Source organism: Cyprinodon variegatus, unplaced genomic scaffold, assembly GCF_000732505.1.
Source record: "Cyprinodon variegatus isolate N-32 unplaced genomic scaffold, C_variegatus-1.0 Scaffold712, whole genome shotgun sequence".
Taxonomy (NCBI): Eukaryota; Metazoa; Chordata; class Actinopteri; order Cyprinodontiformes; family Cyprinodontidae; genus Cyprinodon; species Cyprinodon variegatus.
The window spans coordinates 109,299-170,802 of NW_015151165.1; the positions used below are offsets into that span (position 1 = coordinate 109,299).

The 61,504-nt window shown below is 37.3% G+C and overlaps 3 protein-coding genes across 3 annotated transcripts in view; 1 reads left to right on the plus strand and 2 right to left on the minus strand.

Moving 5' to 3' along the window:
* Positions 1-4,268: 4,268 nt before the first annotated feature.
* Positions 4,269-14,029, minus strand: LOC107097640 (von Willebrand factor A domain-containing protein 7-like). The gene is made up of 16 exons (XM_015394865.1): positions 13,919-14,029; positions 12,294-12,497; positions 11,930-12,202; positions 11,754-11,847; positions 11,484-11,618; positions 9,110-9,296; positions 8,851-9,026; positions 8,666-8,778; positions 8,454-8,570; positions 7,724-7,930; positions 7,517-7,649; positions 7,208-7,357; positions 6,795-6,887; positions 6,455-6,717; positions 6,071-6,364; positions 4,269-5,813 (listed from the first exon to the last, which is right to left on the minus strand). The coding sequence occupies exons 2-16, from the start codon at positions 12,474-12,476 to the stop codon at positions 5,424-5,426; spliced, it is 2,808 nt and encodes a 935-aa protein (XP_015250351.1). The 5' UTR covers positions 12,477-12,497; positions 13,919-14,029; the 3' UTR covers positions 4,269-5,423.
* A 16,051-nt stretch (positions 14,030-30,080) lies between these two features.
* On the plus strand, positions 30,081-34,592 carry LOC107097642 (abhydrolase domain-containing protein 15-like). The gene is made up of 3 exons (XM_015394868.1): positions 30,081-30,824; positions 33,176-33,405; positions 33,491-34,592. Exons 1-3 carry the CDS (start codon positions 30,081-30,083, stop codon positions 34,212-34,214), a joined length of 1,698 nt encoding a protein of 565 aa, XP_015250354.1. The 3' UTR covers positions 34,215-34,592.
* A 4,905-nt stretch (positions 34,593-39,497) lies between these two features.
* Positions 39,498-61,504, minus strand: part of LOC107097636 (serine/threonine-protein kinase TAO1-like) — a 24,405-nt gene continuing 2,398 nt past the window's right edge. The window contains exons 2-21 of the mRNA XM_015394860.1: positions 52,423-52,681; positions 52,011-52,082; positions 50,476-50,577; positions 50,357-50,402; positions 50,161-50,257; positions 49,954-50,067; positions 49,510-49,601; positions 48,019-48,112; positions 47,744-47,825; positions 46,622-46,789; positions 46,241-46,447; positions 42,239-42,373; positions 41,917-42,153; positions 41,697-41,825; positions 41,489-41,572; positions 41,235-41,354; positions 40,915-41,154; positions 40,615-40,827; positions 40,308-40,490; positions 39,498-40,004 (exon numbers count right to left, since the gene is read on the minus strand). Coding sequence (XP_015250346.1) covers positions 39,504-40,004; positions 40,308-40,490; positions 40,615-40,827; positions 40,915-41,154; positions 41,235-41,354; positions 41,489-41,572; positions 41,697-41,825; positions 41,917-42,153; positions 42,239-42,373; positions 46,241-46,447; positions 46,622-46,789; positions 47,744-47,825; positions 48,019-48,112; positions 49,510-49,601; positions 49,954-50,067; positions 50,161-50,257; positions 50,357-50,402; positions 50,476-50,577; positions 52,011-52,082; positions 52,423-52,554 — 3,048 coding nt within the window. The 5' untranslated portion in view covers positions 52,555-52,681 and the 3' untranslated portion in view covers positions 39,498-39,503. The remainder of the gene's footprint in view (positions 40,005-40,307; positions 40,491-40,614; positions 40,828-40,914; positions 41,155-41,234; positions 41,355-41,488; positions 41,573-41,696; positions 41,826-41,916; positions 42,154-42,238; positions 42,374-46,240; positions 46,448-46,621; positions 46,790-47,743; positions 47,826-48,018; positions 48,113-49,509; positions 49,602-49,953; positions 50,068-50,160; positions 50,258-50,356; positions 50,403-50,475; positions 50,578-52,010; positions 52,083-52,422; positions 52,682-61,504) is intronic.

Consider the following 61,504-nt stretch of genomic DNA (forward strand, 5'->3'; position numbering starts at 1 on the left):
TGAATAAAGCAGAGTCATACTCAGTTTTGCTCCCGCTCTATTTTTAAATACGCAGTAGAGGTATTTAAACGTAGTAGAGGACATGTACCTGTATATAAAAAACGTGCCCTATAGTCCGGTGCGCCTTATGTGTGTGTTAAATACAGAAATGGCACACATAACTGAGAGTGTGCCTTTCAGTACGGTGCGCCTTATGGTCGTGAAAATACGGTACTCCAGGTAAAATATCCAGCCTTTTTGAGATGGAAAAGACAAGGCCTTGTCAGGTTTAAATATTAAAGTATAAGGTAGGGGTTTTTGCAAGTTTCAATGATCTATGTGTAAAATGTATTCTTACCAATTCAGACTACTTTAGGTATTTACAGATTTGCCACTTTATATGTACCAACACACCAGACTTTCCAAATGAACCAGAGCCTACTGTTTTGGATTGTATGTTTGCACTCTCTCGTGATCTAAAGGGCCTCATTTCTAGAATTCACTCCATAATCACCTCACAAGGGGAGAATATTTATGTTAAGGTGAAAGTTAAGTGGGATAATGAAATGGGAGAGGTAATTCCAGATAGCATATGGGAAGAGACTATGCACAGGGTGAATGGGACTACATCCTGTGCCCGTTTAGCCTTAATCCTGTTTAAAATCTTACACAGGATGCATTATTCTAAAGCTAGACTGGCAACAATATTGGAGACCATGGATGAAAATTGTAATAGATGCCATAGTGCCCCTGAAACTTTAACACATATGTTTTCGTCATGCCCATCCTTTAACTCATTTTGGTTTGAGGTGTATAAAACAATACCTGGAATCATAGGAAAAGATTATCAGCCTAATATGTATACCTCAATTTTTGGAACAATACCACTTGATAGTATAGATATCTCTAGGTTCAAAGATATAATAGCCTTTTCAACTTTGATAGCTAGAAGACAAATTCTGTTACACTGGAAATCGTCCTGTCCACCAAAATTATCTGAATGGATGTCTGATCTAATGTTGTACCTTAAATTAGAAGAGATCAAATATACACTAAGAGGGTCCAGTGATTGGTTTTATGGTGTTTGGAATCCCTTAATAAAATATTTGAAAAGCTTAAGACATTTCCTGAGAATCCCTAAGAGTAATGCAGCAAAATCTGATTGCCAAGACCTACAGAAGTTAAGCACATATAATAAATAAGGCTTTTCTCATTCTTTTATGTATGGTAGGAATATGTGTGCATATAAGCATAGACATTGTTAATTTGTATTTCTGTGTTTATGCTACACCCTAGTGGTTGTATTGTGTATCTGTAGTGAAGACTACTATTTATTTTATTATTTGTTTTTGTTTTCCTTTGCTTTTTGGTCTAAGATGTATATGTTTATATAAATGACTCACAATTTTTTTTTATTACTTTTTGATTTTGTCGGTAGGTGCACAGTAGTTCTGAAGGGTGGGGAGAAGGGTGGGAGGGGGTGTAATTTGTAATGTTGAAGAAAAAAAAAAAAAAAAAAAAAAACGTATCTTGAGCCATGAATGTAACTGTTTGTATTGTGTTTAATGAAACGAGATCTCAAAATCCTGGACGAATTTGAAATCTTAATCTTAAACTCAGAATGTTTGCTCAAGAAGACACATATTCAATGGATCGTCTTTTATTAAGAACCAAAGACACAAATCCAAACTTTAAAAATTTTTGTTTTATATAATGACTCTCACATGTGTTCGTGAACAAGATATACAAGTGAGTGAGAAAACAGCCCAGAGGAAAACTATTTAAAGCCCTGTCACACCTTGGCGATATAGCCAGCCTATTCCTGACATCCCAGAATCTTCTAAAATAATGTCATACGATGAACTTTCATTGTAGTTTTTCAATTTTGGGCATATACATAGAGTATTCATAAAGAGTCAAGAAATTATGTCCAACAACAGGGTCAATGTATCTTTTAGCTTTTCATTTCAGAAACGGGAATTAAAAACAAAAGGCGATTCGATTTTTTGTTTTAAAATACAATAAAGGAAATTGAAATTCAAAGTGTTTCTCTTTGCATTGTCAAGATGAATTTCAATTTCCATTTCGGGAAACAAAAACCAAAAATGCTTTCTACTCCATGCCACTTATATACACTACTCAAAAACATTTAAAGGAACACTTTGTAATCAGAGTATAGCATCAAGTTAACTGAACTTCTTGGATATTGATTTGGTCAGGTAAGTAGCAGAGGGGGTTCTTTAATCAGTTTCAGCTACTTTGCTGTTAATGAAATTAACAACAGCTGCACTAGGGGGGCAACAACGAGACAACCATCAAAAGAGGAATGGTTTTACAGGTGGAGGCCACTGACATTTTTTCCCCTCCTCATCCTTTCTGACTCTTTTTCACCAGTTTTGCATTTGGCTAGGGTCACTGTCACTACTGTTAGCATGAGGCGCTACCTGGACCCCACAGAGGTTGCACAGGCAGTCCAACTCCTCCAAGATGGCACATCAATATGTGCCATTGGTTTGTTGAGTCTCCCAGCACAATATTAAGAGCATGGAGGAGATTCCAGGAGACAGGCAGTTACTCCACCAGAGCTGGACAGGGCAGTAGAAGGTCTACAACCCATCAGCAGGACCGGTATCTGCTCCTTTGTGCAAGGAGGAGCAGGAGGAGCACTGCCAGAGCCCTACAAAATGACCTCCAGTGGGCCACTGGTGTGAATCTCTCTGACAGAAACAGACTTAACGAGGGTGGTTTGAGGGCCCAACGTCCTCTAGTGGGCCCTGTGCTCACTGCCCGGCACCGTGGAGCTTGATTGGCATTTGCCATAGAACACCGGAATTGTTAAGTCGCAACTGGCAGCCCTGTGCTTTTAACAGATGAGAGCAGGTTCACCTTGAGCACACGTGACAGACATGAAAGGGTCTGGAGAAGCCATGGAGAATGTCATGCTGCCTGTAACATCATTCTACATGACCGGTTTGGTGGTGGGTCATTGATGGTCTGGTTAGGCATATACATGGAGGGATGCACAGACCTATACAGGCTAGACAACAGCAGCCTGACTGCCATTAGGTATCGGGCTGAAATCCTTGCACCTATTGTCAGACCCTATGCTGGTGCAGTGGGTCCTGGGTTCCTCCTGGTTCACGACAATGCCTGGCCTCATGTGGCGAGAGTATGCAGGCAGTTCCTGGAGGATGAAGGAATTAATACCATTGATTGACCCCCACGCTCTCCTGACCTAAATCCAATAGAATACCTCTGGGACAGTATGGTTCGATCCATCCAACACCGCCAGGTTGCACCTCAGACTGTCCAGGAGCTCAGTGATGCCCTGGTCCAGATCTGGGAGGAGGTAGCCCAGGACGCCATCCATCGTCTCATTAGGAGCATGCCCCGACGTTCTCAGGCATGCATACACGCACATGGGGGCCATACAATTTACTGAATACCATTTTGAGTTTCTGCAATGAAATTTCAGCAAAATGGACTAACGTGCTGCATAATTTTTTCACTGTAACTTTTAGGGGTGTCTTTGAATTCAGCCCTCTGTAGGTTGATCATTTTCATTTCCATCAAATGATGTGGCATCCTTTTGTTCCTAATACATCACCCACTCCATATCAGTATAAACAGCATGATTTTTCCCTCCATTGAAATCTGATATGTTTTCAAAGTGTTCCTTTAATTTTTTTGAGCAGTGTATGTAAAAATACCATGCTGACAAAAATCTATTCCACGTTTTAAACGCAACCATAGTGCTACCACACAAGGACATGCTAGGCTTATATCCAGTCCATCTTTTTGCACCTACAGTATTCACTGTGTTGACAACAGCGAACTGAAGGATCTGCAATAGATATTGGAAAAAGACCAGGATTTCTGAGAATGTATTATGAGGTATATTATTTGCATTTTATCTTATCTTATCTGGACTGAGATTATTCACTTAATAAATTAATGAAGAATTTAAACAATCTAGCACTTAAGTATTTACTGAATTTAATGAATGAAATATACAGCAGCTAGCTTAAATTATTATCAAGCGTAGGATCACATCAAATGGTTTTGTTCTCTACATCTTGTACTTGTTTGTTCTAGTTTACCCACCTGATTTAGTCCAAGTTTGAGTATCTGTTTTGCTCACAAGTTAAATAATAATTGCTCAGTCTAGCTGAAAAATCTTCCGTTGGGTTTTAGGACTAATTAGACCAACACAAATCTCTGAATAGTTAAAGCTTTCAGATATGCCTCACATACAGAACAATTGTATTTTATTTTTCAAAAGATCAGCCACCCAAGAAAAGACCAACCACATACAGAGAGGATGTGCAGAACAACTCAGTTATCCTGGATTCAGAGGGAAGCCAACAGGGAGGTTCTCATTTTATTATTAATTACATTATTCATTTATCTTTATTTTGGTTCACTGAATATATTTAAAAACTGAATTTTTATCACATATACCAAAATTAAACATCCACAGAAATGCTATCTTGTGTCATGGTTAGTTTTTATAGAGCCTCATAGAGGGTCTGAATTGTTTAGCTGTTTTGTTCATTTAAAAAAAAATCTAAGAGGATAAGAATTAAGCTTTTTAATCCGTTGCCTATTACCAAATATTCATTCACAGTATAGTTTGCATGTGATTCGATTGCACTGGTTCCTGCATTAGTGTCAGGAATCTTATTAATTCCCCATTGTTTAGTTTACTTGAACTGCATACAATAACTAATAAACACAGTTGTGAAATTCTTAGTTTACAGTATATTTAAGATGTAAGTATTTTAGTAGGACCCATACTTCTTTACTTCCATTATCCAAAAATCACTAGAATAAAGAAAACAATGTATATTGTGTGAAAAATGTGTAAAAATCCCACATTATGTCCCCTAACAAGGGTTGCCTGTTCAAATTCTTTCAAAATCTCACTCCAAGGTTTGGTGAAAAGTTGGCAGCCCTGCCACCAGATATTAATTTACCTCCACAGATGATTTTATATTTTTTTTATTTCATCAAGGTTTATAAAATATAATACAAAATCTGTGCAGGGTATGAATAGTTTGGGGCCAAACGGTATGTGATCAAGCTTAATCTGAATATTATAAATTTGCTTCTTTCTTCAGATTGATTTATCTACTCTCATTCAACTCTTTAAGACTCTAGCAAAAGATCAGCCTCGAACAGAAAAAATAACTGATGTTAAATTTTGCATTTGCATTTGTGGAGTCCCCTCTAGTGCCCCCTCAAGGTTAGATAGACCAAGCATAACTCTTGGGCTTCAGCACGGATCCCTTATTGCTTCAGGGACCAGTGTTTTACCTTTAACCCTTCATTACTGAGCAAAATATTTACATTACAGTCACATATAATTATATTACAAAAAGAATGCAAAATAATTCAAAGCTAAAAAATAATATTAAAAAACAAACTATTGCACCTCTCATACGTTATTCAGTATTAACTTCATTCAGTAAAAGGTATCCTAAAGCCACTATGCTGAGGCACAGAGAGAGGGACTGAGAGACACTAATGGACACAGAGTCTCGGGCGCTGAAGAGACACGAGCCAACGTTGCCCACTCGGTCTATAACCAACAGCTCCATTTCAGGCGCACAGCAGGATGCAGTGTAGGACACAAGTGTTATGTTCCCAGTTCCAGCTTCCAGGCTGGTGTTGTAGGTACCATTGCCCTGGATGAGGCTGACACGGTCAACGCCCGCCCCGTTATCTCCATCAGTCACCCGGACATCAAGCTTCCATGTTGATGTGCTGCAGTTTTCAGGGCAGTTGGACTGCAGGTTGAGCAGCTCACAATCTGGATGGGAAAAATCACCATTCTGTGGGGTAATTAGAGGTTGGTTGAGTGTTTTATAATTTAGGACAATTTTTACAAACAGGATTAACTAAGTCTGTACATGAAAAGTATAGATGGTTAATTGTTGTTTTGTTAATTCAATTCAATTCAATTTAAAAATATTTAGGCAAATTAATTTCATTATTTAAAATAAATCAATCTTTATTATCTTTTTTGGGAAAGCTTGTAACTGACATTTTAAGGTAAACTTTGACGTAAGTGAAAGTGTTGTATTCTTACCGGGTTTAATATAGAAAAGCGCAGCACGATGTAGTTGGAATCAGTTCCATCCGGAGTTTCTGCCTCGATGGTCAGGATGACATCAGAACCTGACGGGGTGTTTGTGGGAGCTGACAGGGTCACTGTGCCATTAGTGCTGTTCCCACCTTCCAAGAATAACATGCTTGGAGACGTTAAGTCAAAGCCTTTATTGTTGGAGGCTCGGATGGTTACGTTTCCATCTGATCCGGTCCATGATACAGTGAAGGGCACAGAGACCGGTGTCCCTGGTATCAAGGTGTTTTCTGAATCAGCCTGAATACAAAGAAAAGCAGAAAATTTAAAGTTAATTTTTTTATTACTTCTCACTTTCGGTCACTGTGTTCATAACAAACTTTTACTCACAGTAAGAGTCAGATTGGAAGCTCTGAAGTTAGTGGATGACTGTCTTTGAAAGTCATTTGAAGAACCCTGAACTCTTCCCTTTACCCGAACTGAAAACTCCACTTCTGGCATCACATCGAACTGGACTAAATAATCTCCGTTCCCCTGTGAAGCAACAGCTCCTGTAATCTCCTCCGATCCAGCTGATGATTCCACCAGAGCAACTTCATTCACAGTAGCAGAGTCACTTCCTGCTATAGACACCAGCAACCTGCCCGTGACACCTTTAGAAGAACAAAAAAGGTACATTAATGCTAATTTAGTGATGATTAAAACATTCAATACCTAGAGGTGGTTTTACCTGCTCTGGGACGTGTGTCTAGAGTATCAAATCCACCAAAAGGACCCACAGATGGCACAACGAAGTCAAACAAGACGTCAACAGAGCTCTGGCCTGCAAACACATAAAATTCTCAATATCAGTCATATTATTGGCCAACACCGTGGCCACCTCTACCAGGTTGTTCCTATATGGATCACCACTTATAGAAAGAGCAGTTTAACTTTAAAATAGGGAATTGCAGCTATAAAAATCTCAAATGAAAGGTTTAACTTATTTGATATTTCAAATAGTTTTATTCTGTATTTGGTTAGGGTTAAGGTAAGGGTCTGGGTTAAGCCATACAAATGAAGAAACATCACTATACCACATTCATGTGTACAGTTGATTTGCGCTTTCCTTTAAGAAATAGATACAATTTTTAAGTCTCTCACCAATAACTCTTAGGGTGTAGGGGTTAGTGGACACCATTTGTATTCTCCATTCTCCAACTTGCTTTTGTAACTGTGCCGTTATGAAGTTCCCCACAGTCTCCTGATTAGTGATGAGTGAGCCTGATGTGTCTGTGCTTTGCTGAGATGCACCTGGAAGTATGGACAACAATGGGCATACTTGAGTAAATATTGAAACATCGGTTGCTAAGATACTATTAATTGTGTAGCCTTTAAAAGAACTTTGCAGAGAAAGCAGAAGATCTGTTTTGTTTTTTTGACTCTGTAATTTTTTTTTAAAGGTAGTTTTACCTGTTGGGCTTGTGAGTGTGAAAGTGACGGACTTGCCGGTAATGTAAACTCTCAGGTTTGTAACAGTTTGATCAACTATAAAGGTAAAACTATCCGTCTGTCCTGGGCTCCTGGATGCCTGTAGCAGGGTCACCTGAGAGATCACAGTAGCAGCTTAGTCTAGAGACATATTTTACAAAGAACCATGTTGACTTGTGCAGACATTACCACAGAGGAGCTGGCAGACTGGGCAATGATTGCTGCTGCAACAGGAAGTTGAGCCTTCGTCACTTCAATGGCCTGACCTCCTGATGCATGAGCCAGGTCTCTGTACAGCTGAGCTTCAGGCTCATTGATCGCTCTTGTCTGTGATTGCTTGACGCTTCTCCTCTTGCGACGATTAGTCTCTACTGTGTCTGTAACCATAAAGTTGACCTGTAACAAGAAAACAAATATTTCAACCAAAGCAAAGATAATCAGCTTAATTAATCATTGCTAATGCCAATTACAATGCTTGTCATTGGTCGCTCAAAATTTCACCTCTCTCTCACAAACAATTTGTGTCAAAAATATGGTGAAATTTCACCTATCTCGCTTCACCATGTGCTCGAATAGGAGATTGTCTATTCAAATTGGCATAGGCGATTGTGATTTTAACTACTTTTTTCCTGATTGTCTGGACCATTCCTTTGTCTTCAAGATGCTCCTTGCTCTTTGCTCCAATCTAAAAACCTTTCAATATTTTTACAAAACACAAGTCCACTATTTGAGGAGCCTAAAATTAATTTACTTAGCTGTATCAAAGTGAAGAGGACGATTACAAGAAAAGATTAAATCAGTTTTTGTGTTTCATATGAAAAAATGGAAAAAAAAAACAAAACAAATGATGATCTCGAATCTTTACGATCTCTTTACAAGGCAATATAACAACATTCAATATTATTATGCAAACAGATACCACTGTCTGGGTCCGCTCAATAAGGGCGATCACTGTGTTCTTCAGTTGTTGATCTTTAGCTGGTGCATCCGTGAAGAGATAGATCTCGGAGCTGAACGGAGCAGAAGTTAATGCCAGCTGTAAGACAAAACATGCATAAAATAAAGATCATTTTAATTCAATCCATTTTTTTGTCAGCAGGGTTAAAAACATTTGAACACAGACAGCATTACCTGTAGCCCAGAGAGACTCATTTCCTCCTTATCTCCTCCACCAGTAGTTGTTAAACTATCAACAATATTTTTGAAAAGGTTTGCATCTGATGTTCGAATCAGGGGCCCAAATCCTTCACAAGCAAAACAAGAAATCAGAAATTGCATTTACAGTTTGAAAAGCTTGCTAAATTCTTCAGCCTTACCTGGATCGCTGAAAGGTACGAGGATGTAAAGTGATGGTTCATTCTCTGTTCCCTTATATCTTTCAATGATGCTGGAGGTGACGGTCTTCACCACTGCAATGTCATCACTCATGCTCTTCGAGGTGTCAGTGACAAAACAAAGAGCTCTGCTTGATCCCCTTGCGATTCCCACCATCCTGAGGTAAACAAATAGTTGGACAAAAATAAGACAAAAACCAACAACAATAATAAAACATTGGTCCATAATTAAACAACTTACTTTAGGAAAGATATTTCTCCTGCTGCCAGTCGAATGTCCTCCAGAAGCTCACTGGTTGCAGCAATCGCCACATTTGCCGCTTGTATGTGGAGATGTCCATGCTCAGAAGTGAGGGTATCTTTGTTTATCCCTCCCTTTGGCTCTTGTTTACTAGTCTGATCATGGAACCCTCCATGACTGCATTTCCCTTTGATGAAAAAGGGAGAACTGGTGAGTAATTTCTCACAGCTAGGTCCCCTTTTGAAAAATTATAATTAATATGCTTACCTAGATATTATTAAAGGGTGCCATATCTGAAATTTATATATCTATTGTATCTAACAGTAACCAAACCCTGCTCAAATTTGTTCAAACTCTTTAGTGCATGTTTCCATTGTGACATTTTATTTTTGGTGATGACAGTGAATTGTTTGTAGTCAAAGGGCCTTCTTCATATAACCCCAATCTTTGGGGTTCTTTATCGATTCTCTGTCTGAAAGTATTTGGGACTCTAAAACATTAATGCTACTTCCTCTCAGAAGAAGCATGTGTGTCAGATTATATTAACACTGCATACTCTGAGAGTGTGTCAGACTGAGAAAACAGAATGAAAAATAAATCTAATTATAATCACATACTGAAGCAGCAAAACCGGCTAAAGGAACAGCCATGACAGGACAGAAAGTGACCTGAGGGCAAACAACACAACTAATTACTATTGCAAAACTGGATTCTTTGAGTATGCTCAGAACGTCAGCTGAACTCATATTTCAGAAACTTGTCATTTCTGAACTTAATTAGCTTAAGAACTGAAGATACCAAAATGAAAATACTTCCTCCAGGTTCTGTTCAATAAATCACTCCAGACAGGCAGAAAAATAGAAACAAAACAAAAACCAAATTGAGAAAAATAAGCAACGCTTCAAAGTCAGCAGGATCCTTTCAAAAAGCTCTTCATTACACATAAATGTGATCCTGAAAATTAATTTATTTCAAGACTTAATTAACACTTTATTTCTCATCTAAAATCATTTAAACAGTTGAAAACCTTTGTTTTAAAGATTTAATCAACTACACTGATACTGAAGGTTTTACAGAAATTGTTATTTTGAGGGTTATGTATAGTCGTTACAGAATTTTAAACGTTTAAGCATTTCTTTTTATGAAATTGTATGTATCTCAAATAAATTATTGATCCTTGACCTGACCTTCCCAATGCTATCTAATCTCATGAGTCCCTGAAGCAAAAAATTTAGAAAAGATATAACTAATTAACTGCAAACAATTAAGTTGGATGAAAAAAATTGAACATCTCAAAGTTTATTTCCAGCTCTAACTTTATAAAACATTTCAACACTAATTTGAAGGATTAATATAAATCTTAAGTGAGTGATCCAGTTTTTCCTCATGGTGTTTTTAATTTAATTTAGTTGTTTTGAAAGCATGAATTTTAAATGCACAATACAATACCAAAAGTTACTTTGATGACTGTAATGTGATGGACTGAACTGGGAGTCCTGTCTCTGCTGTTTTTAGTTTTCTCTCTCCAAAGACAGTACTACTGCTTAAAAAAGGGAATTATTAAACATAAGAAAACAGGACAGAGCACAGCATCAGTGTTGGAATATGCCCCTTTCTGGCTACATCAACTGATCATTTTACTTGAACATAATCTTTTACAGTTGGATCTAACATTGTCTAATTTGTGTACTGATTTGAAATTAATTTTGACTGAGCTTGAAAATGATTGACATTTAATTTTTAATGTGAACTGAACTTTGTGATTGCAGTCCAAAACATTCCAAAAAAGGTAAAAAAAAAAAAAAAAAACAGTCCACTGGACTTTGTTTCCAAATTTGAAGATGTTTATCTTTCTATACAGGAAGCTTTTTCAAGTCAAAATGTCAGAAATGGCGTTGAGTTCGAGGCTTGGTAGAGTGGATCAAAAACAAAGCCTTGTTTTGGCTTAGTTTTCTGTATAAACCCATGTTACACAGTGAATTTCTGCCTTAAAATCTAACTCTTCCAAAGTAAAACATTTCAGAGTAATCTTGCTTCAGAAATCTTAACACTTCACTTTAAGGTGGTGGGAAAAGCATGGGAAAGACATTTAGGTTAAAAAATATAAACAAAATAATTACTGTTGATGATTATAAATTGAACATTTCTTTAATTGTTCATTTTGCTCAAAAACTGTTCTTCTAATAATGCCTCATGACAAAATTATTAAAAAAAATATTACACCATAATTATAGGAAAACAATTTTTTGTTTTTTGTTAATAGAGGAAAGGATCTATCTTTGCAACACAAGTCTTCAAGGGATTACAAACTAGATTTTACTTGTCAACCAACAACATTAATGATATTTATAAATACAAATACATCAGAATTTACCAGGTGGTTTGGTTGAAACAAAGGGTACAAGCCCTGAGTATCCAGAGGTCAGGATCTCTCCCTCTAGGATGTCCTCCAGAATATTGTTGGTGCAGTCGTCTCCATCACAGTTACGACACGTGGCTCTGTTTATATCTGATAATGGGTAAACAAATGTTTTACTTTCCATTTTAAACCTTCTGTTCCAACATCATTCAAACTGCATTCTTCATCAGTGTTATCAGACATTCTAATTGAAAACTCAGCCATCAGTTCATAGCATCTCTTTACCTGCTATGTTACCAATGCTGCTTTCTGCTCTGATCAGATTAGAGTTAGGGACTGTTTTTCCCATCTCCACCCAGTTACTGTGACTGTAGAAGTCCTTCATTGATAAGAGAAGAAGAGTTACCATTCAATCTATAAAATAAGTTTACTCTTTTAAAAAAGCAAGGGATGTTACTTACTTGCAAAGGATGCATAATCTCTCCCAGTATTTGCCGAGCAGTCTCATAATTCTCCATCCTGTTGCTGGCTTTGACAGCAGCAATTCCCTCTGTGATGATTCCCTTTCCTTGAACAAACATCTCCTCATCAACGTGATAACTTGAATTGAAGAAATATCGGATGTCCACTCGGATGTTCCTCAGTGTGATAGACTTTATGGCTTGGCTGAAAGTCTTCAATGACTGTGAGGCACCACAAGCAGCAGCCACATTTTCTGCAGTATAAGGCTGAGCCTATTTGGGTACATTTGCAAAATGAAAGCAGAATTATAAAGAGATACAATCATTGTTTAGAGAGAATAATATAAAGGCTGTAAATTCCTACTGGAAAATTGAAGTTGACTCCTTCGGCCACTGCCAGAGCACGGCATGTCTGCACAGTTGCATTCAGAATTGCTTGTTCTGTAATTTCCTGGTGGTTTAAAGAGTCTCCTGGCAATATTGCAAAAGCATGAGCTCCAATGTGTAGGAAGAGGAAACAAAACACACCCAACCACAAGCGCATCATAGCTCCAACTTTTGCCAACACCTGTAATTAAGATAATTTTCATTATTTACTTTTTTAAACACTCAGTTATGTATGTGACACAGATATTGCAAATAATTCTATTTGAAAAGTTTAAATAATTTCTACTTGACTCAATATTTAATTACCACAGATGTTCTCCAGAGGAGATCCATTATACAATTAAAAAGTTCAGCAACTGAACATTTCTGTTGAAAGACATTTTTGGCCCAAAATTAATTTGGAGCAAATTTTAATTACTTGTAGATTTTAAACTACAAAGGGTCAGATGACAGTGAATCTTCACCAGAACGTTCCAAAAGCTTAATTTGGAAAAGTTTAACTTTCAAAGTTACTTTTATGTGTGGTTGCAATTGTTACCCTGTTAAAACACCCAATTGTCTCAAAGTACAAGTGCTGGCAAAATACACTTTGCCATTGCCTCACTCTCTAGTGTTGCTACATGCTTGCACTAAGAAGAACTGCTGCAAAGTGAATAACAATGTAAGTGACTTTTCAGTAGCTCTATATGATCAAACAGGATGAATAAATTTCATGAATCAATGAGGTGATGCGATTGGTTAGGTTTCCTTGGAAAACCTTTTATCAGTTTGGCTGCCTTGCAAAAGATTAACTGGTACATAAAGGAAGTGTCTTCTGCCCTAGCTCCCCCTCAGACTAAACCCATAGAAGTTTAATATCAAAATCAATTGAGAGGAAGATGCCAAAAAAGCCCTGGTACTTTGTTTAAGAGGTTTAAGCAATCATATTTTAATTAACATCATAGATAGGTCAAAATAAACATTTAAACCATTATAAAATGTTTCAAACCCAAGAATCGGTAACTCATAACCAAATATTAAGCATGGTAATGTTAAGATAAATCTAAGGATAAGATTCGTTGACTGCCCTGGTGTAGTGCACAAAGTGAATAGAATATCAATATGGAGGACTAATCCAAATGTTTCAAATTTTGCTTCATAGATAGGTGAAACTTGGACACAATTGGCTGTTTTAACTAAAAAATATATATAATAAAACCACATCTTAATTAGATTAAACAGATATTGGGCTGTGCAACTGAGTCCAACAAACATACATTATTTCTGATAAGAAAAATTGTGAAATGTTTACCAAGGGTTATACAGTAGCTGATAATGGCTTTAAAATGGCTTGTGTTTTCTTGCAATTTTTCTAGGGAACTTGTCACCAAAGATTATTCAGAATACATTTATATATTTGAGAAGGGATCAGTCAAATCTACCCATTATTGTAAAAATCTAATTCAAACATATCTGCTCATTTTGCTTTGAAGTTGTATATTGTTTTATTATAAGAAAAATACATACAAATACATACAACTAATAAAGCCATAAATGCCATATTGCGATAAATTATTATGACATTTATTTTCAACAGTTTGTTATATACGATTATTTTCTTACCAGAATTCTGAACACCTTTTATTCCTCGTTAAGTTGGTTCCAGCAATCTCCAAAACAGCTTGAAGAACCTACATTAATCCAAACAATTCAAGTCAGGTTGAAAAAAACATGTGGATAATGAACTTTGTTATATATTCTGTTAGCTGGTGAAAGCTTTAACAAGCATTGCAAATGTTAATCTTTATAACTCAGTAATTTATTTGTTTTTTCTTTTGCCTCTTTTGAGAAAGATCTAGTAGTAATTTAGAAATGTTCTTTTACAGAAGAGGCAACTTTTATATTTTCTGTGTTTCAGCTAAGTTAAAGGAAAAGCTACTCACCTTGATGATGTGACAGTGCTTTTTGTGTCAACACTTTATATAGGTCTGCTTAAAGGAAGATTCACACTGAACCGGATCTACTTGTTAAAGCTGAGGGTAAAGGTGGAGTTATGCTGCCCTTTTTTCTCTTTTCATTGTAATTATGCAGTTATGCAGATTTCTAATTTTGTGTCTCATTTACCTTTCATAATCAAATGGGCATCAAGTGTTTAACTTAAAATCTGAATGCAAATTATTTAAATACAAAGGTTATCTTTGTTTTATATTCTGTTAAGAAGGAGGAAAACAAACTACCGTAAAGGTGGCTTAAATTTTTTTTTTTTACATTTGTTTGTTTTTCATGGTTTACTTCATGCATATTTTAAATTCCTGCTTTAGCAGTTTCCATAGATTGTTGATAGGGTAAAGAATGAGTACTTTCCTTTCGCAATGCATGGCGGTTGTTCATAATGAAATGCTGACAGGTCTCAAGATAATTTTATGATTCATCTTTTGAATTGTAAGATAATTATCTGCAACAGTTGCTGGGCAGGATCCATATCTGGATGGGTAGGACAAATGAAATTTCACTTTTGGTTTCTTATGAGATAAAGGTTTACATTGCAACATGATTCAGATTGATTTTATATTTCCACTCTGTTGTCAGAAAATTTAGATTTCTATTCTATTTTATATTAATTAATCCTATTTACTCACTATAAAGGTTTTCACTCAGTCTGTTTCTCTCTCAAGGCCACACAATTCTCCACTGGATGGTGTTTGTAGACCAAACATATCTTCTTCCAATAACAAACCAGATTCTTTCTCAAGGTTTTTCATAACATGTTACTATTAACCAAAGTGTCTGTAATTTGTTTTGACTCTGACTAGTTTTCCATTGTTGTAAGTAAGGGGGAATGAACACTGGTCATGCGGAACAGGGCAGAATGCTGTGCTGTATGATGAACTGTTCTCTCTTTGCAAAGATATTAATAAATGTGCCGACTGAGTGGAATCCATCGATCTCCATTTATTTAACTAGGGTGAATAGTTGAATACTTTTTTTCCCACTACAACATAAAATATAAGAATCATGATGAGAAAATAACTGAAGACATTGAAAAAACAAGCTTGGTTCGGTTGTTTTTGTTCTTTTCAAACTTTAGGGACACGGGGAACTAAAAGTTAGAAAAGTCTTCCTACTGTTGTTATAAATAGGTTATCCTGATTAGAAAAGAGCTCTTAATAAAGTTGTTGAATGACATCCAGCATGAGAGTATAGCATCAGATTGAGTAAACTTATTGAGTAATTTCAGTGATATTTGAATTGCAGTTGCATTGAGAAGGCAGGAATGGAGAAACTGTACAGATTCTATTCATGAGGTTCTATCTGTGAGGTAAGCTAAAACGATAAATTGTAAAGAATGAACCTTTTACCTCCACATTCAACTTTGCAAGAGCTATCCTCCAAGATGATGATAAAAAAGCAGAACAGAGTTTGTGCAACAGGAAGGGGGGAAAGTACATTTTATTATTGAAATAGAACATTTTAAGAAGATAGGATTGTTGTAATATAAATTATGTACAGACCTTTCATGAATTGAATAATACAACTACAATATTTTTCTTTATATTTGATATTTACAGGATAATCAGATTGTTAGCCGGACTCTCTGAAATATATATATTTTTTTGTCACATGGAAAATGAGCTGTATATTTTTGAATGCTTCTCCACGGACTCCACCTAACCCCCAAAGGTTACACTCACCAGAAATGTGCTTTAAATAACAGGTTTTGCAGCACTGTATTAAAACAAAAACTGAAAAACTTTGACTTACTTATTTGCAAACTTTGGTATGAAGTATGATATGATTAAATCTGTACAGTCACTAAGTATATATTTTTGTGTGCGAATGAACAAGTTTTTCCATTTACATTGTTTGCCAACAAACACAAGCATGTTGATATGCTGCTACGTAAGCCTTGTTCTAATAGGGCTTCAAATGACACCAAACATACTGAATACATGCTCCACTTGAAGATATTTTTCACGTTGAAGGGTTTATCTCAGCACTGATCTTAGGTATATTATGAGGTAATTCTTGATAATGTATTCATTCACGCTTCTCACTGATGTTTTAGTGGAGCTGGGTTTGATTCATTATTTGATTTTTTCTCCCCCTTGGAGGTTTAATGAGTTCTCTCAGAATTTGCCTGCTTTTCTTTGTAGCATTTATTGCACTTGAAGATATTGACTGATTTGTAACACTAATGCTTGTCATTAAATTGTCCATAACATTTGATTTTGTTATTGTTGCAAAGCTGTCCTTAAAGGTATAGTGGAGGATTTTCTTTTTGCGGGTGGATCATCTAAATAAGTGGTCCTCCTAATTGTCAATCATTTTGGTGATATGTGTATATAAGGCCGTCCTACGCTCTGGTCCTCAGTTAGCTGTCTTTTTCTGCACATGCGCACTTTTATGTGCTGAGCTACGGTGTAAGACAGTCATTAAAGCTGACCTTTCTCACCGCAGTTCTTTGAAAATGGCCAATGGTTGTAAAAGAAAAAGTGTCTACGAAGAAGAGAAAGGCCTGAGAAGAGAGAAACAAGACCAGAGTGTTTTTGGGAGATTCTTTCACGCGATGGTGTTCACTGAAAGCACAGGTCGATCTTCCTACTGATGCCTCGGTTGCAAAGTTTCTACTCGACAGGTAAAGTTTGGCATGCTATATGGAGAAATCATTTCACATTATTGCTTGTAAAAGTTATCTGCCTCTACATTGTAACTTTCCATGGAAGATAAGTTTATTATTTTTTTTTGCAATTTGCATTGTTAGATCCTTATTTACCCCGCAAACATGTCCAAATTTCCACTGCAGCAAACAAACACATACAAGCATCTCATGATTTTTTGAATGTACCAGTCCTATTTGCAGGGAAACTTTTTTATATATACATATGAGTGAGATGAGATCCATACGAGCGACAATCTTATTGTGTCCCCGCACATCCTTGAAGAGAAATAGGCTTGTGCACGCTCTAACACTTCACATTGCCACCTCCTCCCGCTCCCTTAGATCCTCCTCCTCCATCCACCTCACTGTACCCCCAGCTCGACTTGTCACCATGGGGAGCAGAGCCTTCGGCCGCTCTGCTCCCCAGCTCTGGAACTCACTTCCTCCCGACCTCCGCAGTATTGACTCTCTCCCCTTATTCAAAGCCAGACTCAAAACCCATCTGTTCCAGCTCGCTTATCTGTGAATATACTGCTCTTTTCCCTATCCATGATTGTTTTTTTTTTTGTTTTTTTTTTTATGTTCCTGTATCTGTATTTTGTATTTTCATCTCTTTTTATTTATTTTTTTGTATTATTTGTAAAGTGACCTTGAGTGTCAAGAAAGGCGCTGTTAAATAAAATGTATTATTATTATTATTATTATTAACACTCGTTTAATAAGCGTTCCCTCTCGGGAGCGGGTACAGGGTTGTGCATGCCCATTTTTTTGAAGACTTGAGATGGTGGTCTTGTCAAAAATTCAAGCAAATCCTCCAATACACCTATAAATCAAGGCTAGAAAAATGCCTGTGTTTAGAGTAAGTCAAATCATTCCTCAAGATCCCTGGTTTTGTTTTCCGGGGGTTGTTTTAACCTGCCATCGGTAGGCATCAATTCTTTCCTCAACACTGTAGAGAGCAATTTAGCATGTGTTTTGACTCCTGTTTTGGCTCCCAAGGGAGCTCTTCAGCATGTGTTTTGGCTTCCGAGAGAGAACTGCTGCACAGTTTAGTGCATGTTTGGGAATTTTCCCTCTTATTTACTGCAGCTGTTCTTAAAAAATTAATATTAAGATTTTTTCTGGGAAGAGTAGCCAAGGAGCCTTCCGCAGAGTTGGAGCCGGTAGGAGCAGGTAGAGCCGGATTACCCAAGAATGATGCTGTTAAACAATCTGAATGCTGACTAACAATGAACTAATTTCTATCAACAGCTAATAACCTGTTCACCCAGAAGTCAAGAGATGATTTATACACACATGGAAAAAAATGTTGATACCTAATTGTTTAATGAAAGAAAACCCACCACAAGAAAACCCAACTGGCAAAAGCAATAAAAAAATAAAAAAAAACTATAAAAATGGACAAATGAAAAAGAGGCACTGCTTTTCGACAATGCTTTAATAGAATCATTAAAAAAATAAACTCATGAAATAAGACTGGACAAAAATGATGGAACCCATAACTTCATATTTTGTTGCACACCAGTTTGAGGCAAACGCTGCAATCAAACGATTGCTTAGTGTTGAAATGCCTATGGATATAAACTTGTTGATAAATTATTATTTTAATTAACACAAAGAAAGGGTAAGGAGCTACAACTTTCTTACGGTGCAAAGCTGCAAAGTTCTTCCTACTGGCAGAACTTTCTCTTACGGCCAAGGTTGCAACTATCGCACAGGAACCTTGGAGGCTGGCATATTTGGCGCAGTAACCTTGGAAGCTGGCGGCGCAGCTTGAGACCCACTAAGAAGTAGCACCAGGGCCGTACGCAGGGCCCAAAAAATACTGAGGTCAGGACACTTACTTCTAGGTTTTCTGCATCCAAGAAAATGTTTGTGATTCCATTATTTAAGTTTGGTCATTCTCAGTCTTAAGCAGCAAAAACATCATAAATATGTCTTATGAATAGGCTAGGCGGGGCAGTTCTCTGTTCCTCTTAACCTGACAGACATTTCAGGCATTACAAACTTGTTAACTTGATCTCAAGTTTCTTTTGAAGCTTCTATCAAAGCGGTTAGAAATGTGTCACAAAAGACATTCCGGTATAATTGAAAGAAGTTGCTTCATACTTACTTCAGCATTTACAATAGACATTGAAGACCTATTAAATTATTAAGTTGATAATCATGCCTAATCTGTTCACTGTTGTTATGGAAAGCCAGCCTTTGAAAATACTTCTATTATAATCTTACACAATACTTCAAGTATCATGCAATAAACATTTGACTTTGAAAACATATACGGTTCACTGGCACAGTATCTTCCTTCTATCTCTTCACTGCTCCACTTGCTGCTTGGCCCAAAGCTTGGTTTAAGCCAGCATTTCCCCCTATCCTGTTTTCCCTTTAGTGAAGAATATCAACACAGTCAAAACTTAATCTAATAGAAATTAATCAATATGCCAATTCAACATCATGTTTCAAGAAGTTTATTTAGCCATTTCAACACTTTAACATGAAATTAAATGAAATTGGTATTACGGGTTCCAGAGCAGCCCATATCAAAGTTTAAAATAGTAAAAGCAGCTTTAGTTAAGATGAAGTATAGATATTAAATAAACAAGATAAAATATGCACATTTACGCAATTGTAGAAAATACACAGGAGTGTACATTAGAGTAGTAAATAAAAATGGGGCCTTCTGAGGCTTTTTGATGGACCGTTATGGTGACTCTTGAAGTAAGGGTAAGTTACCACAGAAAATTATTTCTTTTTAAATTAACCGGATGTATTCTTTTGTTTCTGCACACACCTTCTTGTCCCGTGGGATCTGCTGCAGGACAGGAAGCAAATCTGTGCAGGTACAATTGTTTCAAAGAAAACAATATAACTGACATGGCCTGTATGCACCACGCAAGACTCCACCGAGGAAGAAAAAGCATGTTGAAGCCTGTTTTAATCTTGCAAAATTGAACTCTTTGGATACAATAATACACATCATGTTTGTAGGTCAAATGGCACTACACATCACCCAAAAAAACACCATACCAACAGTGAAGTTTGGATGTGGGAACATTATGGTGTGGGGCTGTTTTTTCAGCATATGTTACTGGCAAACCTCAAATAATTGAAAAAAGGATTAAAAGATAAATGTAGAGAGACATTCCTGATAAAAGAAAATCTGCTGGCAACATCCAGCCAAGGAAAAATTCTCAATTTGTTTCAGAGAAAGAAAATAAAGCTGCTAGAATGGCCCAGCTAATCACCTGATTTGAATCCAATAGAAAATCTATGGAAAGAACTAAAGATCAGAGTTCATAGAAGAGGCCCACAAAACCTTCAAGATGTGAAGACTGTTTGTGTGGAAAAATGGACCAAAATCACACCTGAGCAATTCATGTAACTAATTTTTCTATGCATGAGGCATCTTGTCATTGCCAACAAAGTCTTTTGTACAAAGTATTAAATACATTTCAGTAATTGAGTTCAATACTTATTCTCTGTCTCATTTCACTTTATTAGACACAACTTAATTTCTGGACATCTATGTTTCTGCATGTTTGGATTGCAAGGATTTTTACCGGTATTTAGAAATATATTTCCATAGAAAAAGGGTGCCATGTTCAATACTTATTTCACCCACAGTAAATAATCTATCTAAACACCATGAAATCAGTATAATGTAGATCCTAAATGTTGGTTGCTTTCCTTCACCAATGGTCCCATACATTTGATATCTATCTCTACATGGCCTTGAAAAGGGTTGGTTCTTGTGATGATCTCAGTTCTGATGCCTGGTCTGATTACTCATTTCACACACCTGCTTAGTTTCGCCAGTTCTCCTTAACCGCTCATCTGATCAACCTGCTTTAGTTTCTATTTAACCAGCCTTCATACCAGTCATCAGTGCCAGATTATTTTGTGAACCTGTGTACTCTACCTGGAACAGTGACCTGTCTGTGACCTGAACTGTGACCTCCTGGCTCTGACAACCTTCTACATCTCTGAGGATAATCCAGATGGTGAGGCTTTGGCCTCACCATCTGGATTATCCTGCCTTCAACTGTCTGCTCAGTTCTGAACTACTGCCTTTCCTGCCACCACGATACATCAGCGTCTGGGACTCTCTGTGCGGCAACTGCCGCATTGGCAGCCAGTCAGCCGGAACCATTTTCTACCTCAGAATTTGGACTGAACTATGACTCTATAATATGTACATTTAACACGTCTTTTTATTCTCATTAATTTACTCTTTTGCTACAAGAGCTGAACTTTAATTCCTGTCTCTAGAGTTATTTCATTTATATTATTATTTCAACTTGTGTTTCTATTATGTGGCTCTAATTATTTCTAGAAATGAATACACAGATGGGAATAAAAGATCATTTTAACAATAATCTCTGTTGCAAAAGCAGCCTTTGCAACTATCTTACCATATACCTTCTCTATAGTTACACTGCAGGAATGTGTTACAGATATATCTTAAAGTCCTAATTTAAATGAAATAGGTTGGTTTTAAAACAGAAAGAAGCTTAGATAAAACCTGATGTACAGGTCCTAGCAGACACACAGGTTTGCTTTCATTTTATGAGAGGCATGTGACAAAGTTGCTCTGAGAAAACTGTCAGCAACCTGTAGGACATTTTAAAGATGTACACAGACAGAAGGCTGTAGCAATAAATGAAGTTTCTTCTTTTTCTTTATGTCAGGGATTTGAGTGAGCAGAAAGTTTTTCTTCAAGCAGATATTCACATCTGCTTTTTATCAAGCTCATCAGCTCCAGATTAAGATGCGTCATAGTAATGAAATGGCACATAGCTGATATGAAAATATCATGTGGAATGTATTTCAGGGATAGCATATAAAGAAGCTGGTTGCCTATAAGTACCAGGGCAGTTGCAATCTACAAAATGGTAATATTAAGACAGTGTCATGTTTAATGACTTGAAAGAATACATAAATCCAGATTTGATCCAGAATCTAATTAGTAGGCATCAGAACAGCCTCTGGTTATTTAGCCTGGAGCCTGCTTCTCCTGTGCTCCACTAAGGACCTACATCTGAAAGGGGAATAAATAAGACTAACCAACCTCTGCTAAAAAGACCGGAGATAGGTTGTATGTTTAACACCATTTTATCAATAGATATAATCAAATTTCTCAATATGAGTTACAGTGACGAAAATAAGTTCTCCTACTTAGAGATGTCCACTGTGAGAGATATAATAAAAAAAAAAAAAAAAAAAACAGAAATCGAAATTTATGATGTTTTGTAACTATTTTTTGTATGATAGCTGCAAATAATTATATGAACACCTGGAATGTTAATATTTGATACAGTACCTTTGTTTGCAGTCATATAGGTGAAACATTTCCCGTTGTTTTTTTTCAGGTTTTTACACATTGCAGGAGGGATATTGGCCCACTTCTCCACACAGATCTTTTCTAGATCAATCAGGTTTCTAGGCTGTTGCTGAGAAACACAGAATCCTCTATTGAAACCCAAAGATCCTCTATTGGGTTTAGGTCTGGAGACTGACTAGGCCACGCCAGAACCATGATATGCTTCTTCCAGGGCTACTTCCTAGTTATCCTGGCTGTGTGCTTCGGGTCATTGTCATGTTGAAAGACCCAGCCTCGACCCATCTTCAATGCTCGAACTGAGTGAAGATGGTTGCTACCCAAAATCTCGCAATACATGACCCTGGTCATTCTCTCCTTAATACAGTGCTGTTGCGCTGTCCCATGTGCAGAAAAACACTCCTAAAGCATGATACTTCCACCCCCATGTTTCACAGTAGGGATGGTTTTCTTGGGATGACACTCATCATTCTTCTCATGTGGTCATGTGGTCTCATCTGACCACATGACTTTCTTCCATGACTCCTCTGAGTCATCCAAATGGTCATTGGAAAAGTAAAGACAGGCCTTGAATGTGCTGGTTTAAGCAGGGAACCTTCTGTGCCATGCATGATTTCAAACCATGACTCTTTAGTGTATTACCAGCAGTAACCTTGGTCACGGTGGTCCCAGCTCTTTTCAGGGCATTGACCAGCTCATCCAGTGTAATTCTGGGCTGATTTCTCACCTTTCCTAGGATCACTTAAACCCTTATGAGGTGAGATCTTGCATGAAGCCCCAGTCCAAGGGAGACTGACAGTCATGTTTAGCTTCTTCCATTTTCTAATTATTTCTAATGGTTGCTCCAACAGTGGACTTTTTTCACCAACCTGCTTGACAATTTCAACATAGCCCTTTCCAGCCAATTTTGTCTCTTGTGTTTTTGGACAGCTCTTTGGTCTTTGCCTTGTTAGTAGTTGGATTCTTACTGATTGTATGGGGTGGACAGGTGTCTTAATGCAGCTAACGACCTCAAACAGGTGCATCTAATTTAGGATAATAAATGGAGTGGAGGTGGACATTTTGAAGGCAGACTAACAGGTCTCTGAGGGTCAGAATACTTTCAATTCTATTTCAAGTGTTTTATATTTCTGTTCAATACACTTAAGCACATTTGTTGTTTTTAAAGGTGCTTTGAAAATAAACTGGGTTTCGATGTCATGGGAAGGGTGTCTAAGTTGTTTTTGCTTCAAAGCAAATTGGCATTGGTCCATAGGAAAGCATAAAGATGTCAACATAATTGCAGAAAACAGCTATGGAAATAGTTTCTGTTTCGTTATGACAGGGATCTGGGTGGTGTTGTGTTTGTGTATTAGGACCTGTAGGATCAAACTGGCAGTAGACTGAAAAAGTATGTAGGCGTAATGGCAGAGAACAATGAAATTGTTTTTAGTTTCTCCCTCAGGGATCTGGGTTGCATGGTCTTTGTGTGGTAGAACTAGAAAGATCAACTCTCTAATTAACCCCTTAACAATTCCTTTAGATGCCTGGTTAAGCTCTCGCATGTTTCCTTGCAGTATTAAAGTAAATTCTCAGTTACAGACATTTGCTTTGTTTTCAATAAACCAGGTTTTTTTTTTTTTTTTTGATAATTGTCACCTGAGAGTTTCTTGTTGGCCGTTTTCTGTCAGTCACTTCAATAGTGTTATGTTCCATCATGGTTTAACTTACTTTGCAAATAATGTCAAAGCTTAGTTGTGACAGTTATTGCATCTTCTATCCTGGGGTGCTCACTGTAGTTTAATTTATCTAGTTAAATATCTGTTTGGGGGTCAGCCATGTAAAATTGGAGTTAGATAAATTTTTTTTATTAATTCATGTCTGGCAGAACCTCACATTTTAGGTTGCAATAATGCCATAATTTTATACTGCAGGTAAAATATTTAAATTTTGACAAAACTGAATCTATTGGAGATTTTTTTATTATAAAGCATGTATAAAAGAAAGAAAAATATGGTTAGTTTTTATCTACAGGGTCCAAATGCCTTTACTTTTTTCACTTTACATGGAGTTGACATCGGTCCCTGAGTTGAGCTGGATACAGGTCAATTCTGAGTACCAACAACATCCATCTTGAATATCCCTCTTAGATTTTCTGCTGGGTTGGACCCATTTGACATGGATATACATGACATCATGACATTGTATCTGGTAAACAGAACTAACTGAACTACTGAGGTGTCAGTCTGCATATCAAAGTCATAAAGGGTATATTTTAAAGATACTTTTTCAGTAAAAATCACCACCCCTTCCTCTTAAAAGGCAGTTTTCCTCTCCACTGTCACCACAGGCATGTGAGGGATTGCCTTCAAGTCAATGAGTCGATGCAATCAACTGGTTTTCCTTAGATAGAAACCTTTGAACCAATCTGACTATGATCTGGTTGAACTGTTTCTGTGAAGTGCCTTGAGATGAAATGTGTTGTGAATTGGTGCTATATAAATAAACTGAACTGGATTGAATTTGAGTTTGTTTAACATTCAATTCTATTTAGTTTAGCTGTATAGCACCAATTCACAGCACATGTCATCTCAAGGCACTTTACAATTCAACCAGATCACATAGTCAAATTTGACTGTATTATCCATGACTGATAGTCCCATTCACTGAAATTATCATATTTATCCATATGAGATGTTTTATGAGAACTGATTATGCACAATGTTACAGAGAAAAAGCATTTTTTGTACATCCTTACTTCCTGCTTTTAAAAATCTTTTTAAAACCTCTTTTTAAAAAAAAGTTGTAAATTAACATGCTCTTATATCTGTTTTATTGTATAGGTGTTTTGTATCTCTGTTGGTCCTATCTTTTTTTTATATTGTGGCAAACTTGCTGCTTTACATTGTGCTTTATAAATATACTGGCTTTGGGTTTAATGGGAAGGGTGTGTGATTTTCCCTCATAGGAAATTGCCACTGGTCAGAGGACAGCATAAAGATGTAGGCATAATGACAGAAAACAGTCATGGAAATACAGCGGGTGATATAAGTATTGCACACGCCACCATTATTCTCTAAATATTTCTAGAGGTGCTATTGATATGACATTTTCACCTCATGCTGGTAACAATCCATGCAATCCACACATACAAAGAAACATACGATATATTTACAGAAATTAAGTTATGTGTAATAATGTGGAATGCCACTGGAAAAAAGTATTAAATGTGTGAAGAAAGGGAACGAAAAGGCATGGAAAGCCAAGACACCAGCCGACATCTCTGAGTAATTACAAAGCAATCCTTTCCTCTGTCAGTGCAAATTAACATCAGCAGGTTCAGTCCCAAATGATGGCCAATAAAAATTGGTCTATGGTGTCACACAAGAAACATCTCATTATGGGTAAAAGTAAAGAGCTTTCTCAAGACCATCACAACCTTAATGATGGCATTGGTTACAGAAGGATTTCTAAATTTCTGAATGTTACAATGAGCACTGTAAGGGCCATAATCCAGAAGCGGAAAGAACATCATTTCACAATAAACCGACCAATTACCAGGTTCTCCTCACAAGATTTTTGACTGATGAGTGAAAATAATCATCAGAAGAGTTGTCCAAGAGCCAAATACCAGTTGTGGAGAGCTTCAGAAAGACCTGGAAGTAGCAGGTACAATTTCAGTAATGGATGCAATAATACACATCCTGTTTGGAGGTCAAATGGCACTGCACATCACACCAAAAGCTCCCTACCATCAGTGAAGTGTGAAGGTCGGAACATTATCCTTTGGAGCTGTTTTTTTTAGAATAAGGTACTGGCAAACGGTAAATAATTGAAGGAAGGATGAATGGAAAATTGTACAGAGACATTCTTGATTAAACATGTGCTGCCATTTACCAGGATGATGAAGATGAAACATGGGTGTATATTTTAGCAAAACACTGACCCCAAACATACAGCCAGAAAACTGTCAGTTGGTTTCAGAGAAACAAAACAAAGCTGCTAGAATGGCCCAGCCAATCACCTGACCTAAATCCAACAGAAACTCTTTGGAAGGAACTAAAGATCAGAGATCAAAGCAGTCCCACGAAACCTTCAAGATTAGAAGACTGTTTGTGTTAAAGAATGGGCCAAAAATTACACCTGAGCAATGCAGGAGGCATCTTGAAGCTGTCATTGCCAATAAAGGACTTGTATAAAGTATTAAGTACATTACAGTAAGTGTGTTCAATACTTTTTCCCTGTGTAATTTCACATTATTACTCATAACCTAATTTCTGGACATCTATAGTTTGATATCTTTGTCTGTGTGGACTGCATGGATTCGTCTGGTGAAAATGTCATGTCAATAGAACCTCTAGAAATATATTTATTTTAAAAAATGGTGCCGTGTTCAATACTTTTTTCCCCTACTGCAGTTTCTGTTTCTTTATGACCGGGATGTGGGTGGTGTTGTCTGTTTGCGTTGAGAACAGTAGGATCAACTCTTATACTCACACTGATTGTGTCCTGAGAGTTTCTTGTAGTAATTTCTTGTCTTTCGACCCAGCTGGTTTTAAGTGTGACTGCAAATGGTGTTCGGGCTTAATTGTGACAACATTTTACATTTTGTTTAACAGTGAGAAGATAACATTATCTTCTAGGGTTGATAGGCATCGGCTGACCTACTTTAAGCATCTGATTTTTAACTGTTTTATCTTGCTATTTTCCTTTCTATTATAAATGACACCTTCAGCCGTGAAAGGAATATAAAAGTTTGCAACCTCTCTGTTTAGATTAGAACTGGTCGAAGCAAGGCACGGCTTTAATAACACTCTCCGTCTGTTGCAATTCTTGCAAAAATTCATTAAAGTGCCGTTATGAATGATTTTCACAAATCTCCTTTGTTACTGAAATTATCGCCGTGTTAATTTTTTATTTTCAATATACATACTCTGGGAAAAGACCGAGTTTTTGTGTTATTTTACTTCAGCTCCATGGAAGAAAGTGGGTTTTAATGTTAAGCAATACATTTCCTGTTAACTCCACCGTGACTACGTGACCGACACAATAGAATGCTAGCAATAGTTTCCTTGCTTGACTGACTGACACACCCTAAATGAAATGTAGGCCATGAAATGAAGGACTAATGTAAGAGTCAAGTTTTCACTTTCTGTTTGTTTATGTTGTTATTTAATGATAAAAACATTAAAGCTTTGTTAGCGTTCATTCAAGGATCTTTTTTTAAAGAACTTTTTAAATGTGTCACTCATTTATATTTCTCCTCATTATTCACCATTTAAGCATGATTGGATAAATGAATCATCAATTTGAACCTTTTTCTCATCTAAATAAAGCTGTAAGAGTATTGTAGCAGAAAAAACTAAATAATGTATGATTTATTTTTCATAAGTGTTAAGCCTAGACATATGAGCTTCAAAGATAATGACGAAGCACAAATCAAATCTTTTTTACCAGAGCAAACCTGTTTCTTATTGAATAAATGGATGTTAACAAGATAAAAGCACCACAAACTCCGATCTAGAAACTGTATTTTAGGTTGTGAGAAACAAGAAACTGATTTAAAACCAGATATTATATATACTGGATAATAAGACACATGATGCATTATAGGACAAATGCATCTAACAGATCACATGTTGGAATTATTTAAATGTATTCCTTTATTGTCAAAATAAAAACCCTACAATCTTTTAAGGTGGTGGTGATACTTCTTATTTTGATTTTTATAGACTTTAGACCACTGAGGTCTTTTAAGGAAATTGTGTTTTGAAGGGTTGGTGATGTAATGCATGCATGCTTACTACAAACTAACTCACAGGGATTTTGTGGCACACATAATGGGAACAATGCATTTCTGTAAAAACTTTTAAAGATAAGATCTGGTTACAACACTGAGAGAGACAAGGCTGTCGTACAAAAGTCCCATCATCAGTAGATAATGGGGGTAAACTGTCTTGCCAAAGGACAATGAACTGAGATAAACTTGTCACCATCTGTTTGCAGGACAAATTCCTGCTTCTTACACAACTGTCACCATATATGCTGGTGGAAATCATGGGATCAAGATCCATTTCTAGAAAATATGGCCAGGTCCTAGGTTATGTTTACACCTTTTTGGGTATGCAGATTTTCTTCCATGGCTAGGAGGAAAAATATATCTGAATTTTTAAAAGCCACAAAATATTTCTGAGGTAACTTTGGCAAATATTTGCAGAGTGAGATAAGAGGTCTCTGCTCCTGGGCATTTCATTCACCAAATATGTTTTCTATACTTTATTCTGAAACAGAATATAGATTTGTTGTGTAGTTTTTTGCTGTTGTTTTGTTGTTGTTTTGTTTAATTAGCTCAGTGTTTATTGTTTTATTCAAAGGATACAGATGTGCTCAGACATGCCAGTCTGACTCACAGTACTGTGATTGCAGTCATGGGTGCACAACTAAAAGCTGGCCTAAAAGGAGGGTTGGGTGGTGGTGGTGTCATGTAGTAGGTAACTGATAGTTGATAAAAAATATCAATTAAAAAGATTATTTAAAAAGAGATACAGGGGTTAAAGTTGGCCCGAATATTCCAGCACTATGTACCAGAAAGATTTAAGGCTGTATGCTGTTCCTGGAAGATCTGCTGCCTGTTATTCTTTATACATTTTATTTATATAGCAGTAATTCGCAATCATCTCAACGCACTTTACAGAGACAATGCAATCAGATCATACTGTCTGAATAGTTTAAAGCTTTCTATCCAAGGAAAATCAGTTGACTGTAGCGACTAATTGACTATAAAACAACGCCTCAAACCAAGCATGTGGTCAGTAACATGGGGGCGGAAAAACTCCCTTTTAACAGGAAGAAACCTCTAGCAGAACCAGGCTGATTAGTGTTCGGTCAACTGCCAAAGCCGACTGGGGTGCAAGCAGACAGAAACAGACATACAAAACGAGCATAGAGGCCTTGATCTATAAATATTTTTTATGTTATCATAGTGGCGCAGTGGGTAGCACTGTTGCCTTGCAGCAAGAAGGTTCTGGGCTCGATTCCTGGCCCGGAGTCTTTCTGCATGGAGTTTGCATGTTCTCCCTGATGGGCTTCTCTAAAAAAATTGTCCTTAGGTGTGAGTGTGTGCATGAATGGTTCTTAGTCCTGTGTATCTCTGTGTTGCCCTGCGATGGACTGGCGACCTGTCCAGGGTGTACCCCGCCTCTTGCCTGTTGGTATATCTCTAAAAAAGTGTTTTTGCCATATATGCAGGTTCTAAGGAAATAAAATGAAGCAACTGTGTATTTTAATATCCTACCAGCAGGAATATAGAACCACTTTCACCCTTGACGACGTGTATGTTTGCTATTTTTTCTACTTTTTGTAAAATAAACTAGTAGGCCTATTGAATATGATACCAATCATTGTAGCAGTGAAAGTTTTAAAATCCATAGGGTTTAAAAAATATCTAATTAAAGTTTTTGTTCTCCTATGAAGCCACATATACGGCATGAAATGAGGTACATCATACAACAAATGACACACATTAATGTGGTTTGTCTGCCAGGTTTCTAGCCAACCTTGTAGTAAATGATTTATGGAGGGAGTTGAAAATAAAGGGGAGGAGGAGGTTTTCCTGTATTCCTCTTTTTGTCTGTCATTTTGGAACATTCGTATTTTTTCTTATATTTATCTTCTTTGCTCTCCTTTTCTTAAGCAGGAGAAATACAGACTTAATTCTGAACATTGGTCCTTCTGTGAGTCTGAGAGATAAGCAAACCATCCCAGAGAGAATACTCAAAGGAATTTTTGGATTTTACTCTTATTCACCTATGGAATCATATGTTTTGGATTGTTTATTCTGTTTGCTCCCATCCTTCTTACTTTTTCTTTTTTATGTGGGTCTGCGCTGTCCTAGACTGTGTGGCTGGGCAAGGGTGGCTGTCAGGGCGTCAAGCTGGAGACTCTGGGTCATTATCTGTCTAATCCTGCAGCTGCCTTTGCACAAGGAAAAAAGAACAAAGGCTGAGGACCTGAAATCACTTGAGACAGATATAGTGTCAGGTCAGGTCTCAGATGGACCCAAGCTTATCTGTAAACCCACTGCATTGGCCAGATATCTCCTGCAGCACTGTGGTTCTCTCACAAAGGCAAAACTGGCTGCTTGGCCTCGGGGAGACCCCCACCTCCAGACTTTCTCCAGCCAAATATTTGGAGAACATAGACAGAAGGTACAGTTCACCAGAGACCACCTATTACTAAAAGACGGGGGAATTGTAGCACTGGATTGGGCTATAGGGACGAGACTTATCGAGCTGACAGCGAAGAGGAGGTGGGAGGTGAAAAAAGAGCATCAATCAGTGAGGAAGACACTCGGATGCTTCACCTCAACACCCCCTGTTCTTCTCCTCATCCCTCAGTTCTGGGGAGGGATGACACCCCACTTACAGCTGCTCTGCAGTCAGGCCATGCGGCAGGGTTTCTATGTGGTGGTGTTTCATCATCGAGGCACAGCGGGGTCCCCCCTCACCACAACAAGACTCACTGAGTTTGGAGACCCAAGCGATCTGGAACAGGTAGGCTACAATATAAAAGAAGGAAGAGCTGACTCAGCTTAAGTCAATCTAGTCTCCTCTTAGTTTTCATATATGGGGGAATCCTGTTTCAATCCAATTTATCTGTTTTTTTTTTTCAGGATGTATGGAGAGGGCAATTTTTTAAGAAATATGTCCCTTTAAAGTGCTTCATTAGCAAATTTAAATTTTTAGAAGAAATATTTCACTGTTAAAAAATAAAAATAACTAAACAATTTTACATCTTGGTCAGGCATCTCCAACTCTGACATTTGAAAGCTACTGGCCTTTAGCCTATAGATGCTTCTCTGTGATGTTTCACCATGTCCCCCAGTTTAATAGAGTGCTGGTAATGATTCATTCATGTGAACTAGTCATGTTGGTGCCAGTGGTCCTCTGATAAAAAGGCTTGCAAAGATGAGCCCCTTTTACTTCGGCAATGATGAAGCAGAATAATCTAGAGAACAGAAAAAATGCTGAAATTGACCTTTAATCTAATGGAATCAAAAGCTGCTGATCAGATAATTAATGCTACATTTATACAGGTCCAAAGACAGTTGAGCACCCATATTCTCCTTTTGGGGATAATGAAGATATTTCAATTCCCCTCATCCTCAACCCACATAAATGCAAAAAGCCTACTGCCCGTGCTATCCTCATGGAATACAACCCAGGGCAGTTAGCCCTATGGTCTACATTAATAACTACCACTAGCTGGAATAGAGCTACATCTATAAATTGCAGGACCCTAGGTGAATGAGTATTAACTCTATATGGAGGCTCCCTAATAATAATGAATCTGAAAACAGCAAAATATGTTGACATAAATACCTACCGGTTAATAAAATATTTGTGCAAACCCACAACAATCAGAATAAGTGGGGCCCCATTAGCACCATCATCTGAAAATTATATCTATCTTTAAATGCTTTTAAAAACATATTGATCTGTCAAATGTTTTAATGAATCTGCAGACACTCTGTTTGTTGAATAGGCATCCCCACCTGCCAAGAACTTTAAGTAAGCATCCAAACTGAATATAATTGCAGTGCTCAAGGTGGCTGCATGTTGGAGTAGCTCTGTTAGCTTGAATTTGATAATCTGATAAGAATTTCAGCTCGTCCGTTTCTGGATCAATATTTCTTCTTTTTTTCTGATTTTTTATTTTTTTTTTTTTGCTTCTGTGTTGGATGTTGTGCAGATAAATTTTTTTTCTTCAGTATCTTAATTTCTGGAGATGATGTGTAACTATAACAACCATACCAAGTTGCTTTTTTTTCAAACCTGGGAGCAGATTATTAGCATTTCCAGAGCAAATAATCAACAATATTTCAACTATGTTAAGTCCCACAGAAAATAAGATTGGAAAGTGCAAGGAAGTTAAACGACAGATGGTGTCATTCAAGAATGATACTATGAAGCTTTGTCTCTGCAGCCTAGATATCAAATTGTTGCCGGTTGGTTTTCATTCATATTATTTACTCAGAGAGTTCACCACTGTTATTTTGGCAGCTGTTTATATTTCACCTCCTGCTGTTATTTACACTGGGTGTAGTGTCATCAGTTACAACTGGCTCAATACTATAACAAAAATTGCAAGGCCGTAAAGGTAAAGCAACAAATTACAAAAACTATGGGTAACTGATGCAAAGCAAAAAACAAAACCACAAACTCAAATGCAGTGTTGGGACTAACGCCTTAAGTAATGTGTTTAAATGAACTATTTAATTTATCAATTAATAACAAACATCTTGTATTCCATAATTGAACCTCTAGTTGTATTTAACATTCCCATAACAAGTAAGTTTTCCAAATTCTTCAACACTTTAGATCATAAAAAGTAACTGCATAGTTACTTTGTTAGAAACAAGTTAATTTCAATAATAACTCTAAATTAAATATACTTTTTTGGATAAGTAACTAGTAACTTATTTACATAACATTCAACGCTTCTTAAAAGTGTGTGGAGAAGTGAGAATGACGCCCAGCAGCGGCAGAGAACAGTGAGGTACTTACCTAATAAACAACCCTGGATCACCAGTAATTTAAGGGTACCGCTAAACAAAAAAAAAAAGCCTTCAGGAAGAGAGATAGGGAATTGCTTAGGAATATGGAGAAGGAATTAAGGTTAAGATAAAAGAAAGCAAGGATGCTTTTAGGACGAAGCCGGACAGAAAGTTCCAGGAGAGCAATTACAGCAAATACATTTTCTATACAAAACAAAATTTAAAGTTTAAATTAGTTTTTAAAAGCCTTTCTTAAAGACCTGAAAATGCTGAAGTTTCCTGTTCTAAATGTTTGTTTGATACCCCTGCCTTAGAGTGATGGTGCTGTTCATGAGGTCTGTATTTCAGGCAGTGACTTACGTCCACAGTCGGCACCCGTCCTCTGTGCTGGTTGCAGTGAGCGAGGGATCAGGCTCTGGGGTTCTGCTGTCCTACTTAGGTGAGCGAGGTTCAAGCACCTGCATAACAGCTGCTGCAGCCATCTCACCTGTGCTGCTGGGCCAACTGTGGTTTGAAAGTGCTTTGCCGCCTATCTACCACTGGGGGGTGTTGTTTCACAGAAAAATGCAGCTCAGCAGGTAAGAGAAGTTTATTTACAGGTATAATATCATGTATATGAAAAATTAAGATGATCTTTTTTTTTTTCCTCAATCCACTTATTAGATATGCAAGTTCCTTTCAAGGATCACTGGATGTGGATCGTGCCCTCAGGTCCTCCAGTCTCAGAGACTTTGAAGAAGCTCTTTTCTGCTCTCTGACTAAGAAAGCTTTTCCATCAAATGAGAGATCTTTGAACCCTTCATATTCCTCCCTGAGGGGATTTTCACCAACAGCGGCCTGGGCTCTGGGTGAACGAGCTAACCCAGCCCAAGACTGGGAGAACTACTGGGGGAGGAATGAACCTCTGAGGGATGCAGATGAGGTGTCAGTCCCAGTGCTCTGTATCTGCAGCTCTGATGACCCTCTCCTTCCACCAACCTCCATGCTTCCCGTTTCTCTTTTCCAGAGCAATCCTTACTTTTTGTTGGCATTAACAGATAAAGGAGGGCACTGCGGGTTCACCCTGGAGGCCAGCAAGGACATAAATGATGGAAAACCAAGAAATGAAGAAGAGGAGGAAGGTATTTGGAGTCATACTGCAGTTTTGGAGTACCTCAAAGTGGTCTCTGATTTCCTGAAAGAGGCAGAGGGGGACTGGAAAAGCTGGGGAGGCCAACTAGAAACAAACAGTCTTAAAGGTCAGAAGGGCAGGATGAACGTTACGGCCCTGCCTCGTCGTCGCAGAGGCGCCATGATGAAAAGGTCAAGAACCCAGCCAGCTGAACAGAGCGCGCTGGATGATGTTGATGGAGACCTGTTTACCTGGAAGAGGTCTTATACTCGTTAAAACAAACACTTTCAGAGACATTAAATCGGTCTTGTGTAAAATACTGCATTTTTTTGTTGTTACAGTGATTTTAAACAAAAAGCTTTAAGGGCAGCATTCCAAGGCAAGGCAATAAAAATCACACCAATTCAGTTCAATTTTGACCAGATTAGTTGGTGAAATCTGTGTGAAAAAGAATGTGAAGTTATTAAAAAACAGCACAGCCTGCACAGGTCAGTCCAGGGGTATGTTTACCTTTGTGTCTCACAACCTCTGGTTTTCAAATTTGACATTTTGAAACTGAAGTGAAGAAATGCTTATCAGGTTTGGAGGCTTGATTGTTCAATACTGGTAGGTCTAGACTGCAGGGAGGCCAAAATAGCATACTTACCGTGCTTTTTGAATATATCTGAAGGGCTTGGTCTACAAATATGTTTTTAATCTAGATATGCCTTTATTCTATCCATCCATCCTTAGTTTGGCTGTTAAGATACAATCAAAGACCATTTTCAAAAAATGTAAAAAGGTACATAACTAAAGAAATATCATATCTGAACATCTGACAGTGAGTCCTGTGTATACTTGCTAGTCTGTTGCAAACTTAAAGACATGGTGGTGACAGTATCATGCTAAGGGAAGTTTTTTTTTTTTTTTTCAGCAGCAGAATAGGGAAAGATGGACAGTGCTAAATATATATTCCTGAGCAAGATCCGTGTGTCAAATGAGGTCCAACTACCAGTAAGGCAAAGACCCAGGATATACAACTAAAGCAACAATTAGTTAAAAGGAATCCAATAAAATCTGTTGAAATAGCTCAATCAAGGCTACATCTTAAACCTATCAAGAATATGTGCTTATAGCCAAGGGTTATTGTTCACAAATAAAAAACTCCAACTTAATGGATCTAAAGCACTTTGCCTTCAGGAAGGCAACTCTTCTGACGAGATGCGGCAACCTCAGAGACTTACCTAAAGAAGTTGTAGCTGATTACAGCNATATGCCTTTATTCTATCCATCCATCCTTAGTTTGGCTGTTAAGATACAATCAAAGACCATTTTCAAAAAATGTAAAAAGGTACATAACTAAAGAGTTATTAACAGTGAAGTTATTTTGTTGATAATTTAAGAAAAAAGTTTAGATTTACTTCACATGCAAGTGAAATAGTTCAAAATCTCACTTTAAACTTAAATTTTAGGTTGTGGACAACAGGGCTTGAATAATTCTAAAGGGTGTGAACACTTTTAAAGGCTGCTGGAAGGTTGGATAGTTTTCATAAAACCTAATATTTTAGTCGAGGTTTTTGTAAGGAAGTGAATTCCATTAATGCCGACACCTCACACACAAACACAATACAACTGAGAAATATTAAAATTACTTTATTACAGGTGATTCTTTATCCAGTAGCCCTCTTCCAACAAAAGATAGTAATTACAAACAAAATATTACATTTATCCCCTAAACTTTGCATCTGAATTACTTTTATACATTTTAAATCACTTATTTTTCATCTGAAGGAATATCTATTCTCTTCTGCTATGGAACATTCAGCTGTTTTATTTTTTATTTGCACAAACTATACACTTTAATACAGTTTAATACAGATCTCAGGACCAGGAAAAAAAAAAAGAAAACAGCAAGATTCACCAAATATGACAAAAAGGATTAAAGGAATACTGATAAACAGTCTGTACAGAGAAGTAACCTGGCCTTTCACCTACTTCAGCCGACAGCAGCCGCCCCCTTCAGCAGGAGGAAGGGGAGGGAGAGGGTGTCACAGTAGACTCATAAAACTGGTCAGCTACTTGTGCAATCAGTGCAACCGATCCAGTTCAGAGCGACCAATGTCTAAAGCTAGACTCTGCCCCCACTGCTTTGCAGAAAAAGAAGAAAAATCTAGTAAATACATCTAAAACTCTGCAGCTTGTTTGGCCCTCTGCAGACAGCTTATGGAAAATAAAAACATTGGGAGTAGAACACTAAAGAGATGAAGAGCAGAGAAATAAAGAAATTTAACAACTACGTAATCGGGTTATGTTACTAAACAGAGAAACTAGCATGTTTAAACAGATGGGGGTGAAACTGTTGTTGCTTATTTTTAGAGGTAAATAATTCAAAAGGTAAAAAAAAAAAATGCTTTCAATAAGTAACCCATGTGGGATTGCCTGAGAAAAGTCAGCACTTCCCACAAGGCTTAAAGTAACCTATTCACAAATTCTTTCAAATAAAATTCTCAGCCTTGTGCAACAATTTGGACTTCAGGGTGAAGAGTGCATCAAGTATTGTGGCCTAAACACTTAATTTTAAGGGTATACTTTAGGCTTTAGTCTACCTCATGTAACATTGTCAGTGTAACACAGTCAAAACTAAAGGAGAAAAGGGTTGAAATCATGTGCAAAAATACCCCTCATACACTTTTGAACAATGTTGTTACTTCCTCAAGGCATTTTGACCTAAAGTTGTGTTTTCCATCAAAATATATGTAACAGCTGCAAAGAGAACAAATAAAAACTCAGAAAATGCTTGTTTTAGCTACAGCAACTTTAAAGCCACAGCGTTGTGCCCTCATCGCAGGTTTCATTTCGCTTTGATTTGTCATTTAGTTTTCTGGACTGTACAATATTAACATAGCGACTGTACATTCCATCTGTGAAAACCATAAAGCATTTCACAATAAGACTTGGATCTTCTCTAAAATGCTCTCTTTAATAGATTTAGGAAACAACACATATCCAGTTCATTTTTTTTTTCTTTTATTTTGGGGGTCATTTCCCTGCAGATTAGCGAAGGGCCCCAAGGGGCCTCTGGAGACACGGGAAGGAAGGATGGAAGCGAAGGATGCAGGGAGATGGGCGGTCAGCTCGGAGGGTGAGACAGAGCGGGGTGTCACACTGGGGAGGGGCTTAGCAGGGGCACGGCAGCGGAAATCCCAGCATCACCACCCATAGATCCACTGAAACATTCAGCAGTCACCAACCAAGCTGTTCATTAGTTTTCATCTTTGAGGCCTTTCTTTTTTTTAAATCAACATTTACATCTCCTTTAACAACAGATCTGTGTTACATTTTTTTCCTGAAAAGTTTAACGTTTACATTTTCTCTGTACATGCATCCGTCAGCCAAGTCTACGTTCTTCTACCATGTGTGCATGAGAATAAAATCGCATCTGACCTTCAGAGCGGGCCATGGCCAAAGTGCAACTTTCAGGCTTTACTGCATTGTTTGGGACACTGTAGAGTTACTGCTAACAGGTGAAGACCAGTTTATATTCAAGTTGTGGTTAGGAACTGCTGAAAACCCATCCTTTCCATGGAGGATGGTGGATTAATATGACGACAGCATCCTTTAGAGTGAGACGGCCTGGGAAAAGGTCTGTGGAAACCCAAGAGCTGAGCCAATACTGACTACTATTACTACTCGGCCGTGTGGCTTAAACTGACCAAGCCTCTCTGGAACACACTGACAAACAGTCCAGTGCTGGCAACTGCTACAATTAGCATGTTAGCAGTCTGACACAAATTCTTCAAATAAAGAGAGACGCACCAAGAAACTGGCTGAGAGCCACAATCCTCTTCTTCCAGGCATTAAACGCAGCACTAAAGGCAACCAGGCTGTCCAAACGACATTATTTGGCATGGACGTTAAGGAAGAGGATCAAAGTGAGCTAAGGGTTACTCAGGAAGGGTTTTAAAATCAGCAAAATGTAAGAAGCAAAAAGTAGACAAATTAGTATAAAGTCATCTGTTGATTTAGACTGAAGCAACGCAAAGAGATCTTTGGTACAGTAAGTGCTGCTTTTGATTTTAACTCAACTTTTAGGATTTTGCACCAGCTATGTTCCTAACTTAAGGTTACGGTAATTTTTTTAATTGAGGAAAGGGCAAACTGACCTGAAGTCAGCCAAATAACAGGAAACTGGAAAGTAACAGGAAAGTTGCTCTGTCCTTCAGAGCTCAGGTTCACTGTCTTAGTATGTCCTGAAACATCCAAGACTTTGAAATGTCTTTGGCCTTTAGATCTCTGTGTTATGTTAAAGCCTCCAATCTCTGTGGTTCACACAGTAAAGCCAACACTGATAATCAACTATTAATTATTAATTTTACAAAGTACAACCCTGTTTTCTGAATATAAATGCATTTAACACATTTTCAAAATCAAAATGCAACACTGTTCCAAACTCAAAGGTTTTCTAGGCAGTTCACCACAAAAAGTCTAAATAAAAATGAACTAGCAAGGTTTTTTTTTTTTAGGTATTTTGTAAAAAAAATCATGGAAAAATTAAGAAGATATTGCTGAACTGCAACTCTTGAGTTTAATTAATGCAAATTTTTATCTTTGTGCCATCTTCAACAATTTATTTAAACTGTGCTTTAAATGTATAAAGTTTGAATCAGCAAATTATCCTACACCGTTACCTTAAATCTCTGTCTTTTGACATTTCAAAGAGAGTAGGACAGCTGCTGCGTCTTTCATCTAAACCAAACAGAGTTCTAAAATCATGGGTTCAGTTTTAAATACTGGTCTACAAAAATCTGAAACACAACAACCAAAAAACTTTTATTTTTTATTTTCAGGAGTTCAGTACTTTATTATAAGTGCTTTTAGAAAAAAGAAATAAGGTCATTATCATTATTTTTAATTGAAAGATGCTGGATGTAGATGGAATATAAATCAACTTAAGTGCTTTTTTTGTTAACATGTTCAGTCGTCTAAAATAATACAAATAAAGAAAATCCGTTTTCTTGTTACCATATTGCTTCAAACCTTATCAATTTAAATTCTAAGCTTCTAGTAGACTAGGAAACATCCAGTGGATGTTTTCAGTAGACATTCTTTTCTCCCTCTTTTGAATCCTCTTTACTCTGTCGACACTTATGCCTCACTGACATTTTAAAAAACTGTTTCGAAAAAAGTATTTCGGTGGCATCCCACAGGATTTCTTAATTCTTTATTTATGTTAAAGCCAAAGCATTTTTTAACGACATGACTTGTGCCAACATCTGACTCAACCAACTTATGCATTTTAAATCATAAAAAAACTGAAAACTATCACCTCTAGTTGAACTCCATGTTAAATATACCATCAGGGGTTAAATGGCAGCAGAGACTAACTTGACAGCGATCATATAAACACAGGCTGCTCTGGCAGACTAACCGCCATTAAAAGACACTAATTTGGTTTCAGCTCTCATGGGTTTCCACAGACGGCCCCGTCTCGCCAGTCTACCATGCCATGTGCATTGTGGGAAATTATGTGTGCTGTGCATTTAGTGTGTTGTAATTTACAGCGATTGTGTTTCTTGAGTGTTTTTTTTAGGTGTATGAGAGGTGGGAACCGTTGGAGATCTGAGAGGTGATGCTGGCGCTCCTGCTCATGCCCTGCTCACTCCTCCCCCCTGATGACGTCCTCCTCATAGCCTGTGGGCTGTTCCTCACCCCTCCCGCACCTCCCTGACTACTTCTCTGACTGCCTCCTCCAGGATGGTGAAGGCTCCAGGGTGGCGGGCCGCCTGCAAGCATAGGGTGACCCCAGGGCTGCTGCGAACTGGAGCCCCCCTGGTGATGACCATGATGGCTGCCGCCTCCGCTGCTTCCTGGCCACTGGCTTCCCCCCTGACCGCCTCCTCCTCCTCCACCGCCTCCTCCCCCCCAGCCTCCTTGGGAATCGGGAGCCAGGTTGGTGATTACCATGTTGCTGAAGCCCAGCCGCAGCGACTCAGAGTCGAAAGCCTCAATCTCATGAGCCTGGCGCTCCAGCAGGGAGCGGATTCGCTCCAAACGCTCATTCTGGAGGGAAAGCATTTCCTCTTCGATCTGAGGAACAGAAAAATGTAACAAACCATTTGAAAAGTTAAATGGTCCAGCAGAAGTCAAGGTAAAGGGTCATTTTAACATAAACAAAACAAAAAAAGTTATTGAGATATTTAGTCGCATTAGAAAGAAATAAAAAGAATAAAACGATACATTTTAGCATTTCCTATAAATAGAGTTTTTTTTTTTTTTTTTACATATTTTTATCTTTACATTCCAAACATTAGCAGACATGCCAGTAAATTTCCAATCGATGTGGACCTTCGCTGGTTTTCTGACAGCCTAGATAAAGTTAGACCAGCTTGCCTTCTGCTCCAGCAGAGCCCTCCTCAGGGACACCCTCTGCTCCAGGTCCCTCCTCTCCTTGTCGTGCTGTGCGTCTGTCTGCATCTTGATCTTGCTCTGGTAGGCGTTGAGAAGCTCCAGCTCCTGCTGCAGCTGCATCCTCAGAACCTGACATTCACCCTCCTGAGCCTCATCTAACCGTAGCTGAGGGTGGAACAATCAAAGAGAGCGACAAATTAATTATTTGCTAAAATCCCAAGAAAACTCACGATAAATGAGCAACAGCTAGATGAGGAAAATTATATTTTTGTGAAAAAAAGACAATTACCGCCTGTGTAGATAGCATCTCATTGATGGAGTGGTCGTACTGCTCGGCCAGGATGGCCAGCTTCCTGGTCTGTTCCTCCTTCAGCCTCTTGAGAACAGCCTTATGCTCAGATTTTGGGGTGGTCTCCAGCAGGTGGTTCCTGAGCGCTTTGTATTGCCGTGTCTGTGTCTTACACGTCTCCTGCAGCTGCTTCTTAATCTGAAGCTCCTTGGACTAAATATGGGAAAGAATCCAGGAGAGGTTTTACATTTTGACATTGATGGTTTCTCTATAGGTTAAGATCTGCACCAATTTTTGTACCTTCAAGCTTTTAGGCTGCTGTCGGACCTCCATGACATGCTTACGCCTCAGTTCTCTCTCCCTCCTCTTGTTGTATTCCAGCTGGTTGGTGAGCTCAGTCTGGTGCTGGGTTCGGATCAGGTCGGCGCGGGCCCTCTGGATAGTCGCCAGATGCCTGAACTCCAGCTCCTGCATGGACTCGTGATGCCTGAGCAGCATCGCATGTTCCAGATCCTTCTGCGTCTGCCGCTTGTTCAACTCCTTGAAAACATAGTAAAAGGTTTTTCAAACAGAGAAATAAGAAAAATGGGGATGTCTAAGAAGCATTTGTGTTCATGAACCTCTCTTGCTAGATCCTGCTCCACATTGTGTCTGGCAATTAGGATCCTCCGTTTGAATCGGCGACACTCCAGCTCCAGGTACTGCCTCTGCCTCCTCAGCAGGTTGGCCTCTTCTTCTGCCTGTAAATAGAAAAGCAGGTCAAAAAAATAGGAGCCCAACTCTCACCAACTAAAACCTTCAACAACTTTGCAAATTGCAAATACAACAAATAGTCCTCATATTATTTACCATGTATCGTTTTTAAAATATTTACCTGGAAGTGCTGAATGTTTTCCTTCTGCTTGGAAAGCCACTCCTGCTTCTCCTTTTTGGGAGTCGACTGGTTCTCACTCAGTTCCTGCCATAGAAGCATCAATAACTTTTGTTAGATTAATGATTAAAATTCTCTCTATACATCTAATCTGTTCAGGTTCAGTTGATTTAAAGGTTGGTTAAAGTTACCATCAATAGTTCAGGTTTACCTCTTTTAGCTGCTCCTTGCGTAGTTTGTATTCCCGCTTCTGCGACTCCAAAAAGCTGCTGAGCTCCTTCTTCTGCTGCACCTGGATGTGCTGCTGAAACTTCTTCTCATCGTTGGCAAATGTCTTCAGCTAAATCGCATAAAAACATAAATAACTATACCAGAATCCATATCAATATTTTAGTTTCTGTTAACACATGATAACCAGTCTGAGTGCATACATCTTTCTCTAGTGCAGCTTGGTGTTTTTTGAGCAGCTTCTCCATCTCCTGAGTGAAATTGTTCCTCAGACTCTCCAGCTCCTTGTCCAGCCTTAGCCGATGCTCATCCATCTCTCCTTTCAGCTTGTTCTCCAGGGCCATCAGGTGCTTCTGATGCTGCCGCCTCATGCGTTTGTAACCTGACATCTGCTCCCTTAGCTCAGAGTCCTGCTCATGTTCTTGCATCTCACGCGTCACCTGTGAGATGGGGATTCATGAGAACCGCAAAGTCCACAGGGTTGACATGAGAGGGGGGAAAAAAATATGGAGAAGGTGGTCTTACAAGGGATGCTGTGCGTATCGTAGCAAAGTGCTCTCTGTTGCGGTAGTGCTTCTTTTGGGCCTGAGCTGGAGCTGGCTGTGGCTCGGTAGGTTCGCTGCTTGCTGCCTGCTCACCAGAGAGACTCTCCTCTTCCTCCTGGAAAACAATTCATCATATTAGTTAGAAACCATTTAGAACTTGAGCCCCAGTCAGCTTTGGCAGATGGCCGCTCACACTGAGCCTGGTTCTGCTGGAGGTTTCTTCCTGTTAAAAGGATGTTTTTCCTCTTCACTGTCGCTACAAGCATTCTTAGTGTAAGGGATTGCCTTCGAGTCAATGATTCGATGCAAGCAACTGGTTTTCCTTAGATAGAAAACTGAACAATAACACTGTATTATCTGGTTAACTGTAAAGTGCCTTGAGATGACATGTGTCGCGAATTGGCGCTATATAAATAAACTGAATTGAATTGAACGAGTCAGGAAGCAGTTCACAAAATATTGAATATGTGGATATAACATAATATTATTCATGAGCAAAATATTTCCAAAATACCAAAATGAAGAGAGGTGCGCCCTCTAGTGGCTTTTCAAAGCGATTTTCTAGTTGTTTTATGTAATAGCTAATACAGTTCAAATTGTACTATTTGAATGAAACCTATTAAATAATCTGTCTTCATTGGCCTGTTGAAGTATTCATATCTCTAAAGATCCCACAAGATCAGCAAACGTACCAGTAGGTGGCGCTGTTAGAAGATTGTATCAAACCACACAAATCAAACCTTTATCCTCTGAAGTATGAAAACATGCAGTTTAAAATTGTTTAACCCAAAATTTAATTCCTCAAATTAAACTTCTTATTCAAATAATATTGCCTGTGTTTTTTTATAACGTTCAATAAGAGTTTTAGACATTTCTTTACCAAGTTGCTGGTGGGTTTTAGAATGACTTTCAACATTATTTTTAGTCTAACGTTTTCAGCTCAGTCATCAAAATAGTGTTTGGGCAGAACAGAATTAAGAATATGTGGAATATATGATTTCCCTTATATTCATTTTTGCAAATGTCACTTTATAACTTAAGCCCTATATCTCATATCTTGTTTATATAAATTACTACAGACTTTTTATTTAAAAGCTATATTACCTTTACTTGTATCCAAACCTGCATCATTGATTATATTTTAGTCATACATAAATAACTATCTCTCTATTTTTATTCCTATTTTTTAAAAACACTAAGTTGGGGGTTTGCATAAACTTGTTGTTTTCTGTTTATTTTGTGCAGAAAAAAGGTCCACAGCAGCAAAAACATAAATTCACACAACCCCATTGTGTCTTGATCTGGTTTACAAAACAGAAATTAAAGCCTGTTTGTATGACTGAGGTAGAGACATGTTGATTCCCTCCGAATACTTGTTGACTCCAATCTTCTCTCTTTGATGCCAACAGATGTTCCTGATACAACTTGTTCCCAATGGTTTTTAATGCACCTAAAGATTAAACTAAAAACAAATGGGTCCTCTTTTCCAATTAGTAGTAATGGCCACCAGGTCTGTACTTTTATAGGTACCGACCAAACTCTATCAGTACTATAGAGTTGTTGGAGTAAAATCAAACGGTAACATATTTAGCTACCTAAATGTATTATTGGGACACAGACAGAGGAAGAGTGGGCAAGTTTCCATGCCAGACTAGAACACTGCATGCACAAGAATGTATATGCATGCTGTCAGATGCTGCTGCTGCTACTAAAAAAACAATCATGGCTGATAGAAGGCTCAACTCCTAATAAAGAGGTGAGCTCCACTTTTAAAAATGCAATGCAGAAATCGTTCTCTGCAGTATTTGTGCTGTTGAGCTGAATGTAAGTGACAGGAACACTTCTACAACTCCTGCATTATGCAGCGTCCCGCATCAGATGCGACTTGTCAACAACATGTCTCATACATATCAATTCCCAGCTAGCAGAATTTGGTAGCATATCCGCTGAAATGTGACCGGTACCCATCCCTACTAATTGGGCAACTCTGAAGGTACTTGCTTTATTCTTTTATCTTGGGGTATTTAATTTAAAGGGGGCTTAACAGACGTAAACCACACGTCCTAGGTTTTAGCTATTAAAGAAAAAGTGCTTAAAGCCAAGATTCCTTTTTCGTTCTGGTTTATCCCGTCAAATCTCTTCCAAAAAAACAGTTTTTGAGTAACAAAAATAACAAGAAAAAAAAATCTAGGAAAAAAAATGCATTAACATTTTCCAAGCAACTGCATAAAAAATGACTCTTGGTTTCATAGATGTATTGCGTGAAGCTTTTACAGCTGCATGACAGTACAGAGCATCCACTGAAACAATGAGTTTCAGAGCTCTGGTTTGCTGGCATCGGCTTGCTTAAAGAGCAGGACAGGCCACGAGTGGGAGGACGTTACAGAAGCGTTCGCTTTTCACAACAGTACAGATAATTTAGGCTATACTGAAGAATGAGGCACAAACAGGAGAACATTTCACTTTGGATTCAGCGTACTAATTTTAATGGAAATGCCAAACGGCAGAACCAAAAGGCTTTGAGGCCGATCCGAACTGTTTCCATACATCATTATTTTCCAATACCAGCCATTTCATTTGATCAAAGAAATCAAAATTGCAAATAGACTTTTTTCTTTTAAAATATGTGAAAAATTTTCAAATATAAAAACACTAATACATAATATAATTAAATGTCATTGTTTTTTTTATTTAAATGTTTAAAATATATAAATTTTTTTAGGAATATCTTTGAGTCGACTGAAAACCCTGATAAAAAATGACATGGGCCATTATTTTAAGACTGTCCGTATAATACAGTAATATTAAGCTGTATTGCTGTAGCTCCTTTTAAACACAGATGAGTGTCCAAAATGGTAAAAGTTCAGGAAATGTTGGGTGTAATGTAAAAACAGATCAGGATAGGAGGTTAAAAAGAAAAGGTGTTTCTATCTAGAATAATATTCCTATACAAATATTTTACAAAAATACCACCTAATACCAAGTGACCGACAATGTACTGAAAAACTGTGAAATAGAAGAAATATAATGCAACCTTTTTAAGATGTTTCACACACCATCTGAATATTGTCTTTATTGTATTCAGTCCTCTTTACTCCTAAAATTAAAAAATAAAGTTTAACCAAATGCTTTCAATTGTCTCCTGTTTAGTAAATAAGCTAATTTGTGTTTTTTTAACCTCTGTTAAATTGTTTTATCTCAGTGAATGTATGATGTTGATAAAGGAATTCTGATTCTACTGTTCATTGCATCACCTAAACCTGGTATGTGTGTGAAGCACCTACAGAGATGCATTGCTCAAGTAAGATTATCCATCATGGGAATCCAGTTGTCTTCTACTCTACAAATCTGCTGTTTATCGAAGCACAACCAGAGGAAAGCCACTGCAGGGAGACAGAACAAACTGCTCCTTTTGCAGTTTGCAAAGTCATTGGAGATAAACTTAACGTGCTGACGAAGGCTAAAAACTTAAGACTAAAAATTGAAAATGTTTAGAAAAATAAAGCCAAACATCATCCACAGTCCTCCACAGGGAAAGATGGTGGAAGCATCAGGCTGTGGGAATCATTTTCTTCAGCAGGAATAGGGAAGCTGATCAAAGTTAATACGGAGATGGATGGAGCTAAAAATAAAGAAACGCCAGAAGGAACCTTTAAAAGGCTCCAAAAGATTTGAGGCGGTTCGTTCAATTTAAAGCAGAACATAGAGCCTAAACAGAGCTAACAGCAAAGGTTTAGATCATATTCATATGATGTTCCACTAAAATCTAACTGACTTCCCATATACTGCTTTAGCTCTTTGTCATTAATGTTTGTTTAATTAAACATAAATTCCTTTATTTGATTGTCCAAACTGCAAACCCTAGATATTAGCAGATTACCCCCAATTCAAAAAGTTCAAATTAAAAGCGAGAGAACCTTTTAAAATAAGTACAAAGATAAGCAATGAAACTAATGCTGTATGTTAGAGTTTCTCCACCCACCGGTTTGACGTGTATCACTGAGCTGTTTGACATAACCGTGTGGTCTCCCTCCATTAAGTCCAGCTCACTGCGGCTGTCTTGGGCCGCTTCATTCAGGCTGTTGACAGAGCTGCTCTGGGAGCTGGCACTGATGGACATGCTGGGGATGGACTGATTGCTGCCAACACTGTTCACCGTTCCTGTACGACCTCCGCCTAACTCCAGGTCCTAGAGCAGAGTGGACAGACCACACGGAAAGACAGCAAGAGAGAGAGGACAAAGAAAGACCAAGAGGTACAGAGAGTACAAAGAAGGAAAGACATGCACAAAACCAGCATATGCTTAATAACTTGCTCTAATTGAAGCAGCCAACAGCGGTGGGTGAATTTAGTATCCACAGACCTCCTCTCCATCCTGGGGCTCTGTAGTCGGCCCGTTGTGGGCCTCTTGAAGGAGTATCTTCTTCATCTTGCGGTACTGCAGGTTGTCTAGCTCTCGCACCGCATCCTTGGTTCTCTGAATGAGATCCATCAACACCGAATCTGGTCGTTCACGCTGCAGAAATGCGTGCTGGAGGGCAAGAAGAAATACAAAACTTTAAGCAAAGTTTCTGATTGTGATCCAACAGATACATCCCTGATATATCAGTTATGGACTAGAATCTGCACACAGTCCATAAACCCGACCAATGATTTGCTGTTTCCATACTAAACACAACTGGACAACCTTCACCGTGGTCAATAGTTAAGATAAAACATGTCCTCAGACAGGTTTACACTGCTTTGAAGCTGCAAGAGCATGAGAGAAAACTAGACTTTCAACAGACACCAAGGTAGAGTGGATGCATAATAGCTGCTCGGTTTTTATCCTTTTGAGCTTCATCTGCATATGCCAATGCTGGAAGTCAAGGAAATGCGCACAGAGACAATAAGCTTGTGGTACTAACTGCTAATGTAAGATACTAAACCAAGCTTAAATGCTAACAATTTGAACTTTTTTTTTTTTTTTTTTTTTTAAGGAAAATCTAATTTTCCAGTGCCGGCTCTAACTGACATGATGTTACACCTACATCTGATAAAAATTATGAATAACCAATGGCAGAACAAGGAAAATACTTCTAATGTCTTTGTCACATGTTCTGATATTACTTTTTTAAAATAATCTGAAAAAAGTGCTGGCCTAAAATCTCATAGATACAGATGCACGTTATATCGGCACTGGTATCATTTGATATTTTTCATCTTTTAAACAGTCACCAGATTTAGAAACATATTTATTTACGTAGTCTTTGGAGGAAAAGGGAATGGGTTCACCATGTGATATTGTTTTTATTATGACAATGAAGGTGATGCAGAGCAGGACCTTTCACTAAAGCAGACAATGTAAGCGGTTTGAAGGATGGATCATGGTGTCAAAGGTAGGGAAATGCTACTCATTCTCATCTGTCTACTGCTTCCGTGAAATAATGACACCGCTTACTGTTTTTTTGGTAAATTTACATTGTTTGCATCCATGTTTACTTACACCCAGCATGTCGTCAGAATGTGGCCTGTCTTGGGGATTTTTCTGAAGGCAAGAATCGATAAAGTTTCTAAAGTAATCCGTCCTGGAATAAAATTGAAAAGACAGAAGGTCATAACTATTACATATTAAAGTAAGAATTTACACTGAAAATAAAACCTTTTTTAAATGATGATAATATAAAGTTAAGCAAAAGTGTTCTGGAGCTTTATGGCTTAGATCCAATAAGTTTGCAACACTAATGAAGATGAAAAGCGTAATAAGAAGACACTCCCCACCATTCACTGGATTGCAGCGTGGGGCTCTCATTCTGCGCTATGTGGTATAAGGCACTCATTGCATTCATATTGAAGAGTGGAGGCTTCCTCTCGGCTAAAAAAAGGAAAACAAATGTAAATTACAGAATCAAAAATACATTTACCAAATTTAAGTACCTCATTTAGAACATTATCCTTTAAAGTTCTGAGTTTAGACGACAGGTCCTAAATTCTTGCCCCAGAAAAGGGCATTAAAGATGCCACTAAAAACAGCGGTATTTTTATTAGAGCCAATAAAAAAATGCCTTTTTCAAATAGAAGAATTAACTGCATCAATGCAGTGTAAGATGGTTGGGATCCCTGTGGCTCTAATGGGGTTGTTCTATCAGCTGACCTCATTTTTCTCTAAAAAAATAAAACAATTAATTCTCCATAGTTCCAGGGATTTTTCTGGGCAATCAAGTACATTAAAACCATGGTCATTCAAACAGGTACTGCAACTTTAAGCAGCGGGAGAGTCTATTTCTTGCATGAAAAGGAAATCTGCATTTCCCTAAGCGTTCAGCAGAGGGCAGCACACAGTGCTTTGCTTTGAAATATTGTCATATTATTGATCCTTTCTCACCGAGTATGAATTAAAATAATAAAACCAGATTATTCAACAGTTATTTGTTAGGCATACCTGGTATACTATGGTGTCAACTTCCAGTCAACAATTTTCCTCATGGTTTAAATTTTTCTCTTGTTTTTGCACAAAATATGTAATTATTAAAAGAAAAAAAAATTATTCATCTTCTGGAGTTATTGTCTGTTTTTTCAAAGAAAGACAGTTTTGGCTTCTGGTTAGATGTAAGACATAACTGTCTATCTTGTTAGATTTATCTATAAATATCTATAAACATAGAAATGTTGTTAGCTCTATCAGGCTTGGCCCACCAGCTCCACCAGCTTGGAGATGTCATCATCCAGCCATGTCAGTTTTTGCTTCTGCTCAGATGTAAGACATACCCGTCTATGTTGTTCAATGTAACTGTCTATAATGTTCGTAGATTGCTTCAGATGTTGGCCTTGGTATGTCGCTGGCTCATATTTTATGTATTTGTGTTACTTCTATCTTTTATACTGCTGCCATCGTTAAAGTGAGCAACTTCCTAACATCAGGCAGTCTTATCTAGGCTGTTTCTTTATATAATGCAAGCATGTTTCCAATTTACATTTTTTTTTTTCAACCTTTAAGCATTACTTTACATGCACAGTTGTTTTATGAACTGCTGATTGGAATGTAAGGAATAGGAAACCAAGGTACAATTTCTTGTTTGTGCCCAAAACCTGGTCATTATAGAGCTGTTTTTGAGTGGGGAAACTTTTTGTTTTTATTGCACTTATTCTCTGTCCATTGATAGTTAGAAAAAAGTATACAATCTAAACTTTATTCCAACCTGCGATGTGCTTATGCCCATGTAGTCCTTAGGGATACACCCCACACATTAAGAACCGCTGGCTCGGACCTACCTAATTCTATACAGGTAATGCCCAAGGACCAGACATCCACTTTGCCGTCATACTGGCCCTCATCCATAGCTAGAATCACCTCTGGGGCCATCCTGAGTAAAAGTAAAAAACAAGTCTTAAAAGAGAAATCAAAGGCATACTTTATCACAGCAATTTCTTGCTTATTTGTTTTACAGTGAATGTGAAAAACACAGATGGAAGGTTGTGGCAAAAAATATGTTTTTTTTCATATTAACGGAATACATCAAGTAATGCTTAAATTGGGGGTTTGCAGAGAAACAGGAGAGACTCATTTGAATACATCAGCTGGTAGCTCTACATGAATATGCAAACAGAGGCAGACTCTTTTTACAGTCAAATTGACTGTAGAAATCAGAGACTTAAGTTTACATGTAGTCCAAAGTGGAACTGAACTTTTGTAGCATGTTTACTGTTCTTACTTACCAATATGGTGTTCCCACAAAGGAATTGGCAGGTGAGGCAATGGAGGCAGAGCCAAAGTCCGCCAGTTTGACTTGGCCAGGCTCAGTCAGCAGGATGTTACCAGCTTTTACATCCCTGAAATGAAATAATGTGCAGAATTAAAGGTGATCAGTGGTGTACTGTAGTGTTTAAAAGCTCAAACTAGCTGCATCATGTAAAATATCTCACCTGTGAATCATATTGTGGGAGTGAAGGTATGCCAGCCCCTGCAGAGCACCGTGTGTAATGGCAGCAATCTCAACTTCTTGTAAAGGTTTTTTATGGACTGTGAGAGGACATAAGTAGAGAAAATAGTAAATTTGCCTTTTTAATCGCAGCAGTCTTAAGTCTTTTTTATAAGATACTTTGTTCTTTTTTATTTTACCTTCAAGCAAGTCAGAGGCTGAGCCAAGGCAATACTCCATCACCAACTAGAAACAAGCATGAATTAGGTAGACCCATAAATGATTGTGAAAATATAGCAAATCAAAATGAATGACTTACCCATGCTGTGTGCTCACGGAGGTAACATCCTTTGTATTCTATGCTGTTAGGGTGTTGGATCCTCTGGAGAAACTTGACCTCTTTAATGATGTCCTGCCATTTCTGAATTAGAAAAGAAAAAGTTAAAGTCCATCGACACTTATAATAGCTGTCTGCGTTAAAATAATTGTACATTGCACATACACACATAAGATGGTTCTGTTTGCCTAAAAAGTAATCATAGCCAATAAGAAACCATCTTTGCAGTAAACTGCAAACAGAGGCAAGTATACTCTGGTTCATCAGAAGGGTTTTTGGTAAAAGAAATTACAAATCAAAGTTAAATTATTGCTTCAAATGTGTGTTTTTTTTCTTTGAGATTCATAAAGAATCAATTCATTGAATGTATTATTTTCTATAGTCAATTAGTTTAGCATTTTGCTACACTCTTATAGTTCTTTTATTTAGGGATGCATGATATTGGGATTTTGGCCGATATCCGATATGCCGATATTTTAAAACTCATGTAGCCGATAGCCGATAACCGATATCGATACTGATGTTAAAGCTGGACAAAAATATGCAGTGATTGAAAATAGCAGTTTTGTTATCCATTTCTGACACTTTGAAAAATAATATACTCAAATATATTTTCATATGCTGATATCAAATAGATTTTTAAAAACGCGGTATCGATCTATTTTACTTTCAAAATCTCATGAAATTTCATCGTTCTGTTACAAACTCTCGTGATATTTTGCAAATTCTTGTAAGATTTTGTTAGTAAAATAGAACGATACCGCGTCAATATATCAACATATAAAAATATGGCAAAACTTTGTGAATTTTTGGGGGATGACATATAGCAATATTTCATTAGTAAAAGAGATTGATATGATGTTTTTAAATGGCAATGTATCAGCATATGAAGATATTGTGATATTTTAATGTATCAATATTTTTTCCCTCGTCTTTAGAAGTTTTTAAGTCTGTAAAAAAGAAGTTTTTGAGGAAGAAGAAGAAGTAGTATTTCTTTTTTTTTTTTTTTTTTTTTTTTTTTTTTTTAGACTTTAGAAACTCAGAAGCTGATCAAATATTGGGTTAAATATCGGTAGGGTGGCCGATGTCCGATATTCAGTTTTAAGGCCGATACAGGCCGATACCGATAGGGGGCCGATTATATCGTGCATCCCTACTTTTATTCATTTTACCAGACCTGGGCAATCCTAAAGTAAGGGTGATACTTTCTCAGACTGGTTAAAGTCAAAGATAAGTAGACAACCGTTTTCATGTAAAAATTGCATATTTTTAGTACCAATCAGTGCAATTATAAATTAAACATGCTAAATAATATCCTCCTGATGCCATTCCAACATTATTTAGATGTATTAAGATTTCCGTGTGGGAAAATGCATAAATGGTAGCAGCTATGAAAGGCACAGAAACTGTAAAAACAAAATCTTTTTTTTAACTCAATTACGATCTTTTGATTCTTTATGTAATTAAAAAAAACATTTAGATTATGTAAAAAAAAACAAAAAACAAATCCATCTCACCTCATTAGACTGTTTGCCACTGTAAGACATCTTTTTAATTGCCACCACCTCGTTCGTTCGCACGTCCCGTGCCTAGGAAACATCAACCAAAGCTATTAGTTCACATTTCAAACAAAACAAGCATTTACCTTTGAACTTTCTGTAGATCGATATAAACAAGAAATACTTTGTTTACATCCCCAGCATATGGATCATTTAGAAACTGCAGTCAGATGCAAAGAATCAGGAAAGTTACAGTCAGTTGGTGCAATTAGACTGTAATGGAGGGAGGTAGTTAGAGGGGGTAAACATTACTGAACAGGACACAGCTCACGCTGTTAGACTTATCTATAAGAATCTAAAACATTACTGTATAGAAACACACTATATGTTGTTTGAATATCTGAAGGCGGTGTATGGTATTTGGCCTTACAAAGTAGACGGCCCCAAAGCTGCCATGGCCAATCTCTCTGAGGTCAGAGAAAAGCTTCTCTGGGTCTTCTTTAAAGAACAGTTCGGCCACGTCCGGATCCTTTAGGCTCCCTGCCCTCCCAGAGGATGGCATCCTGGTTTACGTAGTCCCGTATCGCCCGTACAGACGGATGGGACTATCTGGGCGCTGAGCTACACCAAAGCAGCTGAAGATTCATTTGCAGTTATGTGGGAGCCTGAGGAGGTCAACGCATGGACACCTAGGCAGAAAAAAGACAGAGAGAAGGATTGAGGTGTAAGCAATGGCAAAGTGAGAAACATTCTCTTTCCACAGAAGGGAGAAGATGAGAGAGATGAGTCAGTAAGGCAGCATTTAAACAGTGTAAAAAAAGAAAAAGGTGTGATCCACACTGAACATTGTTTAAAAGAACATCTCCACAATTTAGGATCGCAGTTCCTGGTTATTACTTTATATGTCTTCTAATTACCTGCATAAGAAAATTCAGGAAGTCCTGATTTATTCAAAAGAGGTTCTCCACACAACCAAAGTAAATATAAATAAATAGACTTTGCTTTTTTTTTTTTTTTTTTTTACAGCAAGGTCAGAAGCTCTCTGAATACTAAAAATGCTGGATATTAATTTTCCGTGGTTGAACCTCCAGCTTCTGCTAATAACATGACAAACTAACTACAGAGTCATCACTAGTGAATCTATATAGACTGAATCAGCAATCGCTGCAAATCTGCGCTCCACAGGCGTGACTGAGGCTATGCAAATATCCCAGGTCAACGATTGATTTAGTGTCCAAAACAAAGAGGTGGCCGGCAGTAATGAGAGGCGAGCTGAACACTGATGATGAATAGGGATGTGGGTTGATCTCTTTAAACTCCATTCATCACTTTTGTTCCAGTTAATACATGAACTCTTTACGATATTATTCATTATTGGGGAATACTTAAACACACTTTAAACACACACTCATCACAGCACTGAATGTCCTGAGCCTGCAACATCATCAATGACCCCTCACACCCCCACCATGGACTGTTCTCCCGGCTGCCCTCTGGGAAGAGGCTTCGCAGCATCCGCTGCAGGTCCAGCAGGTTCTGGGAAAGCTTTTTCCTCTGTGCCATCAGACTATTGAACTCTAAACTGGACTCTGCATCACACTTGCAACATTATTTTTGCACCACCAGCGTGGCTGAACTTTTTAATAATCCTTTTAAATAGGATGCAACTCAATGCTATACAGCATTTTGCACAGTATCTATTTTGCACTGCAGTGAACATTTCCAAATTATTGCCCCTTTGCACCATTATTTTCTATACTGGTTTTCCTTCTCTCCTATACTTTTTAAATGAGGATAACTTCTGCATTTTATAATGGTAATGTTCATTTAAATGTTGTACGTTGCTCATTTCACAGCTGCAAGGTGTAAGCAACGCAATTTCGTTTTGTATACCCTTGGTGTACACAAAATGACAATAATGCTTGTCTAATAGTTTACAAGCTGACTACAGGGGTGTTCAACTCACTTAGAGCAGTAATTATACTAACATTGTAAAAAAAATCTATAAACATTTTGCATTTAGGAAAAAAATCTTTTTCATCTGTTAATATCCACAGCTCCTCATGTGGAAATGTTTTAGTTTCATCTGGTGTAATTTAGCAAAACGTCTTCTTTAAGTAACCTTTTGCAATCCAATTATTAATCAATTAATAAAAAAATAATAATACTATTCAACAGATTAATAGATTTGCAAATTAATCTTTAGTTGCAGCCCTAGTCCAGCCTATGGGCTATTTGCAGCCCCCTTCATGATTTTCTGAGGCAAGCGAAAACAATTCAAACTGCCACAAGCGAAGGATGCTGATGGCTTTTTTTTTTTAAGGCTGGGCGTTAGCTCCAAAAGTAGGGCTCTGGGATGATGCAAGTTGTACTTTAAAACAAAGAACCATGTATTTACTAATGTAGGATATCAAACAGTTATTTGAAAGGAAAATGAGTATCTTTACAATAAGATATCTGGAGAAAGATTTTACAATTTAGCTTATTAAGGAAATGAAAATTAATATTTGGGGAAAATTATTCTCTCAAATTATATTGCAGCTAAGTAAAGATCCTGCGCATGTTTTACATTCTGGTAATTTTGATTCAGCTGGAATTTAAAGTGGTTACATGAAATTTGTTTTTGATAAATCCAGACACAACTGAAAAACAGATCTTAAAGGTTTTGGGGAGACAATGCCTCACGTATTCTACCCCAAATTCTGTTTAGCTGCCCCTCATCTGACATTTTGACCATCATTACTTTACTCTGATTTTACTTTTCTTTCTGGGTTTGAGGTTTATCAGATGGAAAACCACAAAAATCAGAGCATATTTACATTTCAATTTTCAGTTCAATTCAGTTTATTTATATAGCTCCAATTTACACAGTAAAATATACAAATTAATAACATAAGAATATAACTAATGTTTTGATGATTTCATGTTTTTTGTAATCTTTTGAAGCCAAACAAGAACTGAACTGGCCAGTCTGTCTGTGTGACGTCAGCTATTTGGAAATTTGCTCAGATAATTAGAAACAGCTGTTGATGTAGAGAGCAGCAGCTAAGAAAACATTTTTATTAAACTTGTAAGACGTTCAAAGAAAGTCACGTTTGCAAAGCAGAATCGTTTTCCCCACTTTTTATATATATTCACAGTCACAGAGACACGTGAAGAGGCAAAATCAATGAGTCACAACGCACCAGGGAGTAGACCTGCTAGCGTTAGCCTAGCATTTTAGAAAGCTGCATGACAACATCGTCGTCAACGAGACCAAAGTAGTTCAACCTTGTGAGAGTCGTTCTTGAGTGAGAGATAATCCTGTCTAGAAAACTATTTCACCATTTTTCAAGAAAATAAATGACATTTTCTGAAACCAAAAAAACATTAAAAACTCTTCTCTAACCTTTAAGCCATGTTGACATAACATGCTGTCAGTGAGAAAGCATTTTACATATATAAAAATGATTTCCATTCCATAAATAGCTCAAACAAAATAAAACGTGTGATGAGCAGGTTTATTTCTGGTTCTGCAGCACTGCTGATGTTGACAAGTATACGCACAATAGGTAACCTTCCTGAAGCACCGAATCTTTCAGAAGCTTTATTCTGCTGTAAAGCTTTCCAGCTGTGTGCCTGCTTTTAATTAAGGCCAAGAAAGGCCTTTCAAACACATTTTAAAGTTGTTATAACTTAAAAACGAATTACTCTGTTTTACAGCTTTAAATATTTCTTCCCTTGAGTTTAAATTTCAAATGTGGATGTTCAGTTATTCAAATTTGCCACCACTTATTCTGTGCAGTAGTCCCATTACCTCCACCACACCATACTTGTTAATTATATTTGACTTGTGGGATTTCCAATTGTGCTTCTTCAGAGCATCATATGATTATATCTAAACTTGAGCTGCCGAGCCGGCTGAACAACATTTTTCAGGAGCTACATGATCCACATAGCAAACACAACAGCATGAACTCCTTTCCTTCTAAACCAATCGGTTTCAATTTCAACAGATAAAGTTAAAAAATGTTTACATTCTACCCTCCCAATAAGAACCGTCAACAGGACTATTTGGGTTAAAAAAAAGATATTTTCAGACATAAAGACTTCCTGTAAATTTCTTGAAGCCCTTTATCCAGATAAAGCCGGACATTTGGGCTGAATACCTTTCACTCCATAAGCAGAGGAAATCATTAGCAACTTAAATGAAAAGCATTTCTGACCTTTATTAATTAGAAACGATCACATTGGTGCCACAAATATTTTAGAAATATGTCAGAATAAAGTATCATTAATATTATGGAATTTTACTAAGACTGTGCTCCAAAATGAACCAATGCAACCTCTCTAAATAAGCCTGCTGTCTGCTTTGGCCTATAGACGTTGTTTTATCTGTTAGAAGAGATTCCCAGAATCAACACTAATAAGATGCACCACTGCAGAAGAGGCAAGGAAGGAACTTGTGGTCAAGTCAGAGATCTTAGTATTAGACCTGCGGTTAAAAAAGGCCCCGGTCAGGGACTTCATCTTTTAGGAGCCATCTGCACAGTTTCAAAAGAAAAGGGAAGTTTACTACTTCTCATGATTTAGTCAGTCATCTTATTCTAGCATCATTCTGACACATGCAATATTTATTTTAATATGCAAGACTACGACTATTTCACAATACTTACAGATCAGGGTTAACTCGGCAGCAACCAATTTTTGCTTCTTTTTAACACCTAACCAAGCTGATTTCTTTTTTCAGAAAGACTGACAAGATTATTTAAAGAAATGTAGTATTAATTTAAAAAATAATTGTAAAGAAAACCACTGACATTAATATAACGTGCTAAAGGTTAATTGAAAGAGGTTCTGGTTGGGAATCTAACATGACAAAAAAATTTTGAGGACACTTTTTAAATCTGATTAATTTTATTCAAACTATATTTGTTTGGACAGTTTTGATCTTTCTCTCAGTAATAATCAATCAAATATAGTATAATATACTATATTATTATATTATATATATATAACGTGCCGGCCTTATCAAACCTGATTGCAGCCATGCAGGATGCTACATAAGGCCTTAAGTTTTCAAATGATAATTAACCTTTACAATAAACATCCCTAGTCCCTAGTTAATGGGCAGCATAAGGAAAATACAACAGATATATTTCAAGATTATATGGACTAAAACGAAAATCGAACGAAAAATTACCCAAACAGCTCTTTCTTTCCATCTTTGTCAAACAGAACACCGAGTACAGTCACAAGACTAAAACTGGAAGATATGTGCCCAACTGCAGGATGTGTGTGTGTGTAATTACTCAGAGGAACAGTGCGTCCAAAAAAAAAAAAAAAATCACTGTTTTCACTGCTTTTACAGCAAGAAGAAAATTATTTTCTTGATTCCTGTGATTTGCCTTCCTTTGGGTGTCAAATAACAAAGAAAGGGCCCAATGAAGAAGCAAAAGCCGAGGAGCTGGAGATGCAGCATCCAAAAGACATGCAGAGGTGAATAATAAGTAATCAAACACTATTGTTCATTTCTACAGAGAAATTTATCATCAGAAAAACTGACATTTTATGGCACTTTTCTTATAATGGGATGTTTTTATTACAAATATGCTGGATAACTTTTTATCTGTGGACCCTTTCGGACAAATGGAATATAAACAATCTAATATATATATATATATATATAATAGGATTTAAAATACGGCCTCAGGAACACTTCAAATGTAGAAGTCGAAACTTTATTTGAAAAATTCTGATTTAATATGGTTGTATATCTTTATTAATTATGCTTTGGTGCTCCTGGTTTCCATAAAATGAACGTAGTGGTTGAATTGTAGAGAATCTAAGCTTTCTAAGGATTTATAACATGTCTATATTGGTAAACGTTTAACAGGTAACATACAGAGCGGAGCGCCAGCAATCACTTACATACCCTTTACAAATAGAGTCCCCATCCCTCAGTGAGGTCTAGAAGCACAATAAGATACATGGCTGTACATTTTATTTTGGCAATTGACCAATTAGATGAGCCCTTGAATGATATATACCTACTGAAAAAAAGTTAAGTCAAGAAAAAAAGGTAAAAAGCCAATTTAGAAATTAAAATAGCCTAGTTAATAATTATATTTAGGTTTATAAATTTAAAAACATGTGCCAGTATTAATGCCTCTGTATATGAATGTGTTTTTCATGAATTTTTATTAGAAGCACTTTATTTTTGTTAATATATTCGGGCAAGTTGGTGTTTCTTGTTATTACATTGACATTAATTTTTGCCATCAAAATATCCATATTTTGATGGCAAGTTAATTGCAATAACACAAGAATTTTTGATTTTCAAAGTATTTCACTGAGTGCCCTATAAAGGGTTGAGGGGCAGGGAGGTAAAAATCAGGGGAAAAAATATATAATTTGAATCAAACATAAAAAAATTGGAAATTTTATTTTCAGGCCATATCATCCAGCCCTACTTGCACACATGTAGAGGAGTTTGATGACCCCTTGTAAAGATGTGTAAAAAGCCTCCAAATGAATGTAGCTTTTGAAGATATGTTAATCTGATTTCAACTTTAAGAACTACACAAATCTAAAATTGAGTATCTTTCTCAAAGGGGGAGAATAAAACTCCAGGTTGGGAAATAAATATTGCACAAAAGAATATAAAGCACCATTGTTGTCAGTAACCTTAATAGTTTCTTGAGAATAAATAAAACATTTTTATTGATTCTTTTTTTTTTTAAATCTCAGCTTTTAAGAACTTCTAAATAAATAGCTTCCTGTTTTCCTACTATACAAATTTGATGTGACAGAGTGACACATTTTGTCTCAGCCACAGTGATTGGAGGCTAAAGGAGCCACATTTAATCTTCCCACCATAAACAGGAAGAAAGGGAGCTTCCAAACAAAAGCTTCCAGAGCTCACTGTCAGGTTAACCCAAAAATATGAGCCCCCTAGTTGTTTGGAAAGGATGGGAGCACTATCAGATATGTTCTCAGCATCACTCAAATCTCTGGTATGAACTCTGTGCTTTGGTTAAATGAGACCATGGCTGACATTACAATCCTTCAAACTCCAGGTGAGTTTGGAGCAAAACGGGATATGGACTTGAACACCGACAAAGACAGTGATAGTTCAGTATTGTAGAGGCTATTGCAAGAAGTTTAAGATGCCCTAATCTAAGAGAAATAGCTGAAGACACTTTTATCCGTGTGGTTCAACTTAACAGTGGTTTAACTTTGATCCTTTCCAAAGTGAAAATCTCTCTTACAGAAAAACGTATGAGCCAAGATTCTTAGGAAAGCAAGATGACATTTTTAAAGAACAACATCTAGTTTGTTGTTTTATTTCATTCATGCATATAAGCCACATCTACACATCCTTTTATATGTATGCTCAATGAACATCATCCATGTTCCTGAATGCTGCAATACTAAATAATTCAAAACAGAAATGCACTTAGGTTGTACATGTTCTAAACCGATAGGAAATGAAACTGCTCTGGATCTGTGTAAAATATTTCTAAGCCTCTCAGTGTCAAATACTTTAATTCATCTTCATAAACAGCAGATGCATTATTAAAGTATCTCCAATCCACTTAAAAAGTGGAAGTTCAGTAAAATTCTGAAATCATGTTCAGCTGTTGCAAAATAAAAGAAACATCAGACAACCCCAGCAGAACTGGAATTAGCCAATAAACAGAGTGTTGGTGTAGGGTTACTTAGTGATCAGTCAGGCGCTCAATAAAAGCAACACGGCATCATTACAGCTGTTTGTTCAGAGGAAACCTTCATTTCAGGACCTACGTGAGAGCTGTTATCCAAATGGCTTTCATATACACTACATCTCTATCCCAAGATGGAGGGTGGGGCATTCACGCTTTTGCTTTCCAGACTGATTACAGATTGTTGACTTGACCGAGGAGAGGAAGTCAAAATCTCCTGCACCCACACCCCCTAGCTTCAACAGCGACACATCTCATTTCTGCTGCTACCGCCATGATGGTGATGGAGGAGAGGAATAAAATGACCAAGCGCTAAGAGGATTGAAGTCGCTGCATTATGAAAATTTGAAAAAGCAGCATAACTATGAAAAAAAAGAATGAGATTTTCCAGTAATTGGCCAAGAAAAATGCAACAATTTAAATATACAAAGGCCACATAAAGGATCCAAACAATATAAGCTGTTTATAGATGACAGAATAAGAAAACATTTATGTGATAGGCGTCCTATAATCAACAGTTCTTTTAGAGAAGAGGTGACAGAGCTACTGGACTTTTTCCAAGACTATAATGACCTTACATTAATTCAGTCCAACCCCTCCCCTACCTGTTGCTACACTCCCTTGCTCAGCAAGATAAAACTTTGCAAGACTTTTCCTTGCCAACAGGAGACAAACAAGAAGATTCAAATTCAGGTTTAAGATTTGATTTTCTTCACTAAAAGATAAAATATGCTGTACAAATAATGTCTCAATAGATAATAGACACACCTACATATAAATAGAAATGCAACAATCCAGATTTTTCTGATCCAATCCAATACCTGGGCGGACGGTATTGGCTGACATCCGATACAGTTCCGATTCAACTGTTAAAGTCATAGGGAAGCGACTGTTCCAACAGTTTCAGTTCCAAATTCTCCTGAGTGGTGCCCGACTTTACACGAGTATATAATAAAGTGAATCTGATTGGTCGATTATCAACGGAGCGGGATTGTTGTGGCGGAAGGTTTGCAGCAAGTTTGGTTGTGGCCGATTAGTCGGAAGCATCTTGGTAAGCAGTTAGCAACTTAGTGCTAGTAGGTTCCCAATGGGAAATTATATTGGGACCAAGTAGAACTAAATTGGTGACTTAGAAACAACACTGTCAAGAAACGCTATGGACAGCAGAAACATGCAACAAAAAACGATTTGTGTTTCTTATTTCAACCGTTGCGTATATTTTCTGCAACGTATTAGGCAAGATGCTATGACCGAAAACATTTGATTGACAGATGCCCGATGCCAAATTTAGGTATACAAGCTGACATATAACTAACTGGTCTGCATAAAATTAAAAACAACACAAAAAAACACAGCTTTTAAGACAGATTTTTTTTTTTTTTTTTTTTTTTATGAAATTTTCTACCTTTTGGAAAAATATGGACTGATAAGAGTACATTTATATACATGTTTAAGCCAGAATGATTTGACATTTAAATATGACTTCCCTACGACTTTAAATGAATGAACCATATGTCCTGCCATGCCAGTGAAGATTTTAGCCTTGACATAATGTTGTTAAAAAAAGGTAACAAATTAACACGGATACAAATGTACTTTAAACTAATAATTAACAAATAAGCAAAAAAAAAAAATGTTTTTAAAAGAGTTCCATGTAAAATGCACTGGATTAGATCTCTGATATCCAATATCAAATCGTGGAAATCCGATTCAGATATTGGATCGGTTCATTTCTACATATGCCTCTAAGATGTGATCATCGCACCATAATAACTTTGACTCAAAATACAATAGTTTAAGGTTTATATT

Coding starts and splice junctions, on each gene's coding strand:
- LOC107097640 (XM_015394865.1), bottom strand. CDS start 12,476: ATGATGCGCTTGTGGTTGGGTGTGTTTTGTTTCCTCTTCCTACACATT. Junction 7,358..7,516: donor CACACTCACAAGCCCAACAG/GTAAAACTACCT, acceptor CCATACTTCCAG/GTGCATCTCAGCAAAGCACA. Junction 5,814..6,070: donor GCTTTTCTATATTAAACCCG/GTAAGAATACAA, acceptor ATTACCCCACAG/AATGGTGATTTTTCCCATCC.
- LOC107097642 (XM_015394868.1), top strand. CDS start 30,081: ATGGAATCATATGTTTTGGATTGTTTATTCTGTTTGCTCCCATCCTTC. Junction 30,825..33,175: donor ACCCAAGCGATCTGGAACAG/GTAGGCTACAAT, acceptor TCTGTATTTCAG/GCAGTGACTTACGTCCACAG. Junction 33,406..33,490: donor AGAAAAATGCAGCTCAGCAG/GTAAGAGAAGTT, acceptor TCCACTTATTAG/ATATGCAAGTTCCTTTCAAG.